This window comes from Carettochelys insculpta, chromosome 2 (genome assembly GCF_033958435.1).
Source record: "Carettochelys insculpta isolate YL-2023 chromosome 2, ASM3395843v1, whole genome shotgun sequence".
NCBI lineage: Eukaryota > Metazoa > Chordata > Testudines > Carettochelyidae > Carettochelys > Carettochelys insculpta.
The window spans coordinates 240,607,741-240,660,306 of NC_134138.1; the positions used below are offsets into that span (position 1 = coordinate 240,607,741).

Consider the following 52,566-nt stretch of genomic DNA (forward strand, 5'->3'; position numbering starts at 1 on the left):
CCCCACTAGATATTTCTTATTATACATTCAGATCTGCCTAAGGCAGTTATTAAACTATTCCTCAGTTCATTGCTTATCTTTTTACTGTAGATCACATCTTCCGCCAACTTAAATTAATTCTCTCTTCTAGTATTATGAAATAGAATGATAATGTGCAATTAATGAACTTTTTAAACATTCTAATTGATATTTATGCCAACAACTATAACTGTCTTTGTGCTTTCTCTTTTTGAGGCAAAAAGGAATGTTTGTTTTAGCTACATAGGATGGTGTACTGATGATTTCCACCACCACTTAATTTTAGTGCCTATATTCTGTACATGGGATTAGGTTTCCTGACAGCAGAGTGCAACATTCTGCATGCCTCATAAGAATGGGTTACCAAATATCAAATGGAATAAAAGTAAAAGCTTCAGCAAAACCTTAACCCTGTTTATCCTGAAATACCAATACAACAATATGTAAAAGTAAAAATCTATAAGCTTCTTCCAGTGTTCAAGACCTAAAGGCATGTTTCAATTTAGTACTGTACAACTATTATGGAAAGACATTCACATGACACATATTATATGCTTGATAGACAACTAAACTCAGCTGGTTTAAAATGCCCGCTTCACGAATACAGCCTAATGACTTGGAATATCATCACTTTAAAAGTATCCAACAATTAGCATCCATAAGATGCACCATCTTGAATTAACTCCAGCATAAGTAATAAACATTTATACTTAGGCAATAGTTTGCTACTGTAGTAGTCTGGGAGACTCACAGCTCCTCCACAGGAGGCCATGTCTATGCTAGCAATGATCTTCAAAATTAATTTTGAAGTTAAGGCTTACTTCGAAGTTAAGAGTAGAGCATTTACACACATTATACATTACTTCAAAGTAGCCGTCAAAGTAAGGGGGCCAACTTTGAAGTCCTAATTCCATTCCCAGGGTGGGAATAGTGCCCTATTTTGTAGTGTAACTTTGAAATAGGATGTGTATAGATGCACTGCATCCCATTATTTCAAAGTAGCAGGTCCACCATGGTGGTGGCCCACAGGAGCCTGGAGGCACTCCAGCCAGCCCAGATGGCTCTATGGCCACTGCCAGCCGTGTGTAAAGATGTAACTACTCAACAACCCCAGGCAGCAAGCTGAGAGTGTTCTATAAGCAGGGGGAGCACAAGCTCCCTGCAGTATGACCACTCCCTCATGACACCCCAGTGATAGCCACCCCCAGCCAGCCATGTTGACCAGCCAAGAGCCCTGTATGCTCCCAGTGAGCCCAGCCAGGGGTACCAGCAGCCCATCCAGCACCGGCACAAAAGGGGCCCCTCCTGGACAGAGGAGGAAATCAAGGATCTCCTGCACTGTGCAGGGAGCAGGAGGTCCTGCTACATTCCAGTATGCGTTGTCGCAATGCAGATGCATTCGACCAGCTGGCCAGGGGCCTCACTGGCCAGGGGCATCCCAGCAGGAGTGGCAAGCATGTTTGCACAAAAGTCAAGGAGCTCCGGCAAGCCTACTGCTGAGCCCGAGAGGCTGCCAGCCGGTTGAGGGCAAAGCCCACCTGGTACCCCCATTATGAGGAGCTCCTCCGCCTCCCGGGGCTGAAGGAAGTACAACCCCTGGAGTACACGCTGGACATCACCACCTGCCCTACAGAGGTAGAGGAAGTGCTAGAGATGGCTACAGACAAGGAGCTGGGACCCACAGGGGCCACCAGCAACTGCCAAGGGGACCAGGGGATGGAGGCTGGCAGCAAGGATGAAGGTTCCAGCAATGGGACCTTCGTCATCGCCATCCTCTCCAGGACATCAAGATGGGACACCTCCATCCGGGTGTCACCTGAGTTCATGGAGGTATCAGCCAATAGGTATGGGGCATTCGGGATGCCTCAGGGCCTGGGGAGGGGGACTTCGCCTCCTGTCACAGGTGGCCACACACCTGCATGAGACTCAGCGTCTGCCCCTGCACAGCCCCACAGTTCGCATGACCAGGGAAGGGGTGGCCACCGAGCAGGAAACCCTCTGCACCCAGGAGGCCCCTGGGATATCTGACAGCAGGGGGGCAGGGTGGGGGTCAACAAAGCGGGGACCCTGGCCCCCGGGGTCAGGACACAGGACTCACTGGCGATCCCCTGTCCCCTTCTGTCTCCACAGGTCTGCCATCCAGGAGCTGCCCCAGTCCTGTCTGAGACCAGCCTGCAGCCGCAGAGGGCTGAAAGTCTGCAACCCAGCCAGAGCCGACATCCCCGCAGGGTCACCAATGGGCCGGCGCCACCGCCCATGGGGAGATGAGGAGGCAGCTGCCAACAGGGCCATCCTGTGGGAGATGACCACTGTGCTCCAGGACTGGCTGGCGATGGAGCAGGAAATGTGGGTGAGGGTGGCAGACAGCCTGGAAACCCTGACCCGGGCTGTGGCTACCCACCTCACCCAACCTCCCACTCCCTTGCCAGCCTGCCCCACAGCATCACCACAGCACCTCTCACAGCCCCTCCTCACCACTCCTGTTGCGGCCACCAACCTTGAGGCCCTGCTCCTGCCCACCTTCCCATCTGCTGCCCTCCTGGCACTTGGGCAGTGGCTGGTGGCCAGTGCCATCCAGAGTGAGCAGGACCCTCCCTCCCCCCCCACCTGATCCCCTGTCACCCCCATGCCTCCTATTGACCCTGAGGCTGCCATTCCCCAGCCCCCCCCAAACACCCCTACCTTCCCATTGTTCTGGCCCCAACCCAGCCCCAATGGGATCCCTGGACCTGGGGCAGTAGGGGCTCCCATGGCCACTGCAGTTCCCGGCCCTCCAGCCCAGTGGACAGCTGAGTCCTCACCCACCCACCCAGTCCCCTCCTACAAGTTGCTTCCCTCCCCCAATGCTACCGACCAATCCCTCTTGTATTTAGTTCACCCCTTGTACATACTTGTAGGTGTTTGTTTTGTTTAGAGGTTTATATACATGCTGCTTTTATTTACAACAGTAAAGTTAACGTTCAAGTTCTACCCTTACTCCTGTGTCCTTATTGTGTGGTGGGAGGGTGGTGAGAGGTGAGGTGGTGCTGGGGAGTTGGCTGGGGGAGGGTCACTGTGGGCTCCAGGCAAAGGCCTCACGCAGTGCCTCCCTGACATGCACCCCATCTTTGTGTCCCCTCCAGCATCCTGCAAGCCAGGAGTTCTGAAACATCTGGCTGTCATGGGGCCCGCTCGACCATCCCATACACACATCCGTGAACTGGCCCCAGGTATCGACAAGGGCCTGGAGGACCACGGTCTGGTACCTTTTTCTGTTCACAAAAGTGCCCGCACTGTGATCTGGGGCCCGGATGGTGATGTGCATGCCGTCCTGCACACAGAAACAGCTGGGGAAGCCCAGTCTGCGAAGCCAGCAAGGGCAACGTCCAGGTCCCCGACAGTGACCACATGGCAGAAGAGAAGGGTATTGATTGCCTGGTGCCCTGCATGGGGTACAAGACAGATGCAGCCATGAGTGCATGGTCGGGTGGTACCCATCCCCGTGCAGGGTCCTACTCACTGTCCCCATGCAGGGCTACCCCTTACCAGGTGTCCCCCCAGTGGATGCATGGCTCTGGCCTGGCTTACCTCAATCAGGACTGCCCCAATGGTGGCCTTGCCCACCCTGAACTGATGTCCGATGGAGCAGTGTCTGTCAGGGGTTGCCAGTTTCCAGAGGGCGATGGCTACCCTCTTGCACAGGGGAGTGCGGGCTGCATCCTGGTGCTGGAGGGCTGGGGCAAGCCAGTAGCACAGCTCCTTGAAGGTCTGCGTGCTCATCCAGAAGTTGCAGAGCCACCAGTCATCATCTCAGTCCCCCAGCATGAGGTGGTCCCATCAGGCAGTGCTGGTGGGAAAGACCCAGCATCGCCGGATCACTGGGGAAGGGGGGGGGCAGCCACTGCCCCTGGCAGAAGGCCTGCAGGAGGGGACCTATATGGCTGGCCCTACGGCTGTTGGAGAACAGCCATCATCAGCACTACCAGCAGGCTGGCCACAGCCTGGAGGAAATCCCCCTTAGGGAGCTGCTGAGGAGCCATAAGGGTCTCCACAGTGGCTCAGCTCTATGCAAAGGGTGTGCTGTGCTGTGCACAGCCTGGCAGCCCTGAGCACATGCAGTGTGTGTGCTGGGAGGGGTTCTTTAAAGGAGTATTTGACTGTGATCCCAGAAGGGCTTGTCAGCCATGCAACCTCCATCCGTGGCATTTCGTGGCTCCTCATTTCAAAATAGGGGCCATGGGTGCGTAGATGCTTCCTTTTGAACTGCAGGGACACAACTACGAAATAGCGGCTGGTGAATTAGATCCGCTTTGTGTGTGTGGACACACAGTTTTGAAATTTGTTAGTTCAAAGTTGGACTTCAAAATAAGCTCCTTTGAAATTACGGCGTAGTGTAGACACGGCCAGAGTGTGGTAGTCAGGGATTTCCTACTCGGGGGAAAGAGGCATCCAACAACCATCCTGACATGATAGTCCAGTCGTTTTGGTGTCTGCTTGGAGCCCACATCTGAGAATTTATGGAAACATTGCCAGAGCTGCCCCATCCCTCTGGATACTACCACATGCTGCTTGTCCATGTGGACACTAACAGTAGCGCTACATATGCTCCTGAGCAGATCAGCAGTGACAGCAGTGCTCTGGGAACTAAGATGAAGGAATCAGGGTACAGGTGGTGTTCTCCCCATCCCCCTGGTTGTGGGTAAAGACTCAGGCAGAGACACAGACATCCTGGAGGTGGATGCATAGCTGCACAGATTGGGTTAGGGAGAGAGCCTTGTTTTTGTTGACCACAGTGTATTTTTCAGGAAGGACTCCTGGAAAGAGACTGGATCCAGATGACCTGGAAGGGGAAAAAGCATCTTTGGATACTGACTTGACAACTTACTGAGGAGGGCTTTAAAATAGGTAAAGGGGGCAGGTCACAAAGACCCACAGGTAGTTTTTTTAAAAAGACAGTCTTATGAGAGGACTAGATGTTGGAGGGGTGGACAGAATGGAAAATTACACCAGGATCACAGACGCCACAAGAAGGGATACAGAGACTGTCTTAGATGTTTATATCCAAATGCAAGAAGCATAGGGAACAATTAGTACATAACATAAATTATAATTTATTTGGCAACATTGAAACCTGGTGGGATAAATCTTACAATTGAATAAAAAAGAAGGGAATGTTGCTAGAAGGATATAGCTTGCTCCAGGACAGGCAGAAAACAAAAAGGTGTTCCATTATACATCAAGAATTTACAACTTGCTTTGAATTTCAGAAGGATGTGAGAGTTAGACCAGTGGAAAGTCTCTGGGAGAAGATAAAAATGGGGCAGTGGGATGGACAGGCGAGGGAGTGTAAATAGGGGCATCATTATGGTAGAGGTTCAACAATAAACCACCAAACTGGGGAGCAGGAGGGAACATTTTAAAACAAATAGCAGAAATATCCAAAACACACAGCTTGGTAGAAATGAAGGTGGAGGAAATAACCAAGATAGCCATTTTAAACTTGTCTCTGACTACAAGGCAGGAAATTGTTGCAAATCTGATGGTTGAAGGCAATTTGCTGAAAGGTGATCATGAGATGATAGATTTCATGATTCTAAAGAAAGGAAGGAATGAGCACAGCAAATAAGGACAATCATCATCATCATCACCAATAACCATCAGCTCAGCGCCCGTTGGTGTCTGATGCCTCTCTCACTATTCCCTTCCATCTTTCCCTGTCCAGTGTGGAGTGGCTTAGTTTTTTGTGGACTAGTTCCACACCAATCTACTATATCATCTATCCATTCTCTGTGGGGTCTGCCTCTCCTATTTGAACCGTCCATTATGCCGAATACGAGGGTCTTGATTTTTCGTTCATCGTTCATTCCGCAAATATGCCCAAATAGTTGTAGCTTCTGTTTTATAACCTGCTGCAGCAGGTTCTCTTTTGGCTGTATCTTTCTGTATAATTCCTCATTGGTGACCTTCTGCATCCATTCTATTCTCAGAATCTTCTATAACAACTCCTTTCAAACACCAATATTCTTCTTTTCGAATCTTTCGTTATCACCCATGTCTCACATCTGTACAACGTGCTGCTGAATACACGTTTTCAAGAGACCCAGCTTTGTTCCTAAGCTAATTGCTTTGCTTTTCCAGATCTCACCCACCGCCTTCAAACTCGCTCTTGCTTTCACTATTCTAGTCGCTATTTCCTCCTTACAATCTAGATCATGCATTATGTTGCTCCCCAGATATGGGAACTTCTCTACATTTTCTAGTTCAATACAATCTATGCTGACCTTCCTTCCTATTTCCTTATCTCAAAATACCATTGTTTTTGTTTTATCAATGCTCATAATCAGTCCATACCACTTCCCTTCTTCGTTTAGCACCTGCACCATTTTTGCTTGCTTCTCCTCATCTTCCTCAGTGATAACTATATCATCCGCAAACCTCAAGTGGTTACTTCTTTTCCCATGCACAGATATCCCTTCTGTCTCTTCCTTGAGCTTGTCCATCGCTCTCTCCATATGCGCGATGAAGATACTTGGCAATATTGGATCTCCTTCTCTTGTACCTCTACTTTGTTTTAAACCAACTTTCCGCATGTTCTCACTGGTGTCTCCACATTGTCATTGATATCCTTCAACAACTGTATCAGTCTGCTATCCACTCTGTATGACTCCAATACTACCCAAGTCACTTTCTGATCTACACTGTCAAATGCCTTTTGAAAATCGACGAAGCAAGTGTATACGTTCTTGTTCTTTCATTGAGCTTTCTCTGCTATCAGTCTTAGTGCCAATATCTGCTGTATGGTACTTTTATATTTTCTGAACCCCACTTGCTCGTCTGCTATATGTTTTTCTACCTGCGATCTTAGTCTCTCAGTCAGTGTCATCATCAGCACCTTGCCTAGATGACTCGTTTGGGCAATCATTCTGTAGTTCTTGCACTCCAATGCACTTCCTTTCTTGTGCATTGTCACTAGCACAGATCTTGTCCATTCCTTAGGTGCCTTCCCTTCTTTCCATGCTATATTACGTAGTCAGTGTACTTCCTGAATTATGCTTTCTTTGCTCTATTTGATCATCTCTCCCATGATCTTATCATTTCCAGGGCCCTTGTTGTTCTTTAGTCATTTCACTGCTTTTTCTACTTCCTCCTTCAAAATAGTGGTCTTGCTCTCGATGCTCAGTGGAGATATCTCTTTCAATTCTTCAGTCAGTCTCTCTGAGACATTCGAGTCCACCTGTGCTTTGTACAGATCAGTGCAATATCTCGTCCATTGCTGCACAATCTTCTCCCTGTTCATGAACACTTCTTCATTCTCACCTTTGATCGCCATCTACTTCGGTTGCCACTTCCTATTTATATTCCTAATTGTCTTATACACCTCCCTGGTCTTACATTCGCCATAATATCTCTCTATATCTTCACATTGCTCCTCTAGCCATTTCTCCTTATCCTGTCTGTCTGCTTTCCTTACCTCATTGCATTTCATCCTATATTGCTGTTCCGCCATCTCGGAAACATCTCTTCTGATCTTCAAAGCTCTCTTCTTGAACCAACTTCAGGATCTCCTGGAAAACCCACTTTTTATTGATCTTTTCTTCTTCTGGAACAGTCTGCTCAATTGCCTCTTCTATAGTGATGGCTATCCCTGCGACTCTTTTATCTAGGTCTTTCTCTGTGGCGATATTCTTAATCTTCTCTTCAAGCACTGCTCTGTATGCATTCACTGTTTCTTCCTCACATAGCCTTGCCACGTCTCTTTTTTTCTTAAACTGTGTCTTACATTTTCTTTTGAGTTTTATCTTGATGTTTGTGATCACTAGACTGTGGTCTGAGTTTATAACCACTTCTTGGAAAGTTTGGCACTTCTGTACTGATGTTATCCATCTTCTTATCAAAATCATATCTATCATGTTCTTGGACTTCCCCTCATTCGATTGCCATGTCCACTTCCTACAGTCCTTTTGTTGGAATCTTGTGTTGCAGATCACCATCTCATGCTTTGTAGCAAACTCTAGTAGTTTCTCACCTTGTTCATTTCTTTCTCCATATCCAAACCTTCCCATGACACTCTCTCAACCTTCATTATCTGTTCCAACCTTTGCATTCCAACCTCCTCTGATGATCAACACATCTTTCTTTGGTATTTCCTCCACCATCTTTGTCAAGTCTTTATAGAATAGCTCAGTGTCTTCCTCTGTACTGTCCGTCATAGGTGTATACACCTGAATAACTGAGATGTTGAACAGTTTTGCTTCGAATCTCGCTACCATCATTCTTGCACTCACCGGTTTGTATCCTAATAATGCTCTTCTAGCTGTTTTGCTAAGAAGGAATCCTACTCCTCTTCATGCTTTGTTTCGTTTCCTGACCAAATGATTTCACAACCGCATATCTCTCCAGATGCTGTCCAACGTATCTCTTGCAGTCCAAGTATACCTCATCAGTATCTCTCCATCTCCTTCCAAAGTAACTCGGGCTTCAAAAAACCCAACCTTTAACAAAAGTAGACAGTTGGCAGGTAATGTTCCGTGGGAAGACAAATCATGGGAAAAAGGAGTTCAGGAGATCTGGCAGTTTCTCCAATAGACAATATTAAATGTACAAGAGCAAACTCTTCTGAAGCAAAGGGTAGATAGGAAGAATAATAAGAGGCCAATAGGATTCCATTAGGAGGTCTCCATTGACCTGAAGATCAAAAAAAAAAAGTCCTACAAACAGTGGAAATGTGGACAAATTGCCAAGTATGAGGCTAAAATATTGCACAAACCTCTGGACCGCATTTATACCAACAAGCTCTTTCTGAATATTTTTCGAAAGAAAAGGGCTCTTTCAAAAAATCCAGCAGAGCGTCTACACACAAAAAGCATTCTTTTGAAATTAAATTGAAAGAACGCAGCACTCCTTTCAAAAGCTCTGTTCCTCTCCCGTTTCAGGAAGAGTGCCTTCTCTCAAAAGAAAATGTGTGTAGATGCTCCATAGGCCCCTTTTTTTTGAAAAAGCAGCCCTCCTGGTTCCTGATTTTTTGATCCCTGGCTCATTCTTTACGAAGAGCAGATCACTCTTTTGATCGATTTTTTTTTTGTGTGTGGACACAGTCTTTTGAAAGAAGTTCTTTCGGAAGAGATCTTCTGGAAGGACTTCTTTTGAAAGATCCCTGCAGTGTAGACATAACCCTAGTGACAAAATCAAGAAATCTAAAGGACAAAATGATTTATAGCCCACAAGACATGTAAGGTATTGTGAAGAGTTTCTATAAATACATAAAAAGCAAGTGAAAGATAAGGAAATTGTAAGCGCACTATGTAGCAAGGAAGGAGAGCTATTAACACATGAAAACAATAAGGTGAAGTTAAGGCATTTAACAGCTATTTTGCTCTTCATTAAAAAAGATAAATTGTAACAGGGTACTTAACATGAGATTAACAGCGAGGAGGAAAGGAATAAAAGACATACTAGGGAAAGAACATGTTAGAGAATATTTAGATAACTTAGATGTATTCAAGTTGGTAGCACCAGGTGAAAATTCCCTAAGGCAGGTGTCTCAAATGCATGGCCTGTGGGCTATCTACAGCCAAAGCATTTTCTCACTCTGGTCCAAGAGTCCTGTCTGTACCTGTCCCGCAAGCCCTGTCCCTTCCTGCCACAACCCCCTTCCTCCCAGTGCACCCATCCCCCAAGGAACGCAGCCTTGGGGACTACTGGGAAGGCCTGGCAGGAGGCAGCAGCAGTGTTCCCCTGCCCCCGCCCCGCCAGCATCCCATTTGGTAAGCACCAAGCGTACAATGGGGTTATAAGAAATAGCCAATAGATTTGTCAAGGTGATGTCAACCCAAGCCAAATTAATTAGCTTTTTTGACAAGGTTGCTGACTAATAAATGGGGTGGTGGATACTGTAGCTGTAACATATCTTGGTTTTAACAAAGCTTTTGTCAAAGTTCCACATGATACTAGCCAGGCCCAGGATGGCCTTTTTGTTGTCATCTGCTAGTAGCTCTCCTTCCTTGGTACATAGTGGACATAAAATTCCCTTATCTTTCACTTGTTTTTTATGAATTTATAGAAACTCTTTATATTACCATACATCTTGTGGGCTATAAATCATTTTGTGCTTTAGCTTGCTGGGGTCACTGGTGCTCTGGCCCCCTTCAGGACCTCTGGGGGACACTGGCACCACAACCCTAGCCCCACCTTTGCACAGCTGTTGGGGAATGCTGGTGCTCAAGCCCTGGCCCTCTGTGGGGCTGCCGGACGGCCAGCTTGGCTTGTCCGCCTGCCCTGGCCCTCTGGTTCTGCTGGAAGAGGGATGTTGCTGGACCAGAGAGTACTGGTTTGAGGAGGTGCAACATGTAATGTACGAGCAGGTGCCACACTAGACATAGCCAAGAGTCTTGAGAAAGGACCACAGTTACTTTCTACTGATTACTTCCTGTATGTACCTCCAGACTTCCCTAGGACCTCAGTACTCAGGGAACTCAGAGATAGTACTCAGTACTGTCAGGAACCAAAGTAGTAATTACAGAAGGAGCACACAGCACTTTATGGTGCATAAAAACAGGCACACTGGGTCAGACCAAAGGTCCATATATCCCAGTATCCTGTCTTCTGACAGCAGACAATGTCAGGTGCCGCCGAGGAAATGAACAGAACAGATAATCCTTAAGTGATCTAACCCATCACCTGTTTCCAGCCCTGACAAAAAGAGGCTAGGGGCACCAGGGGTAAGGAATGCTTAGGGTCAAGTCCATGAAACCTACAGCAAGTTCTAGAAATCCCAAACTAGGAGAAGGGGTTAAAATAGATTTTTTAATACATATAGAAAAAAGTATAATCTGAAGCAGGTGCACAGTGAGAAAGATAATTAGGAGTGCTTCAGAGTTAGCTGCAATGACAATGCTGTCTCAATATTTTCACTCTCAGACCACAGGAAATGAAATATTGGTCTCACTGTGGTGGTGAACGCCTGCAGAGCAATGCACACCCCAAACATCATCTTAAGAAATCAGTACAATGAAGCTGCATGGGATCACTGTAGAAGCTTTGTTTAGGTCTATTTGTAAACAATCCATTTTGATACGGCATACAAAGACTTAGCAGTAATGAAAACATTCAGGACTTTTCAAATAAATAACGGAGCTAAATCCTCAGGCTGTGTAAATCCATGGAGCTATATTTACAGAAGTTTAAGATCTGGCCTGTAGAATTAGGCTATGTCTACGCTACCAGATACACTTTATTTTATTAAGTTTGATTGTGTAACGCTGGGTTTTATAAATTCGATTTTGAGTATCCTCACTTGCCCACAAAGTCCACACAAAATCAAGTTAGTGCTGCCACACTGAATCACCAAACATCGACTTTTTGTGTGTAGACGCCCTGTGGGATCTTTCGAAAAAAACCCTTTCTTTCGAACAATCTTTCGGAAGAACTTGCTAGTGTAGAGACAGCCTTTGTGTTCATTTATTCACTTTTCGTTTCACATGGGGTTTTGTTTCATGCACACAGTTCCACTGCAGGAGAGGCATTTCGAACATGCAGCCTATGATTTAAATGCTGATATCTTAAGGAAAGAAGAGAGGAGCAAATTAGCTGACAAAGCTGTTTACAGAGTGCACCAAAAATCATGAACAGATGAATTCACGCTACTTTAAATGTTCATACTCCCCAAATGCATACACAGCAATCTAAGGAATACCGACCTATCAAGCTGCTACTGCAAACTCAGAACCAGACTACATAGAAGATCATGTTCACTGGTAACTAGCACAAAAATAGGACAGACTATGCAGTTACAAGTATGTGGTGCAGCCAAAGTTTAAAAAAAAAAAAAAAGTAGAAACATAAATGACACCACCAATGTTCCCGCTACAATTTTCCATCCATATGTAGAATAAATTCTATTATGTGCACCAAGGCATGTGCAAATGTGCACTGACAGTAGAAACACATGCTGCTAGCTGCGGGTGCTCATCAGCTGGGTAGTGTTTGAATTTGTCCTAGGTGGCTGTGTAAGTGTTCAGCTTACAGAGAACACCGGATACCACATCTTCAAGATAACATGTCTCCTGGATACCACAGCCTGAACTCTGGCTTTGGGACAAGCCCTCAGAAAGGCTTATATACAACACCAGCAGCTGATTCTTTCCACACAATGCTCCAGTGGAGGTTAGAAATCTGAGTCAGTTCTACTACCCCTGCACACAGACACAGCTGGGGGCATGTTAGGGGTTGTGTGACCAAGGAGCTATGGAGCAATGGCTTTAGCGACTCCCACCCACCTGCACAGGAAAAGGAGTAGCAGCCTGGCAGGCAATACGCTCCACTCTTAAGACTCTTAAGAGAGTGGTTGGTGAGAGGAGTAAGCAGCTGCCCTCTAAGTCCCAAGCTTAGGAGAGTTAGAAGGTCACAACTTGGCCATGTCATGGAAAGGATATTGAACAAACAATATAAACCTGGCTGAGTCACTTCAGACATGAATGATTTTGACCAGCCCAGGCACTGCAAGAGAACATTAATAGCATAAAGGGAAAAAAAAGTAATCTCTAAGTATCTTTTTGCTTTTTGTGTGCCATCCCACCAAGAGGCTGAAGAGATCAGAAAGAAACAAGGTACAAAGAGAAACATGCTCAAGTCTGGAGTACATTTCTTAAGAACAATATCCCGCCTCAACTCAGAAGGCAGCTGCAACCAGCTCATCTGCAGCCAAGAGTTATGTCTAATGACCAAGAAAATGGAATAAAAACAAGACACTAACTTAGGGAATTTTTAGCATCATCCCAGTAACTATATGATCTACAAATCACACAGTAATTTTATCTTATAAGTAACTGTGCATGGGCAAATAACTTCACAAAAAAGATAGTAGGTCATTATCCAACGTTATCCAACATTAACCCGTGAAGGAAATCAAATTCATTAGAAGTAAGGTGACCATCCATCCCATATTAGTCAGGATGGTCCCATATTTGGGATGCCAGAAAGGTACCCCTGCTTACTTTTTTAAATGGGACTAATTGTTCCGTATTTGCCTCCCCCGCACTGCCCTTTTCTGCCAGCAGCTGCGCAGGCAGGTCACTTCCCTGAGCCTTGGGGAAGTGTGGGGAGCATGGGCAGCTGCCGTATCCCTGCCGCTTCCCTGGGGTTCCTCAGTAGTGCTGGGGGCTGTTGCTTCCATGGGGCTCCTGGGGAGAGCCATCAGCTGCTGCTTCCCAGGGCTTGGGGAGGCCCGGTGGCTGCTGCCTCCTTCCTGGATCCCTGGAGCTAGGAGCCAGGAGGAACCACCCTTCCCCAACAACGTCTTGGGAACTACGGTTGCCCTAATTACAAGGTAACGTTTTAATAATGACTTCATGCACAAAAAGGTGGTTATTTCCCACCTCCTACCACTGGGAAAACGCAGCTTGTGATTTGAAACGTTTCTCAGTTGTACCAACTTAGAAATAGGATACCTGGTGAATAAATTTACTCTTTCCTGGCACTGAGCTGCCCAGGACCCACAATACATTTCTCATGATAGATAACTATGTTCCATTATTTCTTTTGATCAAAATGTGAGCCATCAGCCACACAAACACTAAAACCCCAAACACATAAGCAGTCAAAGGCAACCCTTCTACATCTTCACTACGAGTCACTGCACAATGCTTATGGGTTGTGAGAATCACCTGGGGTTTGAGCACATGGCTACAAGCAGCTGTCACATACCAGCCACCATCCAGGGGCTGTTCGTAATTCATGGGCCCAGTGGCTAATGGAATCTTAGCTCAGAAGAACTCCGTCAACTGACCATCTGAACTGCTTGACTCAGAAGGAAGGACAGAAAGTTGTGTGTACAACTGGATGAATGACTGGTTGGCTGTCTCACTGGACTCTGCCTTTTTGTCTGACTCCAGAGCCCTGATTTCTTGACCTGGTCCTGTCTTGTTCTTGTTTCCTGCCACTGGCTCCAACCCTTGGCTCAACTTCTGACTCTGGCTCCAGTTCCACTTCTTGGCTTGACTCCCGATTCTGGCTTTAATTCTTGGCCCAGCCTACTGCCTTCTGACTCTAACACCTGCTCTGACCACTATTTCTGACACAGGCTGGCCTGGGATCTGAACCCTCTTCTCTGCCACTTGCAAAAGAATTCAAGATTGTGTCCTTTTTTGTTTCCTTGAAGTTCTTGGACACTGGCAAGTATGACAGATTATGTAAGTGAGTGCCTTTCTGAAGATCCTGTACCAATACACTTCCTACCCTATAACAGTTCCTTTTAATGTCGATAAATGCAAAGTAATGCACAATGGAAAAATTAACCCCATTTATACATACAAAATAAGGGGAGACTAATTTAGCTATAACCACTCAAGAGAAAGATCTTGGAGTCATTGCAAATAGCTCTCTGAAAACATCAATTTTTGCAGCAGTCAAAAATAAAAGTAAACAGACTCTTAGGAATCATTTAGAAAAGGGATAGAGAATAAGACAAAGAATATCTTATTGCTTCTATATAAATCTCTGGTATGCTCACATCTGCTCCCCCACACACCTTCTGCCCCTCTACTCTCTGATTTGCTCACCTTGATAATATTTTTCTGATTTGTCAACCTTGATTACTATTTTTGGTTCTCTGTGCCTTAAATATTGAGTCTGTTCTGGTATGGCTAAGGTCTGAAGAAGTGGGTCTGTCCCACGAAAGCTCATCACCTAATAAATTTTTTGGTTAAAGTGCTACTAGACTGCTTTTTTATCTTGACTACAGTGTACTGATGTGGTCACCCCATCTCAAAAAAGATATTTTGACATGGGAAAAGGTACAGAAAAGGACAACAAAAATTATTAGGGGTTCGGAACAGGTGCCATAGGAAGAGAGATTAACAAGACGATGACTTGTCATCTTAATAAAAAGGAGACTAAAAGGGGATGTAATAGAGGTCTATAAAATCATGACATGTATGGAGAAAGTAAATACAGTAGACTCCGGACTTTGAGATTCCTGCACAATTCCACGTAAGTCAAATTTCACATTACTTGGGGGACCCAGGAAACTGGCAGCAGCGCTGGTCAGTTTCCTGTCTCCCATGAGTGGTGGGAAGCTGGAGCCTGACTCCAGCTCCCCACTACTCAGAGGAGCAGGGAAACTGACCAGCATAGCAGCTCTGTTCAGGAAACTGACAAGCGCAGCAGATCAGATCAGTTTCCTGTCTCCTGTGGGGGGCATGGAGCTGGGAGCCAGGGTCCAGTTCCCTACTGCTCACAGGAGTGGGGAAACTGACCAGGGCTGCAGCACTGGTCAGTTTCCCAGCTCCCCTGAGTAGCAGGCAACTCTTCTATTAACTTTTACAAGAATTGGATTGCTCCTGTGTTCTCCAAGCTCAAAAGTAAAATATTCCTGTACTGTCTCTTTCAGTAGGAAGAAGGTCTACTTGGTCTTCTTGCTGAAATAATTCCATTATATACTTGATTATATGGGTATCAAAATTTTGTAACAAACCAACTCTTATCTTAGAACTGCTAACCCTGGGAATAAAAAAAAAATTACAAAAAGGTTGGATTCAAGTGAAATCAGTGTGAAATCTTCACTTATATATTGTTCCAACCTAAAAGCTGCAAGGTCAGCGGTATTTGTTCAGCTAAGGAATCCATTATTGCTTGCACCTTGTCTCAGTACATTTATAGCTTCTACTAATCAAATTTGCAGCTGTAAATTTTAAATGGAATAGAACAGGGTTTGCACAATAATGTAGTGTTAGTGCCATTAAATGTTCATGGATGAAAAGGTTGGTGTTGGGGAGGCAGTGGAGGACAAGTGTCCAGTCCTTCAGGTGCTGACTGTCCTCAACTTGCATTGGAAGTCAGAAGTTGATGATGCTCAGCCCCTTATAGACTGAACCTAGACCCATGCAAGAGTGGGTTTCAGGATTGTTGTAACATTTTGCTTACTCACAGGTGATGGAGGAAGATGTAACTCCTTCAGTTCTGAGAAGTTTGATCTGTTCAAGAGAAAATAAACCAATATGGGAGTTGTTGGGTTTTTCTCTTTACACCTAAATCATTTAGGACCAACACTTACTTTAAACAAAATATAGTTTGGGGAGTGAAATGTGAAGAATGGGTGTTGCCAAACTATGCGCCATAATATATTTTAGTTAGGATCTCAAAGTGAACTTGTGCAGTAATCCTGTTTATGGACACATTATTTGTATTGGTGTACTGACTTCAGAACCTGTATCCTTCTGAAATGTAGAACTGCATGACCTGGCCTCTCATTAAGTCATCTATATGCTGAAAAATCAAAAATAGATATCTACATTACTATAATACAGGGCTTTTAATAACTTGGATAGTTTTTTTTGTAGCTACAGTATTAGCATTCTAGAGAAAATCCAAAAGAAACATTTGCAGCTTTAGTTCCACAAATCTTTGCATATAAACATTATGAACTATTTTATTAAAATGCCAATATTTTATAGGATTCACTTCATAAATTCACCTATACAAATTATTGCTGTTATACACCACTTGAGAAAATGCAGCCAGGTAAAGTATGTGAGCAAATACCTACTTGAGAAAATACATTATATTTACATTTAGCTGGATCTTTACTCCACTACATGCACCTGACGAAGTGGATCTTTGCTCACAAAAGCTTATGCTCCAAAAAAATCGGGTAGTCTATAAGGTGCCACAGGATGCCTTGTTGTTTCTTCTGGATCTTCAAAAACATTTTCTACATGAAATGATGAGACAAGTTGGACTGTGCTTACAATTGCATACAACAACCCTGGAAAGACATAAAATGTGAACGAGAGTGAATCAAGAAGTAAGAAGACTGAATAAGACAGATCACATCATATTTTGGTTGATGCAATCTGACAATAGGACTTTGATATCTCGTATGCGTTCCCCAAATCTATCAGTCTATAGTCTAATACTCTTAGAATTACACTTAGCGCCATCTGTGATTGAGGGCCCTCAATACCTTACAAGAAATCATGCGTACCATTCAGGACCAAGCTTTTCAGGAGCCAGTGAGACTGTTTAAACCCAGAGTTCACAGGATCAGTCCTTTGGAATCTGATAACACAAAGTGCTGATTACCCTCAGCGGTCCTAGACATCTTTACCTCCCTTTGAAATCAATCCTAGCTGAAAGCCCTCAAGATCTGTCTTATGGTATCACCTTGCAAAGTCAGACCCTTACACCTTGGCCCTGCTGTTCGCTATGAAGCCCTCACATCCTGCACTCCAACCTCGTGAATCCACTTGAGAGCTCCTTGACAAATTTTAACTTGCTGCTTTCAGAGCATTAGCACACACTAAGAATCCCAGAATAAAGTCATGAAAGAAACCTAACAACTCCTTTGCGGAAATATCAATTATTTACTTCCTTAAATTTAATTTTAATTATAGTAAAAAATAGTTGAGCACATTAAGAGATCACAGTGCAGCATCCAGACAAAAAAGCAGATATGGAGTGTGAACTTGACCTGTAAACTGTTTAATAATAAATATAGAATTTATAAGCATATTTTAAAATACAAAATTATAAAAAGAATTCAGAATTGAGAATTTAAGAGATGGCAGCATTGTCTTTCAGAAGTATACTTTACCAGTGCTTCAGGATTAACGGCAGTCAGTTTGTCTAGGAGAAATTCTCACTTTTACAAAAACCCTCTTGTTCAGTCTAGCATATTTCATTTAGAAAAAAAGTGTTAAAATCCCTTTTTGTCAGTTTTTAACATTAGTTCCTCTTCCTTTCTGTCCTAATAAAAGTCAGTGCTAGAGCTCAGTTCACCAAAACTGGCTTATGCACAAGCCAGACATAGGTTGTAGATTTGAGTCAATCATCACTTAGGTCAGCTACCATGAAGAAGATAAATATCACAGGCAGAGCTGTGGCAATACCTACGTTTAAACATTTACATGTATGTGTCCTAAGTAGAAAGAAGTATGTTCCCTTTGGACACAGAAAAGCCGTCCACATGTTCCCTGTGAAATGTGCATTGCAGCGTAACAAAACGTGGAAGACAACTAAGTAACTTGTCACATGTGATAAATGCTATTTAATGGGAATTAGCAGAACTACATTGCAGAAGTTCTCTAAAGCTATTAAGACTGAACTGTACTACTCACAGTAGTGTGATACATATGTGCTGACATATTACTGCTCGTAAAGTCAGCTTCTAAGAGAAATTCATGCTCATGGAGACTTAGGCAGAGCACAGTGCGGCACAGAAGCCAAGCAAGGGAATTCTGTTTTCCCCTTTGTGTACAGAGATACCCTACGCTGGTCTCCAGAGTTGTCCATGGAGGGGGCAGGAACTGTGTTTCAGGCATCAGTGTAGCCAATGTGACCATGCTCTAAAACCCTGTGCAGAGCAAAAGTGGGAGAAATGAACTGTTTCAACTGTTCTTCACAGAAGCCAGAATTAGCCGTCTTGGGCAATTATGGCTGATGCCACTTCTCAGACTCACCCCCTTTTCTGTGGGTTTTCTTCTGATCCCATGATTAGGTTTCATGCATTAAGGGCCAAGTCCAGAAATCAATGGGATTACTCCTGAGAACAAAGGCCTTCTCACAAGTACACACTACAGGATCAAACCAGATATTAGCACCTTCAATAAGACATCAAAATACCATGATGCAAACAAGAGCTGACATTCACAAGAATAGTTTATTAGATGAAGCATAAAATGTCAAAGTCTGCAGTGCTGGACGTCAATTTTTAACCTTTCATAATAAACAGGTTCTCAATAAGTTAAAGCATTTATGAATACTGCAGTGAACATTACAAAAATAGACAAACATGACAAATTCAGGTCAGAAATGGAGTGCACCCTAAGAAATTCACCCTAATTTTTAATGCCAATTTTATATAGCCTGGAGTAAGCTGACTCACTATTTCATCATTTGATAAATATGAGGCTATGCTAATATTTAAGGAAAACACATGGAATGAAACACTGGTCTGACTGAAGTTAATGGGGTTTTAATCTTTGACTCCAGTGGGGCCAGGATTTCACCCACAGATTTTTCAAACAGAAGATACCAATTTAAAGTATATTACATTAGACCTGGGTGAAAATTTCAGTAGAAGAGTTCCAAAAAAGTGAGAAAAATTCAATGTGATTTTCACAAAGGGCAGGTTATTGCCTGTATTAGTTCACACCAAAATCTCACTTGTCTGTCCTTCAGTAAACACAGACCGAGTTTATTTTCAACATGAGTCTGAAGTACATTGATGTGCAATTTAACAAGATTCTGCTACAACTGTAAATTACCTTTAATCTTTTTCTTGATCATTTATTCCTACTTAGGACTAGAATATTGTTGCTTTATGCCAACCAAAAATGGGAATTTTAATGAATGGTGTTGTATTAAGTCATGTTGTACGTATTAAAGGACGTCAAAATGCCTGCAACAATTCTTTGCATGCGGTATGAGAGCATGCTCAACCCACACACAATACCGAAAAACCTCAATGAATAATACTGTATTGGGGCTCAGCCCTTCAACTCATAATTGAAGGAATGGTCTCCAAATGCCAAACTCATTTGAGTACGAGTTGCAGGATCAGGTACTTGGAATATTCAGTGCATTTCAAACAGATCAACAGCCATAGTCTTATGTGAGCCGAAAGCCAAGAAAAAGGATACTAAACTGTACCACTGAATAGCCTGATTTTATTAATTAATTCCATGAGATCCTTCTGCCTGCACATGGAGAAATATGTGCTCAGAAGCTACCTGGGTGCTTCATATGGAACTAGGGGCAAGCTGAGTTAAGTGTGTCAGAATAGCTAGCATTTGAAGCAATTTTTCTGCATAAGACACTTAAAACTTTTAGTCTAAATGTGAAGCATGTAAACGTATTTTGTCACTCAAGACTGTAAATGTGATTTACATTTTAATATATTAAATCATTCAGCTGCACAAAAATGTATTTTAATAAGTTAACATAGCACCTTAGATCAATATACTTTTATAATAAAGAGTATTCAGTTTTCAAAGAGTCAGAAATACCATTATTCCACCTCAACCCCCCCATACAGTAATAAATGAAAATTAAGTTAGTTTACATGTAATGTCGATCTGTGTAAATATAGCACATTTAAGCCATAAAATTGTAAACTTAAGATAAGGATATATCAAAGACTTGCAAGTCAACCTCAGGAACCACGTTTCCACTCTTTTTTGAAGTTACAGTATATAATCCTAGATCTAGAACTGGAAGACACCTTTGAGGTTACCCTCCCACGTCCACTGGCAAAGCAAGATTGCTTCCTACAATGTGTTGTTTTGTAGTATTCCATCTTGTTGGGCTTTAACTATCCCAAGAAAGGAGCTACCAATACAATCCTTGGAATATTACTCAGTAACTTAATAGCTCTCATTGTCAGGATCATTTCCATAATATTCATTTTATATTTTCCAATTCTTAATTCCACTTGACTCCTAATTACACCTTATGCTACCGTGCTAATAAATCCTTTTCCTCCTCAAATATTTTCCCAGTAAGCAAACAAGACATATTTATCAGAGGGGTAGCTATTGTAGTCTGTATCTCCAAAAACAAGAAGTCCTGTGGCACCTTAAAGACTAACCAATATTTTTGGAGCATAAACTTTCATGGGCAAAGGCCCACTTCATCAGGTGCATGTCCCATCCAGGATGTCTCATGCATCTGACGAAGCGAGTCTTTGTCCGCAAAAGTTTATGCTCCACAATATGGTAGTCTATAAGGTACCACAGGACTTCTTGTTCTTTTTATACACATTTAATGCCTTTAAGTCAAATCCTTCCTCCCTTTTACTCACGTCCATTAGTTATTTTTGTTACTGTTCTCTACTTGCAATTGGCCCACTTACAGCTTTTTGCTTCTGAGGGCTTGTCTACACTAGCCCCTCTTCTTTGAAGGGGGCATGGTAATCAGCCCAAGCAGGAAATAGCAATGAGGTGCTGCCTCTCATTAGGCTAATTCTCACCATGTGAACTTCGAAGTTGACAACTTCGAAGTGCTGGGAAGCCGTGTAGCCAGACACTTGGAAGCACCCACGCAGCTTCAAAGTGTCCTTACTCCCATATGCATCACAGCACCTCATCGCTATTCCCTGCTTGGGCTGATTACCACGCCCCCTATGAAGAAAAGCGATAGTGTAGACAAGCCTTGAGACAGCAAGAACTTAACATGGCATGCTAGACATGGCCTCATCAGTGCTCTAAAGGGGGACAATCACATCTCCCTGCTCCATAACATGACACCTCAGCATATGCAACCCAAAATTGCACTGATCTTTTTCGCTGTCCCATCACATTGCAAGTGCATGTTTAATGTGCAGTCCACTCTCACGCCAGGCCTCTTCCAACATTACTGCTTTAAATTCCTGCCCATATTTTCTAACCTCTGTAAGCCCCATTATATAATGTCTCTCTCCGTAACAGTGTTTATAACATTTTCAGTTTTGCATTCTCTGTGATTCTTATTAACATATTCCTCCTCCAGATTAAAAGATGTTAAATAGGACCATATCCAAAACTGTTCCTTGATTACATTACAAAGAGGATGAAACAATTAACTGAAGAAGCAATTAAAACCGCATAATGGGCTGATTCAAAACACAATTTACATGCCAAGAGAGTATGTTAATGTATTTTTAAATCTTCCATTTTTATCCCATTTGATTAATTGTAAGTAATAAAATAACTTGCTATAGCTGCAGTTTCCACATGTACATCCATATTTATTTTTCACCATCCCTCATGTTCCCTGCCTCTTGAACACAGAACTAACTGATAATCACTTCCCCGGGACAAAATTAAAAGCTGGGCAACAAGTACCAGCAGGTTGAAGTACACTACTCTAAATCTACAAATATAACCTAGAGTTGAACTCTTTCAAAAGCTTATTCTGGGATATGATCCTGTAGGTAACAGGTTATAGCTATACCACACCTTGATCCTGCACCTGAATCTGCTAGCATGGACCACTTCACCCATTCACTTCAGGTCAGGTTTAATGAAGGGTCCAATTCTACTACACCTACTGATGTTGAACTGGAAGTTTCAGTATGAAAACTGGGAAAGAGTGGTAGACTCAGACCCTAAATAATTATATCCCTAGTCTTAGTTTAGGCCAGGGGTCGGCAACTAAAAGAGCAAGAAGAGCCTATATTTTTTTAATTCGGTAAAAAATTCAATAATTCAAGAGCTGCAATGCATGTGAATATGAGACAGTCCTTAATAAATAATGTCAAACTATATATTTTGTAAGACCAGGCCATGCACATATCCCACAATACACTGCACATAATAAAGGGGGAGTTACCTAGTGTTTTAAGATTACATATTTTTTTCTATTGATATCTGAGTTGTTCATTGCTGGGCTTTTAGATGTTCACCAAAATATCAAAAATAATCAGGAGGGTTTTTTTTTTAAACTTTTAATGGTATGTTCTCATAAGGTTCACAAGGCACTAAACTCTCAGTTCTGATTGTTGACAAAAATTAGTGTTTTCAAAACAAATTAAGCCACCTGTCCTATGGGGGGGGACTCATTACCTAATTGGAGACTTATCTATTTTTCACAATGCTAACTTCCAATATTGCTCTTCAACTCTGATTTTTTCTTAATGACTCCTACAAGTTTTGTAATAGAAAGCAATTTAAAAAAAAACTATTCAAAATTTCCTGACTCTGTCTGTCAATTTATATCCAAAAATTGGGAAAACAAACAGTTTGTCTGAAGAAAAAAAAAATGAATGAAAGAATTGAAAGTGAAACTGAGGATAGAAAGCAAAGTCTATAGACACATTAATTTTACCAAATAATACAATCCGTCTTATTTTGTACACAGCTGTTTATTCTTGTTCCATGATTTAAAACTTGGACTCCCAAAGATCACAAGAAGTGTTTTGTTTCCATTTCTTATTATTCTCTAAAAAGCACCATGGTTACACAGGTTGGGTTAATCGTCCTTTTCTACTATCACTTCTCCATGAAGCACCTTTCTTCTCTGCCGCAGCATATGAAAGTAGAGTTGTGGAAACACTTGATCAAAGAATAAACAAACAAATTAGAAGCAGAGAAAATACATTTTGAATTGTACACTATTAAGCTGAGGAAAGATTATGGCAATAGAACAAGTAACAGTGGGTTGGTTGCTATGGGAAAACATGACTAAACACCGGTAGGCTAATTCACCAAAGTAGGGAGCCATCTGTGAATGAATTTCCCTTCAACCCTGTCTGCAGAAAGTAGGGTCAAAGACTTCTCAGCAACCTTCATGGCCCTGTGGACTCTTCCATGTGGTCCAGGATCTGTACTGAGGGAGCTTTGTGTGGGTCAGGACAGAGAGAAAGATGCAAAATTATCTTTTTCTGCTCCTACAGAAAACGTTGTACCATGCTCCCAATTTCACTCCCTGCCTCTTACTGCATTGACGAGCACCACAGAATCTGAAAAATTCACTAATTCTTCTGAAGTTCTCATTACAACATCCCTCTCAGGCAAGGTGGTATTTTTATACCCCCTTCACAGGGGGAACAAAAGAGACACACCATGGAGAGATTAAGGCCAACAGTATTCACTGATTTTAGGTGCTCAGTTGGAGGTGCTTACAGCCTGAATACCCTTTACAGAGCATGTTACAAGCTCAGCTAATTAGGGACGTCATGTTTAAAGTCATGTGTGTAAAAATGCTGAAAATGGCTGAGAACATGCAAACTGGATGGTACAACGAATCCCAGTGATGACTGAATCTGGCAATATTCTGAATAAAAAGAACAGACAGGCTTGTAGCTGTTTCCATCATTCCTCTAACTCAACAGATGTTCTATGCTTCCAGGTGACACAGGCAGAACTGGACTCTGATTTCATAGATACGCAGCTCCCAACAAGTTACAGCTTTCTGTGCTCAACACCTGTGCGTATCAGGCCATAGATGACTCAGGTAGGGCACTCAGAAAATGAGGAACACAGTTCCATTGAACTGACTTGTCAGAATCACCTAAAAATGTTGTGAAATAAACACAGATAGAATGCATCTGCTCTCTTCCTGCAGGCCCCTGCCACCTTCACCACACTCCTTCCAACTTCTGAAACAAATGAGGCAGGGTCATAGAGCTAACAGACTCCTTCACTACATACCCCTGACTTCCATCCTGTGCATGGAAGAAAACATGGATACAGGGGCGGTGGGGGGCGGGTGTGTGTGTGGAAGGGAATCATATAGTTAAAGACTGTGGTGGGTATAATTTTCAAAATAATCTAAATGATTTAGGACCATAAGAACCATTTTCAAAAAGGATGTAGTTTCCTAGGCGTCTAAGTCCCCGACTTTCAATAAGACTTCAGAACCTAAGTCACTCAGAGGTTGTTGCAATTTTTACCCAAAATATGTATGTACCAGGGTGCCTGAACTCTGCAACTTTTGTATTATTTTTAATCATAGAATTATAGAAGAAATGGGAGATTAATAGGTCATCTAGTCCAGCTGCCATACTGAGACAGGATTGGGTACACCTAGATGCAGTTTCTTTTTGTGTAATTTCCTAATTCTAAAGCAAGTAAACAGGAAATAAGAAACAGATATTCCTCCACATTCAAAGAATTCTAAGAGATTAGTGAGACGTTACTTTATTTTACAAAATCCACACTGGTTGGAGCCTATCATTCATGATTTTCCAGGTGTTTCGTTATTTATTACCATTCGGACAATTTGTCAGGTACAGGTGTAGGGCTTACGAGTCTAAAATTCACCAATTGGAAGAGGCCTCTCTGCCTGATGTGCTGCATGTTCACTGACCATCCTGGGAGAGCTATAAGTTCTGTGTTGTTGGAACAGAGCTCTGCAGGACTGGAGTGCAGCATTCTCAGAGCAGATGGAATTTTTAGAGAATTTTGCTGCTAGCCTCTAACAATCCTTTACTGAGCATATGCAAATGCTGACTTTCAGAGGTTAATTTTAGACAGATATTCCCAGGGATTACAAAATGAACACCACCGATGTCAGGGAAGTGTAAATTTCAAGTTCTTCCTCCAAAGAGTGGAAGTACAAGAGCTCCCCAGCAAAATGGTAGTAGGATTCTTTTAACACAAACAAAACACCCTTATTTTTCCTTAGCCTTGTTCTCTGAAACAGCTAAGCCATTTAATTGAAACTTTCCAAATACATTCAATCTGAGATAGACACTTGGCATCAAAAATTTCAACTGAGCAGTTAAAGTGTAGCAATTTTAACTACCTTGGTCCTACAAAGTAAAATATTAGGCAAAGGTAATGGCAGGCATCACTCTGAGCTCTGTGTTTAATTTATTATGGGTGGGTTGGTATTATCAGAGTATAATACTACTTACATGGTATATATGAGGCCATGACAATAATAAGGAAATAGTAGTAGTCAAAAGAGACATTATATTTGTTAGGCAGTCTCAGTGAAAAAATGCCTGTTTTCTTCACATATGGTAATGCAGCATAAATAGTTAGAAGTTCACCGGCAACACCAACAGGATATAAGATGATAAAAAAGTTGTATCTAAAGAAAAACAAATCTAAGAATTATTTCCTTGAAATATAAATTCATATGGTAACATTTCTTCTTTTGATGATTAGTGCAACAGCAATAAACTACTGCAGTTTTCTGCTAGAGAAAATCAAGGTCCAGATTCTCGCCTGGCGTAAATAAGCAGTTTCTCTGACTTTAATAGAGCTGCGTTGATTTATAGTAGATGAGGATCTGGCCTAAGCCCTTACAGTTAGACTGCAGTGATATCAAAATGTTATAACGTTTTCCAATGTAAAAGATGCAACGTTTGGAAAATAGTTATATTGGTCAATGACCTCCTTTTTGGTTGATTTAGACAGCCTAATCCCGGTGCCATTGATTGGCCTCAGAGGAGACCTGGACCACCAGTAAATAGGAATACATGTTTTTATCAAGGCCATGCACAGTGAGCCAAGTGAATCCCTTCCCCACTGTAATTCCATTGAAGTTAATGGAATTTTAAGGTACCTTGGAAGTCTGATTCTCCCATTGCTATATGGGGAATCTGCCACTTGCTTGAATGGGAATTACTGATGCAAAAGTGTCAGTGTGAGAGACTAGATACCTTAATGGACCCATTTTAGGACAAACAGGGCCAACTTCCAAATAAATGCTAAAGCAAAGGCATTAAAAGAAGCTAACTACTTTGAATACCTTATGCTATATACATGGAGGAAAAGAAAAACTGAAATTTGCAATGTTTTGAAAAACTCTCATGCAAGATAAGACATACAGATGCATCATTCATAAAGAACTGCTCTCTTGAGTTTAGGCTGGGAGAAGGAATGACAGCTGCCTCAAAGGGCCTAAAATAAATGTAAAATATGCATTCCAAGGCCAAACCAAATTAGTTTTAAAATGGTAGCAACTGAATATGAAACTCACTAGGAACTGATGGGCTCGGAGGTCTCATTGGTCAAACAGATCACAGTAGGTAAACATATAACAAGAAACTGATGGCATAACCCTAAACACAATTTGGCTATATGCAGAACAGAAACAAACATACATATTCTGAATTAAAATGTAGATGCATTCATTCTATTTGAAAGGAAAAGACCTAAAGGACACAAAAAAGGACCAAACTCAAAGGAGGGAGAAGACAACACTCAAATAAGCCAATGGATTTGCGCCCATTCACAATAGCTATCAATTTCCCACCGTCAACTCTCAATGAAATAAGTGACAGGGAAAAAAAGCACATTTTCAAATGTTTGTTTTCCAGTATATTTCACACACGTTAACTGCCTCTTCAGTCAGAATGACTGTTTTTCTACTGGCTTATTACATTGTGAATAGCAAAAAAAACCTGCTAACTTGGAAACACTTGGAGCATCACATAGGACCATATTTTTCAAAAGTGCTTCCTTTAGCTGCTTTTTCCCCCCAAAAGTTTGCCATTTAGTCTTAAACATGTGCAAACCTACCCTACACTGTATGAGCAGAAAGACAATGCATTATAAGAATGAACATATATACCAGCCATAGCAAAGACGCGCATTAGAAGCACCAGAACTGTGTTGTCTCCAAAGCAAAAATAAAGCAAAATAAACATACAAACATAAACTTTAAAACAAATAGTGATCTATAATGAATTTAAAATAAGAGCATTATCTGCTTCACGAAAAGCAAAGTCTGTTCTGGATTTATATTTACTTTCTCCTCAATAACTACAAAGAATGAAATTCATCAAGTTAAGCACGTTTTTATGATAAATACCCAACCTCAACACAATCAGTAATATATTTCACATATTGTAACATACTCATCTATTGGCATCTAGAGATGGATTAACCTTTTGTAGGGTGCTGGGCCAGAGGGAGTGGGGGGGTCACTCCCCCCCATCAGTTTGCAGCATCTCTTTCTCCCTCTTCCCCACGATCCTGAAGGGAAATGGGATTGGAGTGCATGGGCTGCCCCCCGCTCAGTCCCTGCCCATAGCACCGGGCAGGTGGATGGAGTGTGGCAAGCTCCTGAGCCCCCGCTTCATGCCCTGGGAGAAGTGCCTGGTGGGCAGAGAGGGGCAAGTCCCTACATCCTGGCCTCACAACCTGCCAACAAGTGGAGCTAGTTGTGGTGTGGGGGTGCCTACTTTTCCAGTGGCCCCTGATTGGCTGGGAACCGTGGTTACAAGAACTGTTGGCCCAGCTACTAATCCACCACTGTTGACATCTCAAGTCAAGGCTACTATTATAAAAAGATGCTCTTGTTGTTTGGGTTAAGCTAGTTAAAATGCCACTGGAGGCTTTGTAAAACCTTTAATTAAATTATGAACTGAATACAGAATAAGGAACAAGCCTGTAAAATTATCAGAGCACAGAAGTCCCAGCAACCGCACAGAACTGACTGGACACTGTGGCTCTAGTCCTGCCAAGATTTATGTATGTGCTCAGCTCTGCACTTGGAGTAGTCTCACTTCAGGTAGCACTCACGGTGTCTATGGGTAAGTCCTTGTTAAATCTGGGCCTCCGTTTGCAACTAGATTTCTGACAACAATAATTTTTATAGCATAAGCTAAGATGACACATTATCATTTTTAAAAAGTAATTTAGTACATTTTAAATTGTTTTTAAAATGCAACTTAAACTTCTAAAAGTTAAAAGGTAATTCTAAAGAGACAGGAATGATTGGTAAATGGAAATAACTACCAAACAGAAATTAGCACACAAATTCCATCCAACTACCTGAGCTGAAATATGCTTTACATTTTAAAACCAAATAGCAATCAATCATATTCTGCCAACACAAAGCCAAAACTCACACATCTGTTCTCCTGTGAGTTAGCTCAACATGCATGAAATTAGCATGCACAGAACTATGAGAAACTAAACTGCAAGACATCTCCACCTGGCCCATTTAATGAAGTATGGCAAATGGTTGAGCAGGTTGAATGTGTAGAAGGAATATCGTGTAATCTCTGTCATAGTCCAAACGACCAGAAAAAGAATAACGCTCTCCTCATTCTGGATCTGTGAAAGTATAAAGAACCAACATTTTCTTCACTCTTTTCTTTTCTATGCAAATGACAACAGACTTCCACTGAAGACATTTGGAATAGGAATTTAAGAAGAATGAAAACTTGGTATCAAAAATCAGCAGCTATGATCACCATCATTTTAACTTTTCCATTTCAGGTATTCACCAACACCCATTTTGCTAATTGTGCAGTGCAAAGCGACTGTAACCATTGTAAATACATCAAAACATTGAAGGATTTAGTTGATTTTATTTATTCTTTTATGTACCCTGCATCTGCCCTTTCAATTTGCTCTCTTTCTTCTGGATTTTCATCTGTTTGTGCTTATTCTCTTTTTCTCAAATTACTATATACAATGTTTCTCTTCCATTTTTACTACAAGTCTAACACCACCCCGGCAACCCTACTGAAATGGGGGTCATGACCCACTTGGGGGTCCCAACCCGTGGTTTGAGAACTACTGAACTGGACAAAACTCACATCACACTGTTCTTTGTCTCATCTGCCTTCTTCTGTGCACCTAGTCCATGTATATTGTTGCATCCCCCGCTCCTGTTTATTAATGACTCCCTGTTACACTACACAATACCATTTTGTTCAGCGTACTGCATGTGCTACAATCTGAAACTTGGTAGCAGGAAATCCAGCTGGAGCATTCAGGGGCTTGCAGGCCAGTTAAGCAGTTGGAAGTGGGTCCCATCACTGAACGAGGAGTAGTGAGAGGACCAAGAGCTGTGGGTGAATATACTCATCTGTGGTGTTCTGAAGGTTGAAGTTTTAAGTCATTAAACTGCCTCATCAGTAGGTAACATATCTACCTGCTGCTTCAAAACATCAGATCCTCTCCAGAGTAAAGGTTGGGGGGGGATCCCCAACTGTGCAAAGAAAATGGCTGGGGATATTTTGCAAATAATGTCTTCTGAGAAGAATTACACACAAGTGATTTAATTATCTTCTTTAACAGGGAATCAATTTTTAAATAGATTTCCATGCCTGAGGGCTGAAAACTTCCAGGGATGTCTGTAAAATAAAATACAGTGACTTTTTTCTTACAAACACAGAAAAGGGGAACATTGTTTTTCAACAAAATGTAAAAGTGACAAAGTGTTATCTTTTTAAAGATTAACACTGTCTCAGTTAAGGGGTGGAAATGCTCAACACCTCTGAAATCTTTGCCAAGTGTGTGTAAATTGGAAGCAAGCTTTATCTTTTAAAAACAAAACAAAACCCCACAAGGTTAGGATACATCACAATGACAAAAGAAAAAAACCAAACCAAGTTACAGAGATATTCAAATGTATAGCTACGGGAGGAGAGATGAGTCTGTTCTCCACCTGAAGCAGATTAGAGGCTAACAGGGACAGATAAACCCTGAATCAGGTCAGAATGCTAAATTCAAGCAATAGTGCTTTGAATAAACATGTAAAGAATTCCATGCAGTTGCCTCACAAATCTCCTAAACAAGTAGAGAGCTGACGCTAGCCATCATCACTTATGGGCTTCTAATTACATATGCCCTCACATGACCTTGAATGTTCAGGCCTGCTAAGAAATAACAGTGTAAAATGCACTCAGACAGACATATGGATATGGGGATTTTTTGGAGGTAGTTTGACCTACTGTATTGAAATCAAATGGAACAAAGAGCTGGGTGGACACAGTTTAGTCCATTCTACATAAAAGTAGAATGAGGAGAATCAGTGATATATGCCTTAGCCTTAATCAACTCATCCAACATAACCAACAAATTGTCTCCTCCTTAACATTTTTTGTTTTTTTTCTTAAGCACTTAAGAAAGAAAAAAAAACCTCCACTCTCTATTACAAAAAGGGTGGCAAAGGAGACAAAGATCACGTCTACACTACAGTGATATTTTGAAAGATAAGCTTCCTTAAGAGCTCTTCTTGAAGATCTTCTTTCAAAAGACTGTGTCCACGCACAAAAAAGTGGATCAAAACATCAACCTGCTCTTTCAATAGAGAGCGTACACAGTCCCCGGTCTTTTGAAAGAATGGGTCAGGTATCAAAAAATCCGGTGCCACGAGGACTGCTCTTTTGAAAAAAAGGGCCCGCACAGTGTCTACTCACGCTTTTTTTTTTTTCTTTGCAAGAGTTTTGACAGGAGGAGCTCTACCTGATCCGGGAGCAGAAGAGGGTTTCTGGAAGAAGAGCTGCATTCTTTCAATTTTGGATCAAAAGAGCGCATTTTGTGTGTGGATGCTTCACATGTTCTTTAGAAAAAGGGCCTGATTTTCTGAAAGAACTTGCTAGTCTAGACATGGCCAAAGTGTATGAGAAAGTTCTCTTCTGCAAACAGATAAAGAAGGAATTGACAATAGCGGCAGTTCCTGCCTGTTTTATCGAATGAGCAGTTAAGAATGTGCCACCTGCTGGTAAGAAAGTTAAAGGCTCAGCATCCTGAGTCAAGAAAGTTTGAGTACCAGTCCAGCACACAAGAGCACACACCCAAAAGTTGGGATTCATTACCCAATATTTATCTTAACTGAAATTTCAACCCTGCAAGGTAAATAAAACTCAAATTCAACTGGAAGTCCTAGTCCATTCATTTAAAAAATTAGAGATTCCTTGGAGCATTCTTCTTTGGGCTTAACCAGTAGAATCTACACTAAACCTATAACGAACCACATAAACCAGAGGTCCTCAAGCTAGACCATGGACCATCAGTGGCCAGCAAGCTCCAGTCAGATGGTCTGTGGTTAGTTCCCCTCTATGCAACACATCTGGGCAGCCACACATGAGAGAAAGAAGGGCTGTAGTGGCTCCACTAATTAGGTCCAGAACCTAATCACACGTCAGGTGAGGTGATGGTCTTGGAGGGAACAAAGGGTAGGTAGAAAGGGACAGTGGGGTGTAGTGGGGGGAAAACAAGATGGGGGGCCAGCAGGGTGATAAGCAGGGGAGACGGGGACTGGAATTTGCAATATGTAGGGCTGCAGTGGACAGAAGCTGTGGCTGTCTGGTGAGAGACGTTTCTCCTAGCGCTAGCTCTGTGGCTACTGTGGCAGGGGGAGAAGAGAGACCACAGCTGATATTAAAATATGAGTTGTATATTTTTATTTGTAGAACAAAAAAACCATTAAATAATATTAAGGGTTTTTATAGTGCTTTTATCCACAACATTTAGCTAACGGCACAAGCAACATTAAGAATGATCATTAAGTGGTCTGCTGAGACCCTTGGCAATTTTCAAGTGGTCCACTAAAAAGGCACTTGAGAACCACTGACATAAACAACACTGTCAGGGGGCATTTGGGTAATTATTATATGCTGGAATGTTGTAATTTAAAAAAAAACACACAGGAAATCTATTAGAGAGGTGTGCTATGAACATGTAATATGAATTTTTAAAATAATGAGAAAGGCTTTAATACAAACTATAGAGAAAATAGTGTAAAATGTCACAACAGTGTTTATCCAGATGTATTTGGTTTAAGAATGATTTCCATGCTAATTTAAGTTCTTTTTCAAAGTGGAGTGGTTGACAGTATGGTACGTGTATTAACAAACAGATGCTCTCGCCTTTCATCTTGTTTAACATAGAGACCAAACCTGGCAGGAACCCGGTATATCAGTTGTCCCTCTCCATTGGCATTTACCAGCATCCTGTGCGTAAGCAGCTATAAACTATTGGCTTAATCCTGTAAATTCTCTTCCCGCAGAACATTTACAGAAGCTTGTGAGAGCCCTGTGTGAAGCATTCACCTGATCCTATTACTTGTAAAAGAGCACAATGAAAAATGCTAAATGAACTTCATATTAATAATCAGCCCTTCCTGTAAAGAGTAAAACAGCATGTGTTGGTGCACCCACCTGTTTTATACTGTGTGTTATAAACCACACCATGAAGATTCTTGAACTCAGTTGGACCCCAGTCACAAGCATAGAGGTGTGAACTATTCCTTAAAAAGAGAAATATATGATCTATGTTCCATAATTCATGTTTGTAACCAGTTAAGTGAGATATTAAAAGCAAAACACTCACCAACTGCACAGTGGACAACCTGTCAATAAAAAAATAAGTACAAATTTAAAAAGTCACCGATTTAAAATCATTTGACTGCTCGTAGTATAAACAAAGACATTGCTGCTGGTTACATAAATCTAAGCTTGCTCCTAGTCCTTTACTCCTTATTCAGTCTACACTTTAATTGGCTTTTAACAGCAGCAACATTAAGATCTTAGCACCAAGTTCTGTGAGGTGCCAAGTACCCCAAATTCAAGTGCTTGAGTCCTCACAGCATCAGGTCCTTGATTTGTAATACCACTCAATCAAGACTGACTTGCTTACCAAAAGAACTTTTATGTAAGGCTGATTTTCATTCACATACACACAGCTTGCTCTTCAGCTTCATCAAAATCAAACCTCAGTTTCACATGCAACACCTTATCCAGATCAGAATTCGTCTCGAAAATTTAAAGCAAGACACATAAGGTGTTTCAGATGTCTCAGCATTTTTAAACTTACTTTGTTCATTTTAGGTTTTTATTATGTTGCTAATTAAATCTATGGCTGGTGTTATTGGGCTCAGGTAGAATTATTTAGATGAGTAAAGATATTACTAGTATATAAAAACCAAAACACAGATGATCACACATGTTCAAAGAGGCACATGTGTTATATACATACAATTGCTTGGTGAATGTATTACACACCCACATCAGTCTGATGCATGTTCTGCCAAGTGCTTTCAGCCTCCAGCATGCTTTGCAAAATTTGCATAGTCCCTATGTGCAAAGTCATGGTTCAATGAGAGATTTGTAGCAAACCTTATGGGACACGTAGGCCCAGTTTGGAAAAAAACAAAAGAGAGAAAGCCATATGGGGTACAATGAGTCCAGCATGGGGAATAAGAGGGAAACAGTGACCCATGGAGGAAAGCAAAGGAATAGGGTCCATAAGGAACGGAGTTCCTCTGTGACTTGCACTCTCTCTCACTGATCACAACAAAAAGCAGTCAAGTAGCACTTTAAAGACTAGCAAAATGGTTTATTAGATGAGCTTCCGTGGGACAGACCCACTTCTTCAGACCGTAGCCAGACCAGAACAGACTCAACATTTAAGGCACAGAGAACCAAAAATAGTAAGCAAGGAGGACAAATCAGAAAAAGATAATCAAGGTGAGCAAATCAGAGAGTGGAGGGGTGGGGGGGAAGGTCAAGAATTAGATTGAGCCAACTATGCAGACAAGCCCCTATAGTGACTCAGAAAGTTCCCAACACGATTTAAACCATGTGTTAATGTGCCGAATTTGAATATAAAAGCCAACTCGGCTGTTTCTCTTTCCCAAACGGTGCAATAATTCCTTTTCAGTAACACGCTTTGTATATTTGACAGACTTCTAACTCCCTGAGACAAAGGGTCAATGGGCACAAAACAGACATCAAAACACTCCAGATCCACAAACCAGTTAGTCAACATTTTAATGGAATGGGGCATTCTGTCAATGACCTAAAGGTATGTGTGTTACTGAAAAGGAATTATCGCACTGTTCTGGAAAGAGAAATTTGGCACATTAACACATGGTTTAAATCGTGTTGGGAACTTTCTGAGTCACTATAGAGGCTTGTCTGCATACTTGGCTCAATCTAATTCTTGACCTTCCCCCCCACCCCTCCACTCTCTGATTTGCTCACCTTGATTATCTTTTTCTGATTTGTCCTCCTTGCTTACTGTTTTTGGTTCTCTGTGCCTTAAATATTGAGTCTGTTCTGGTCTGGCTATGGTCTGAAGAAGTGGGTCTGTCGCACGAAAGCTCACCTAATATACCATTTTGCTAGTCTTTAAAGTGCTACGTGACTGCTTTTTGTTTTGATAGTGTATAGACTAGCACGGCTTCCTCTTTGTTACTATCTCTCACTGAGTAATTGTTAAGCATTTTTGAAATGTAAAAAAAAACCAAACAAATAATTTAGTAACCTAGAATTCATGCTATAATATGTATCCATTCCCTTCAAAACACCTTAACAATTAATAAAATTAGGAAGACTAATAATTCTAAAATATTCTTTAATCCTGAACTCTATGCTAAAGACGTTATTGCTGAGGGTAGGTATCTTCCAGTTAAGCAATGTGTAGCATTTACAAATTTACCTCAAGCACAGCAAATGTCTGGAAAAATTTAAGTGTTTTTTGAATAGTTTTGTATAAGCCTTTGTATGTTCCTTTCTGCAAATAAAAGCGTGCCATGGCAATCGCCAATACCAGCCACCTAGAAAAGAAAGAGAATGGACAATTTTCAAATGAGAATTCTAAGAACATTCAGGTACTCAAATATTCATTACATTACTTTCATCTCAAATATCTGAAGAACACCTTTGGATTTTCTACTGGTGATGTTTAAAAAAAGAGATTGAAAATATAATTTAAAACTTACCAAAATCCACTAACTATTCAGCTTCTGTACTCTACTTTGGGGAGAAGCGTAGAGAGACTGCCTTTGGCTATGTCTACATTATAGTGTTTTGTTTGCAAAACTGGCATTTTGTCGACAAAACCTGGAGAGCATCCAGATTCCCAAGGGGTTCTGTTGACAGTAAATTGACATAATGCAGCACTTTCGTCGACAGCCGTATTCCACTTCCCACTAGGAATAACATGTCTGTCAACAGAAAGCTGGTCTGGACATTCCAAGGGCTCCTCTGTCGACAGACAGGGCTTCTGGGACACAAGGCAGCCCCATCCGCTGTGCTTCTGGTTGGCCATTTGACCAATGGAGCAGCCACGCAGTCCAGCTGCTCTCTGTCAACAGAGTGGATCGCTCTTGCGAGCCACTTGGCAGTTTGGCCACAATCTGTCTACAGAAATTTTGTCAGAAGATATCTTCTGACAAAAGCTTTCATCGACAAACCACTGCAATCTAGACATAACCTTTGAGGGGTAACTGCGTTAGTCTGTATCTTTGCAAAACAAAGCAAGCAGTCCTGTAGCACCTTAAAGACAAACTATTTTATATTCGGTAATGAGCTTTTGTGGTAAAGAGCTCAGTTCTGCTCCAGAATCTGAAGAACTGGATCCTTCCCATGAAAGCTCATATGCAAGTCTACAGAGCCTGCATCCTCAGCACCCTCCTTTATGGCAGCGAGACTTGGACCCTGTATGCCCGCCAGGAAAAGAGGCTGAACGTCTTCCACTTACGCTGCCTCAGGCGCATCCTTGGAATATCATGGAAGGACAGAGTGACCAACACAGCCGTCCTCAAGCAAGCTGGAATCCCAACCATGCACACCCTCCTCAGGCAGCGTCGGCTCCGCTGGATTGGCCACGTCCACAGGATGAATGATGGAAGGATTCCAAAAGACATCCTGTATGGTGAGCTAGCTTCTGGCAAAAGACCCCCCCGGACGCCACCAGTTGCATTACAAAGATGTCTGCAAGAGAGACCTCAGAGAGGTAGACATCAAGCTGGACAACTGGGAAGAACTAGCAGACAACCGCAGAAGATGGAGGCAGGGGTTACACAAGGGCCTTCAGAAGGGCGAGTTGAAGATCAGACAGCTAGCAGAGGAGAAGTGAGCGCACAGAAAGCACAATAAGGACTTGCCAGACACCCACTACACCTGCAAGAGATGCAGCAAGGACTGTCACTCTCGTGTGGGTCTTCATAGTCACAATAGACGCTGTAAACTAAGTCTTCAATTGAAACTTTTAAGGGTGCGATCCATAGTCTATGCAGACTGAAGGATGCCTACTACTACTACTAATATAAATTTATTAGTCTTTAAGGTGCTACGGGACTGCTTGCTCTGTTTTGCTTCTCTTTGATATGGGGCTAAGATGTCCTTTTTTCCATAGAATGGACCATATCTTTATTATTCAGAGAGCATACACTCCTACATTCATGTATTTTAGCTGTTTTCAACATGACTCACCTGGCTTAAAAAAAATGTGCCAACTGCAGGTCAACAGTCATTATGCATATGCCAGCTGTCCCCAAACAGAAAGCCTCTGAACAATTAGGTGTAATGGTTCTGAACTACAGCACTTTCTCAAATATCATTTCAAATATTAAATTGCTTATTATTATTCTATAGTGTTAGAAAACTGAAAATTTAACATGAAATTGAAAAACACTGAACTTATACTTTGGTTTCTTAACACATATTGAAAAGTAAGACGACAGCCAGTATTTGCAAACTTGGTTTCAATCCTAAAAATGATTCTGTGTGAAAGATTTCACGCAATAATAGTAGGGGTCTACCAGTACAAAGCACTTTGAAGGACTAGAGTATGGTGACTTCAGAAGCAACTAGTGATTCCGGGTGCCCCCATTTGTGGGTATCCATCCTGAGACACCTATAAAAAGGTGCAATTCTCAGCAAGTTGGTAAACCCAGCCTCTGAAAACCAGGCCAGTTTTAAGTGTCTAAAGTTGGGGACTCAAAAATCCAGGCACCCAGAACCACTAGCCAATAGCCACTGCAGGCCTGGGGACAGGATGGGAGGAGCAGTGATAAGAGCTAAAGTGGTGGGGCTTAGGGCAGTCAGCCCTGCTCCCCCTCTCACCCCCGCCCCCTGCCCCAGAGACTCACAAGGAGTGGTAGCACAGCACTGCTGTGTCATTTCAAAGGGGCCTGGAGTGCTGGTCCCCAGAGAAACTACCTCCCCAGCCCCACTGGCAGACCTGACCACTGGTCACTTTGGAAAATTTTGGCCAAAGTACTTAGTTCTGGAACTGACTGTTCTGGAGCTGATAATCACGCACTGATACTGAATGTGAAAAGGTTCTTTTTAAAAGGTGCATTTTGCTTTTATTCAAACAAAATGAAGTAATAATAATCGTTTGTCAAATTAAAGTTCTGTTTATGAGATTCAAACAAATCTGAGCTAAAATAAATTTTACAATAGCCTAAAGCATGTCCAGTTTCTTCCACATGGTTAACCCATGTTTCAGATTTTTCTGAACAGTATGTCACGTGCGCCATTGTTAAGTTCTTTCATTCTTAAAATGTATCATAATGCTCACGTGCAAGGGAGATGTCATAAGAATTTTCATTCTGAATTCCTAGCTTTTGTGAGCTTGAATCTGAAATTTTCAGTTCCATTATATACACAGCTACTAAAACACAAACGCAGTTACATGTAGAGCTGCACAAATCTATATCTTACACAGATTCATTGCTACCAAGTTCAACTTTACTTTTAGCCTTCTGAATTCCATCCTGGTGAAAATTATCCACACCCTGTGCTTTTTTTGTGCTGGCACTTGCCAGTAGTGAGTACTGGCACCTCGGCAGCCCCAGCCACAGTACTGGCGGGGGGAGGAAGCTTGGGAGTCGGCTGAGCGCCAGCTCTTTACTTTTTCTTAAAAAAAAAAGCACTGTCCCCACCTAGAATTCTCTATTATAGAACCATTACCTTAAAAAGCAGCGTAGTAACTAGCTAATTTTGCACCCCTCATACATTTATAGTAGTTATTTCACAGAAAAAGGGAAAATACACAAATAACAACAACAACATACCACTTCCGCTGGCTGCGGTGGCCATGTGTGATTCCCCCTGGGCTCACTGGTGGGGAGGGTGGTGTGTGGCAGACCTGCTCTGCCCCGATCTCTCCTGCCTCAGCGGGGCCCATGACCCCAGCAGCCACTTGCAGTGTTCTTGCGCAGGAAGTGGGTGAGCTGATGGCCCTGGGTGCAGAACCAAGATAGTAATGTGGGAGATTGTGTAGTGTGTAGGGCTAAGGGTGTGAGTGAAGGTGCTGGCAGTGTTGTGTGCAAGCAGTGTGTGTGTGTGTGTGTGTGTGTGTGTGTGTGTGTGTGTGTGTAAAGGTAGGATGTGCATGATGGTGCTGTGCCTATGGGCAGTATGTGCGAAAGCGAGTGGATGCTTCTGGTACTGCGTATTGACAGTGCTGTGAGTACAGGCAGGGTGTTAATGGTGCTGGTGAGGTACAAAGAGGCAGGTGTGTGTAAGTGCTTGTGATCCTCAGCGTGTAGGTACAGGGTGTGTGAAGGTGGGGCATAGAGGAGCAGGGTGTGAGGAGGCGGGGCAGTGAGCAGGGGCAGGGTGTGCAGAAGCGGGGTGATGGGCAGGGTGTGCTGTTGGCACTGTGTGTCAGGACAGGTGTGTGTAGCGGTGCTGTGTGTAGGTGCAGTGTATGTGGGTGTGTAAGCACTGCTAACGCGAATGCTGTGTACAAGGTGTGGTGGTGGCAGTGGAACTGTGCACGGGGCAAGTGTGTCTGATACTGAGCACAGGGGAAGGGTGTTTGGAAGTGGCGCTGTGGGCAGAGTATCCGTGGCAGCGCTGTGTGTATATGATCAGGGAACACAAGTGGCGCTGTGCGCAAGGATGGGTGTGCGTGGTGCTGTGAGCAGGGGTACGGTAGGGCTGTGCCGGGCCACAGGTGCCAAGGCTGCACGGGGCAGCTAGAGGTGCAGCAGCCACTCCAGGGAAACAGCAGTGACGGGGCCGCCTCCACTGCTGTTGCCATGCACTTGTCCCACCACATGGCGGGATGCATGCGCGGAGCAGTGGGAAGGGCACCCCATGTGCACAGCTCTCCTGAGCCACATTCCATTGGACACCACGGCTCTTTCCTGCACACCGTGTTCACTTTCTTTTGGACACCACTGCACTATGCCTTGGCTTCCTCTGCTGTCTCTATGCAACTCTTCTCCTGTGTGAATTTGCCTGTATAAGTGTATGGGGGGTGTGCTTGAAAGCTAGTTTCCCCTTTTGTCCTTTAATCCAACAGTGGCATTTAATGAAATACATATGAGTGCTACCCTGAGGTGGCCTCTGCTGAAAGTAAGGTATGAAAGCCTGGGTGACTTTATTGATGATATCAAGGAAACATGAGTCAGGGAGCACCCACAGCTCCACATTTGGCCAGAAAGTGAAACTACCGGGTAGGTACACCCTGTGATAATGGCTACCTCTCTCTTCTAAGCCTTTATTTCAACATACGATGCCCACATGGAACTGGACTCCACCATACCCATTCTACATCTACTTCCCTGAATGTAGCATAACTATCAAAATTCCACAAAGATCAGACACAGTGTGAATTCTACTTCCTGCCCCGAAAATAAAAACACACGTACCATTTAAATGTCACCCACAGATATTTAGATTTTTTCATGGGTGCTGGAAAATGTAAATATGTTTTTGTAAGAGTGCAAAATTAGAGGTGGCCTCTGCACACTACTGAAGTCAGTAGATTATTTTACCATTGTCTGTGCATTTTGTCTTCACAATAAGACATGTGGGATCTAAATATTTTGTGTTTTATAGTAAAGTATGTGTTGAGAATCAGAATGGATGTAGTTGGCAGCATGGCAGTTGACCGTAGTATCTTTATATAAAAAGCAGATTAGCAGTGCACCCACTGCCACCAGTACTTGTTTCTATTGGTGGCGCAGAGAGATGTGCATCTGCACATAAAATTTATTCTGCTCATGAATGAAAAAAAAAAAGTAGAGGGAATATTGCTGAAATGGCATATTATATCTGACCGCACAGGCAATAAGTATAAACCAAAAAGGCTCCCAGAATTTTGTATTGCAACAAAAACAGAACATGAAATGTCTTCTCTGACATAAACATGGTCTCCTTCTTAAAATCTCTCTACAAATATACAAGTTGAACCTCCCTGGTCAGGCACCCTTGGGAACAGACCAGTTCCAAAGGACAGAATTTGCCCGAGCAGGGGTGGTCCCCTACTGCCAGTCCCTCAAACTGCCCCAGCTCCTGCTGCTGGCCCTAGCCGAGCTGTCTGCTGGGCTGCCTGCGCTCCAGGTCCCAAACCTGCCATGAGCTAACTCTGCCACAGCCCACTCTGGTCCCCCACCATGCTGCACATTAACCCTGCCGCGGCCCACCCTGATCTTCCCTGAGCTGCTACAACCCACCCTGGCCTGCCCAAGCCATCCAACAGCAGCTGCATCCCAGGCTTTCAGTCCTCCAGCGGCGGCTGCTGCAGCCCCAGGAGACATTCTTCTTGGCCTCTGCTGGTATAACATTCCCCTGACCAACATGCGTCTCCCCTGCTGCTGCTCCTCAGCCCCTGCCACGGTGGCAGCTCCCCCACCGCTGCCTGACTGCCACTCCCTGCTCTGGGCCACTGGGCTGTCTGGTCCAGAGGCATTCATGGTCCTGCCAGACCAGAGTACCAGATTTCAGAAGTGCAACCCATACTTTCACAGCACATTTTATTTAGTCTCAGCTCACAAAAACAAAAAGTCTCATATAGGCCTCTGCATTAATGGAAACTTTCACTCAATATCAGACAAGCATTCAACATGAAGCACAAAATACTCTGCAGGATAAAGTCCTCTGAGAGAGGCACAGAGGAATTCAGAGATCCAAAGGACAATTAGGCTATGTCTACACAGCAGCATTATTCTGAAATAATCCATTCCAGCTACACACAATGGCTGACTCTACACTGCCCCTCCCTTTTGAAAGAGGAATATAAATGCAGCTGATCCAAAATGCTAATGAGGTGCTGATATGACTGTTCAGTGCCTCATTTACATAATGGCAGCCACTCGCCACATTCAAAAGTGCTGCTTGTGAAATAGCCATGTAGATGGGTTCCTTCAAAAGGCAATCCTGCTTTCGAAAGCACTCTTCTTCCTAATTATTTTCAGGAACAAGGGTGCTTTTGAAAGGGGAACTTCCTCTCAAACGATCCCTCATCTACACAAGCTGTTTTGCATTTCAAAAACAGCACTTCCGGAACAGAGAGGGGCTGTAATTATGTACATGAGGTACTGAATATGCAAATTGACATCTCATTTGCATTTCCAATCCACCATGTTTGCATGTCCCTTTCGAAAGGGCAGGGCAGTGGAGACATGGTGAAGGGGCGGACTGTTGGGGTATACAGAGAGGAAACATCAATTTCAATCTAGCAAAGACTAGGAACAACCAATAAAAACACAAATTAAAGCAGTTCCAAATATACTTTGATAATGCCCCATGCAGGATTTCTACAACTCCTTATGTAAAATGTTCCTATGTCTGTTACCCTAACTATTAAAATTTGTTGGAGTCTCACAATCAGATATTTAACAGAACATTAAATTAGAACATAATAATGGCCATGCTTGTTCAGACAAAAGATCTATCTAGTCTAGTTTTCTGTCTAGCAACAGTGGCTAGGGCGAGGTACACCAGAGGGAATGAACAGAATAGTTGTTAATCAAGTGACCCATCCCTTATAATACATTCCCAGCTTTTGGCAAAGAGGCTAGGAATACCGTCATGGCTAACAGACATTGAAGAACCCAATCTCCACAAACTTTTCTAGTCTTTTTTGAACCCTGTTATAACCTTGGCAAGGAATTCCACATGTTAACTGTGCTTTGCCTAAGCTGAAGTATATTACGAAAAGTACTCCTACTAACATGACAAATCTTGAAAGAGAATAAAAATATATACAACCAGTCACTTAAATATAAGTCAGAATTCCCTTAATATTAAAACTCAGCACAGTTATTTAATACCAATACCACATCCTTCTTAAAAAGAATCCATTGTAATACTGAACATTAACTTAAACGCATCTCTGTAGTTCCACCCCAAAGCATTCAAACTGAAATGGCCTTCTACCTCTAGCTGAATTGACAACCAAAATTGAAATGTGACCTACTGAAGAAGCAGGTCTGTCCCAGGAAAGCTCATCACCTAATAAATCATTTTGTTAGTCTTTAAAGTGCTACATGACTGCTGGTTTGTTCCACAGAGCCAAATTCAACTTTGGCAAGCAGGTGCAACTGCACTTCCTTAAATTTTGTCAGCAACCTCTGTTTTCAAACACAAAACTGTGACACTGTGACTTAATGAGCAGCAGGTTGGGGAATCAAGAGGGAAGGAAAGAAACTAATGTCTTACAATAGTTTCAATATCAGTCAACGTTTTTACCAGTGATGCTGCTCAGACTGAAGCCAAGGTGGCCTTTCCAATATTAAACCAGTGGTAATTTCTTGCAGCTTACCCTTAACATGGCAAATGGAAGAGGAAATTAATATAAGCTGCCTGTCTCCTAAATTTTCTTCAGCTAAGAATAACAAGAAGTCCTGCGGTACCTTATAGACTAACAGATATTTTGGAGCATAAGCTTTCGTGGCCAAAGACCCGCTTTGTCCGATGCGTGAGTGGCATCTCATCAATTGACAAAGCTTGTCTTTACCCACGAAAGCTTATGCTCCAAAGCATCTGTTAGTCTACAAGGTGCCACAGGACTTCTTGTTGTTCTCGGAGTTACAGACTAACACGGCTACCGCTCTGACACTTCCAACTAAGAAAGTGAATCAAAGCTACTGGAAGCCCCCGGGTGGTGCTGCGGCTGCGTCTCAACTTTCCTAAGCCACTGATCAGTCGCTGGAGAGGGAAATGAGGGACCCAGCTCGAACCCCCCTGGAAACCCCTCCACCGCCACGGCTGCAAGCGGGACAGTGCAGCGCCCAGGCCCTGCACAGAGCGTGGTGAGACCCACCAGCTCCAGCGCAGGGACCCGCGGGAGCGGGGCGGGGACCGGGGCACGGCTCGGCTCGGCTCGGCTTGCAGCAGCCCCGGAGAGCCCCGCCCGCCATTCCCGGCGGTGGCTATACTTAACCTCCCCGCCCGGCTGGGCCAGGACGCGCCGGCAGCTGCTCCGTATTAGGCAATGGCAGGCAGCGAGGGGTGTCCCGCAGGCGGCCCCCGCCCTGCGTCTTGCTGCCCCCAGCCGGCTCCCCCCGGCCCCGGCACGCACCCGGCGGTCATGGCGATGTTGTAGCCGATGAGCCAGGCTGTGGCCAGCGCGCCCAGGCGCCTCTTCCCGCCCTTCTCCTCCAGCGAGCCGTTGCCGGCCCCGTCCTCCTCGCTGGACGCCATGGCGTGCGCGAGGCTGGGGAGGGGCGCGGGCAGGGGGCAGGGCTGGAGCCGCGCTGACAGCTGGAGCTCACTCGCTCTCGCCCCATGTGTCTCCGGGGCGGGCTGCAGCTGCCCCAGGCTAGCGGCTCACATGGCGCTGGCAGCGCCTCCCTCCCCCGCCGGGGGGGGGGGCCCTCAGGTCACACCGGGCCTCCTTCCCAGGTCCCGCCCCTACCGACTCCCTGCCCTAGCCCAGCCTGGCTCCGGCTGTGGGGCAGCCCCCCCGAGCCCTCCTTCAGTGGGCTTGCCCAGGCTGGCCTTAGCTTGGGGGCGCTCAAGTTGGAGCCCGTGCCCGGCACCAAAGCCCTCAAGCTGGGTGGGGGTTAAGCAGCCTGCCCCAGTGCAGAAGACCCCAGTGAGCCCTGGCAGGCCACCCAATGCTGTATGTACATGAGCGTCCACCACTAGGGCCGCTCACAGCTCCCACTGGCCACGATTTGCCGTTCCCCAGCAGTGGGAGCCAGGCCACTGTTTCCTGCAGAGCCCCTGGGGTGGGAACGGTGGAACATGGCTAATGGAGCTGCTGTAAATAGCGGCCGGCAGGCCACCAGGGCCTAGCCTTGGTAAATGCTCTTAAGCCCACTGGCCGCTTATTGCCCACCCCTGCCTGAACCTTTGATGCCCACCCACCTGTCCCCAGGTGGCAGGGCTTTGGGTGGGATAGTGGGGCTCAGGGTCGAGGCCTCGCTGCCTCAGGTCATACAGTAATTTTGATTGTCACATTGGGTGACCATTCATCCCATTTTTAACTGGATAGTCCCTTAGTTCAGCTCTCTGGCAGGCACCCTGCCTTTTATTCAGAACGAGCAAATTGTCCCCAGTGTTTCACAACAGGGGCCCACTGGGGCATGGCTGGGGTGGGCTGTTGAAATACCTGGCTGGGGAGGGTTCTTTAAACAGAGTCCCTGCATCTGGCCACTAATGTGTAGTCCCTGGCATGCTCTATTGCTGGGAGCCCCTGGGAAAAAGCCATCATACTGCTGCCAGTTTCCTAGCAGCAGGGCCTCCATACAGATGGCCCACAGCTCCCTTGTGGCAACAGGTAAGGCAGTTATCTAGCTTCAGGGCTCCCTGACGCTCTCCCCCTCTTGTACCCCAACCACCTGCCCTCCCAGACACACCATCCAGCCTCCTGTCCTGACTCCTGCAGTCCTACTCCGACTCCTACGCTCCCTCTTTCCTCCTCTACCCTGATTCCTGCAGCTCCCTCTCGCAGTACCAGCCCACACTGTGCAGGACAGCAACATGGGGACAAAATACGCACTTCCAAAGAGCAGTAACCACTTAATAGCAAGGATATATTTTTAATTTTTAGCTATGTTATTATAATATCATCATCAATAACTGTGGGCTCAGCGCCTGTTGGTGTCTGATGCCTCTCTCACTATTTCCTTCCATCTTTCCCTGTCCAGTGTGGAGTGGCTTAGTTTCTGTAAACTAGCTCTGCACCAATCTACTATATCATCTGTCCATTCTCTGTGGGGTCTGCCTCTCCTATTCAAGCCATCCATTATGCTGAATACCAGGCTCTTGATTTTTTGTTTGTCGTTCATTCTGCAAACATGCCCAAATAGTTATAGCTTCCTTTTTACAACCTTCTGCAGCAGGTTCTCTTGGCTGTATCTTCTATATAATTCCTCATTGGTGACCTGCATCCATCCTATTCTCAGAAACTTAGTATAATAACTCCTTTTGAAAGCCAATATTATTCTTTTTGAGTCTTTAGTTATCACCCATGTTTCACATCTGTACAAGATACTGCTGAATACACACGTTTTCAAGACGCTCAGCTTTGTTCCTAAGTTAATCGCTTTGCTTTTTCAGATCTTATCCATTGCCTTCAAACTCGTTCTTGCTTTTGCTATTCTAGTCGCTATTTCCTTCTTACAGTCTAGATCATACGTTATGTTGCTCCCAAGATATGGGAACTTCTCTACATTTTCTAGTTCAATACCATCTATGCTGATCTTCCTTCCTAACTCCTAACCGCCAAATACCATTGTTTTTGTTTTATCAATGTTCATAATCAGTCCGTACAGCTTCCCTTCTTCATTTAGCACCTGCACCATTTTCGCTAGCTTCTCCTCATCTTCCTCAATGATAACTATATCATCCACAAACCTCAAGTTGTTAATTCTTTTCCCATGCACAAATATCCCTTCTGTCTCTTCCTTGAGCTTGTCCATCACTCTCTCCAGTTGTGCGGTGAAGATACTTGGCAATATTGGATCTCCTTGTCTCGTACCTCTACTTGCTTTAAACCAACTTCCCAGCTCCCCGCATGTTCTCACCGCTGCCTCCCCATTACCATTGATGTACTTCAATAACCGTATCAGTCTGCTATCCACTCCATATGACTCCTACACCTCCGAAGTCACTTTCTGATCTATACTGTCACATACCTTTTGAAAATCGATGAAGCCAGTGTATACGTTCTTGTTCTTTTGTTGAGCTTTCTCCGCTATCAGTCTTAGTGCCAATATCTGCTGTATGGTACTTTTATCTTTTCTGAATCCTGCTTGCTCATCTGCTATATGTTCTTCTATCTGCAATCTTAGTCTCTCAGTATCATCATCAGCACCTTACCTAGATGACTCGTTAGGGCAATTGTTCTCTAATATGTATTTTTAATGGGTGCTCAGCAAACTTAATGTTATTTTGAACATTTGTACTGCTTAGTTCTGGTTTGTTATGCTGAACTCACATAAATCTGAGCAGTTTTACCAAGTATCCCATATTTGGCATAGGAAAATATGGCCACCCTATATCTGAAAGAAGTCACTGTGCAATGACATTTGAGAAACCCTACTATGTGATTGCTGTGGGCCACTCAGTTCTGCTGTTGTGCCAACAGCCACCATCAGCTCCCTGGCACAGTGGGAGAGGCGGCCAGATTCTTTGTCCTGGAAGGGACAGAGCAAAGGGTAGAAGGGGTGGGGCTGCACTGTACCCTACCCCGCTTCCCCCCCCACCCAAGAGCCAGGCAGAGTTGTAGAGAAGCATTGTTGCAGTGCTTCAAAGGGGCCCATAGCAGTGGCTGGAGCTCCAGGCCCTTTTTAAATACTGGGCCCTAGGGCAACTGCCTTTTGCCCCCTCTCTATCCCCTCATTACTGGGCCTCTACACAGTTCCAAGTCTGGCTTCTCTGAGACTTAAGGTCAAAGGTTTTTACGTGGCATCCCCTAAGTTGCAACCACAAAATGCACTCCCACAGGTAACTGGGTAGGTGTAACACGTCCTTGAGTGTAACGTGAATGAGTGGCAGGACAGCCAAGAGACTGTCCAAATGGGTACTTTATGCTTACATGGGATGTACCTATTACTGGCGCTTACAGGGATCACCTATACTGGACATGAAGTCAGCCTATGTCTGTATTGCATCATAAATCATAGTCTGAGGGACATGGTGTTTTGAAGGCTGTGTTTGAGCATCCACACTGCATTGCAGACCTGGGCTTACAGTTACTAGACCTGGGTCTCACAGCTGTCTTGACATGACTGCACTATGCTGTCCAGACATTTTAACTGCTCAGCAGCTTGAGCTGCATCCACGTTGCTAAATAACAGGCTTTGGGTCCAAGTCTCAGTGGGGTTTGGACCCTAACACGCCCCCTGCACCCCCAGCAAGATCTAAGAACTGCTTGCTGACTTGTGTCAGACTGATCTGTATGTGGATACAATTGGAACTTGGACTCAGACGTGAGTGAGAGCCCAGTCTTAGTACATAGTGTAGACATATTGCACAGACATAGCTAAACTGGCTACTACATACAAGCAGTTAAATCAGTTCAACCTCTTTGTATAGACACTCTTAAATCTGTGTAGGCTAACATTGACTTCGCTTAATTTGGCTATATAATTTCTGTTTAAATGTTGCAGTAGGGGTCGGGTAGGGCAAGGTGTTGTATCCTATAGGAACCTATCTATAATTTTCACAGACACTTCCAGTTTATGCAAAGTGTTCTTTCCTATGTTCACCCAGTTTCCAAATCACAGCTCTTGTTGCACTGCTATTGGAAAGAATTAGGTTGATTGCACAACTTCTTTTTTCTCATTTTAGTACTTATATATACTTGCATTGGTGCAGACCTACCACCTCAGTGGGTTTTCTATGTATTGCAGATGTGAATGAGTTCTATTTTCAGCTAAAATAACAAAACAAAGAACAAAGCTGAAGTGTTATGAGGACAGTAGTGCCTATGTAATATTCTGAAGCAATTACAAAATGGCAGCTGTCCCTGGAGAAGGCAGATTTCTAAGAAAAGGATGAATCCAAATTACAGCTCTGAGGGACATGTACAATAAAATTAAGTGGATATTCTATTTCTGAGGGATTGGTATATCGCGTTGCTTATTGTCACACCAGTTTTGGTGTACTCTGCTTGCATAATGTATTTCTTTATGGGCCGTTCCGGTTGATACTTTAACTTTCATTGCCTTTTGCTGTAGTGTCAGGCTCACACACATTGGTACACAGAGTGATTCCACGCTATGCAAAAAACAAACAGTCCTGTAGTACCTTAAAGACTAACAAATTTATTTATGAGGTAATGAACTTTTGTGGGTAAGACCACTTCTTCAGATGTTTAGATTGGAGTAGCTAATAAGAGTCCAGAGTTTATATAGAGGGGCAAGGGAGGAAGAACAAAATGGAGAGGTCATCTGTCATTAATAGAATCAGCGAAAGAAGTAAATTAAGTCGGATGGGTGCCCGTCCTGTGAATATCAAAGATGAAGAATTTACCCTTATAATGCTTAAGATAGTTGAGAGCTGTTAAGCTGGAGGTTAAATGTGTCAAACTTGCAAATGAATTCCAATTCAGATGTCTCCCTTGCTAATCTTGTGGTAAAATCCTCCTGTAGAAGGGCGGTTACTTTCAAATCCTTCATTGAATGTCCTGGAAAGTTAAAGTGTTCCACTGTAGGTTTATGCATATTCCAATTCCTAATGTCAGATTTATGTCCATTCCTTCTCTGGCACAGAGACTGTCCAGCTTGTCCAATGTACATGGAAGAGGTGCAATCTTGGCACATGATAGCATATATCACATTAGTGGATGTGCTATGCAGGCTGTGGACTGACAGCCCTGCACATCACTTGTAGTGGCTGTCCCTGAGGGCTGAATGTCACCTTAAGGTCCCAATCCTGTAAACAACATGCTCTTTTTAAGGAAGTACATAGTCCTGTTGATTTAATTGTGAATGCCACTGTGTATTCTTAAAGGTATTTAGGCATCTAATTTCAATTGAAATCCATGGGAGTTAGGTGTGTAAATACTTTTGTGAATTACACTCAGAATGATTTGCTGGAGTCCAATTGTTATCTCCCCAAGTATCTTATTCTCGAAGTCTCCTTCCTTAAACACATATAATAACTAGGCTTTGGTCATTTTTATATGAAACTGAGACTATGCTACTACACCAAGTACACTATAATAATAATTTTCTTTAATACAGATTCTTACAGGAGAGGCTTGCTATAGTCTCAGTTCAATAAAGGTGAAAAATTACTTGGCTAACTTTCACTATAATTTCAACAATAAATCTCTAACACCAGACTGCTACAGGCTCTAATACTAGGTGTGTTTCCCATTGTCAGTCTCACACAGCATCTAGACACTTACTCGAAATAAGTGTAATTAAAAAGATACTTAGCTTTTTAAAATCCCGACCTTGTTAGGATCTAGGGTGCCAATCCGACTGTTTTTGGAGTCAATGGAAATATTTCCATTTTCGTAAGAGCTCGTGGAGGCCTGAAATGGCACGGAAAATATGGAGAGAGAAGGTTAATTTTAACTTCAGCATTTTGTTGAAATCTGGCTCAGGTCAACCAGCAAATAAGAGTGACCATCTAGGGCATGATGCATTTGTATTGGGTTTGTGGTCACAAACTGAACAGGTGTCTGCACCAAAAAAAGCACATGACAACTGTATCCTTATTGGCAATATCAGTAGAGAGCAAAAGACTAAAGATAAAAAGGGGTGTATGTCTCTTGAAGGAACTCGCTATGTAATGTTTAGGAAACGTTGCACAATGTAAGGCAATAGTTCTTGCACATTTAAAGAGAAGAAACATTCTTTTCCTGATCTTGCTCATGTCTCCCTTGGGAGAGTTTAGAACTCTACACAGGTGAAATATACAGCTCTGAGATGGATTCAGTCAATAAATATGCAACACAAGAAACTCTTCAGTATCCCTTAGGCTACGTATAGATTGGCAGAGAGCATCCAGACTGCGACGTGTGTTCTGTGGACAGCAAATCTTTTGTTGACAGCCATATTCCTCTCACCACAAGGAAGAAAGCTGCTGTCAACAGAGATCTGCTGACAAAACTTGGGTGTGGACACTCTGAGGGGACTTCTGTTGATGGAAAAGGCCCTTCTTAAAGCTGCAGGGAACTAGGGAACCACATGGCAGGAAGGGGAGTGTTGGAGCAGCAGTGTGTTTTGCTTCTCTCTCAAGCATGGTAGGAGCCACACCCAGGAGTACCATGGCAAAGCCATGGGCCCCATAAGACCTCCTGAATCTCATGGGACCAGCATCAGAGCTCCCAGGACTCTCCCCGAGGCTCGAAGAGGTGGGTCCCATCCTGATCTGGCCCACAGATCAAGGTCTTCCTGGATCTCTGGGCCAAGGAGGAGACCCTCCAAGACCCCTGTGCCAGGCATCAAAATGCGGAAATCTGTGGTGTACAGCCATGGCCCTGGATGAACAGGGCCACTCCAACACAGGTGCAGTCCAAAGTAAAGGAGTTGGAGAAGGGTATGTGCGGGCCCGGGACCCTGTGGGATGCTTGGGGGCAGGACCATTCTCCTGCCCTTATTACAGGGAGCTACAGCAGATCCTGGTAGGGGACACCTCACACTCTCGCCTGAGCCTCAATATGGGGCTCGAAGCTCCCCCCACCCCGGCGAGAAGAAACCCCTGGAGGAGGAGTAGGTAGCAGAGGCCCAACCCCCACAGGAGCCAGACTCTGAGGCCACCTCCCACGCATCTTCTGAGCTTGAAGTGGGTCCCTCCAGAAAGTACCAAATGCATCACATACCCCAGGGTATGGGAGGTAGGGGCAGATGGGGCAGGGTGCAAGCCTCACTCAGTCAACTTGAGCGGGAACTCATGCTGCGGTCCCAGCACGTGGAACCACATGCAACAATCATGCACAGCCTGGACCCAGCAGACAGCTCCGGGGCATGGGTGGCATCTTGCTGCCAGGCTAATGGGAAGCCAGACGAGCCTCAGGCCCTGAGGTGGTGAGGGGCCTCCCAGCACCTGCCATGGCTGGAAGCAGGCTAGCCACAAGGGTGTCAGCCTGACCCCAGGCACACTGAGGGGTGCAGCACTCAGCACATGGGCATGCCCGCAGGTGAGAGGCAGCACCCACTCCTACGGGCAGTAGTGCAAGCCACAGGTACGTGAATGGGCCCCATGGGGGATTAGGCTTCTCCTGGCTCACCTGCTACCCAGGAGGTGACCCATCTGTGGCCAGACTCCCCCCTTGGCTGCTAGTCTGTCAAGTGGGGTTGGGGGAGCAGTGGTCAGCACAGTCCTGGAGGGCACTGTGGAGCCCCCTTCCAGCAGGGTCTGCTGTGTGGGCCACACATGAGGACTTGTTCCTGGGACATTCCTGTCCCTTGGCCCAGGGGTGTTGGTTACTGCTCACGGGGGGGACAGGGCTTTAGGAACTGCATTGCGTGAATGACTCACCATCTCTCCTTGTCTTCTGTACAGCAGGACCTACTCTGATGAAGGCCAGGCCACCCCAATGACACAATCAGACCACCTCTCAGCCAGAGGAGTAATTGGTGGGTCCATGAAGATCTAATGTGGCAGCACATCGCTGTCCTCCGTGATATACACATGATGATGGAGTGCCACCTCAAGATCGAAGTGGAGTGACGGTCTTGGGCCTTAGACCAGTTAATGTCCTGCTGTGACACTGTCACTAGTATCTGCCAGGACATGCTGTCCAGGCCGCCCCCACCGCCCTGTATCCTCCGGCCATCCTGCATGATGCCCGGAACCCCTCCCCCTGCTCCACCCTGACCATGCTGCAGCCCCTCACCATCCGTACCTCCCCCTGGTCCTGGCCCCAGCCCAGCCCCAAAAGGGGCTCTGAACCTGCGGCAGGAGGGGACCCTAAGACCAATGCTGCTAGGGTCCCGCTTCTCCTCAGGTTTTCCAGGGGGGTTACTGGGTTACTCCCAGATCTGCAGCCCATCCTGATGGGCCTGTCAGATGGCAGTTGTGCCTGCCTCCTTGTAGGCACAGCCCTCATGGGCGGCATCCATCTGCCACCCCAGGAGGAAGGCTTTCCCTCCCCTTCCACAGTGTTGTGCAGAACACAACAAGCCCCCACAACCTGGTGAATGTTGTGCTGCCCCACCTTGAAGCGTGTGAACAGGCACCTGAACTATGCCTTGAGGTGGCTGAAGGTGCTCTCGGCCTGCATCCTGGTGCTGTTCAGGCAGGCATTGAATAGTCCCCAGCTGGGGTCCAACTGGCTGGTATGGGGCTTCATCAGCCACGGCATGAGGGGTAGACCATGTCCTCCATGATGCATAGTGACATCTGCACATCCCTAACCAGCAGGTCATGACAGGGGACCAATGTGCCTGCCTCCAGCCACTGGCACAAGCTGGAGTTGCAGAACATGTGGGTGTCATGTGTGTGGCCTGCCTGCCTGACATAAATGTCTATGAACTGTCCTTGGTAGTTGACCAGGGCCTGCAGCACCATAGAGAAGTAACCCTTCCGGTTGATGTACTTGGCCACACTATGCTCTGAAGCATGGATCGGAATGTGGGTCCCATTGTTGGCCCTGATGCAGTCTGGGAACCTCTGGTCAGTGAATCCATCCACAGTCTGGTCAGGACCCCAGACAGGTGACCCTCCGCAATAGGATAGAATTGGTGGCCCTCACCACCTTCAGAGCGAAGCAACTGAAAGCACATGACAGGGACTGATGGAGTGAGTACCTTGGTCCTTGTCCACTTCCCCCAGAGGTCTCCTAGAGTGCCCCCGTGAGGCTGTCCTCCTGGCAGCAGAACTGTGTGAGGGTGGGACAGCACCATCCCCCAGGGATAGGGCTTCCTCCCCACCCTAACTCCAACCCTCACACCCATCAACCCTGGTTCCTGAGGGTCCCCCTTTAGGAGGCCCCCGATCCCCTCTGGGCAGGGCCTGCTGCCCAG

General features: G+C 44.1%; 1 protein-coding gene across 4 annotated transcripts; it reads right to left on the reverse strand.

Annotated features, from left to right (window-relative positions):
- Nucleotides 1-20,664: 20,664 nt before the first annotated feature.
- HACD1 (3-hydroxyacyl-CoA dehydratase 1) lies at nt 20,665-43,474 on the reverse strand. 4 transcript variants are annotated; one of them, XM_074984825.1, is made up of 8 exons: nt 43,215-43,474; nt 37,972-38,139; nt 34,605-34,722; nt 32,496-32,514; nt 32,324-32,406; nt 28,363-28,484; nt 25,328-25,506; nt 20,665-23,021 (listed from the first exon to the last, which is right to left on the reverse strand). In XM_074984825.1, exons 1-8 carry the CDS (start codon nt 43,334-43,336, stop codon nt 22,939-22,941), a joined length of 894 nt encoding a protein of 297 aa, XP_074840926.1. In that variant the 5' UTR covers nt 43,337-43,474; the 3' UTR covers nt 20,665-22,938. The 4 variants fall into 4 exon arrangements, with proteins under 4 accessions (XP_074840926.1, XP_074840925.1, XP_074840927.1 ...); XM_074984824.1 differs by having other exon boundaries at nt 20,666-23,021; nt 32,324-32,412; XM_074984826.1 differs by lacking the exon at nt 37,972-38,139 and having other exon boundaries at nt 20,667-23,021; nt 32,324-32,412.
- Between the last annotated feature and the right edge of the window lie 9,092 nt (nt 43,475-52,566).

Excerpts from the sequence above, each read along its gene's own strand:
- HACD1 (XM_074984824.1), bottom strand. The coding sequence starts at position 43,336 with ATGGCGTCCAGCGAGGAGGACGGGGCCGGCAACGGCTCGCTGGAGGAG. Across the intron at positions 25,507-28,362 it reads TACTTCATTAAATGGGCCAG|ATACAACTTTTTTATCATCT; the intron begins GTGGAGATGTCT and ends GTTTTTCTTTAG. Across the intron at positions 23,022-25,327 it reads CATGGCCTCATATATACCAT|TGTTTCCACAACTCTACTTT; the intron begins GTAAGTAGTATT and ends TCTTTGATCAAG.